Source organism: Elgaria multicarinata, chromosome 23, assembly GCF_023053635.1.
Source record: "Elgaria multicarinata webbii isolate HBS135686 ecotype San Diego chromosome 23, rElgMul1.1.pri, whole genome shotgun sequence".
Taxonomy (NCBI): domain Eukaryota; kingdom Metazoa; phylum Chordata; class Lepidosauria; order Squamata; family Anguidae; genus Elgaria; species Elgaria multicarinata.
Window position 1 is genome coordinate 8,213,995 of NC_086193.1, and position 55,035 is coordinate 8,269,029.

General features: G+C 47.1%; 1 protein-coding gene across 1 annotated transcript; it reads left to right on the forward strand.

The window, feature by feature from the left end:
• Nucleotides 1-15,159: 15,159 nt before the first annotated feature.
• Nucleotides 15,160-51,871, forward strand: PLPP2 (phospholipid phosphatase 2). Its single transcript, XM_063146866.1, has 6 exons — nt 15,160-15,240; nt 45,371-45,522; nt 45,971-46,248; nt 49,498-49,555; nt 50,284-50,460; nt 50,880-51,871. The coding sequence occupies exons 1-6, from the start codon at nt 15,189-15,191 to the stop codon at nt 51,015-51,017; spliced, it is 855 nt and encodes a 284-aa protein (XP_063002936.1). The 5' UTR covers nt 15,160-15,188; the 3' UTR covers nt 51,018-51,871.
• Nucleotides 51,872-55,035: the final 3,164 nt, after the last annotated feature.

Genomic DNA, 55,035 nt, shown 5'->3' on the forward strand with positions numbered 1-55,035 from the left:
TCTAGTCCAGAAATTTCCCCTCAAGAGCACCCTGCCTTTCCTCCTCCCATTTTCACAAGTCGATTCACCCCTGCTCATCTTTGTCATATGGCAATAACTCAAAGTGGTTCGCAGCCAAATAAGAAAAATGGCATTGCAATGCCATGTGTGTCTGCTCAAAAGCAAGCCCTCTTGAATTCAGGGAAACGTTTATAGCATTGCAGCCTAACAAGCAAACAACACAGTAGGTTGCAACAAGATGACAACAATACTGCATCAAAGCGACAATCATAGAAGAGTAGAGTTGAAAGGGGCCTACAAGGCCATCGAGTCCAACCCCCTGCTCAGTGCAGGAATCCACCCTTAAAGCATCCCTGACAGAAGGTTGTCCAGCTGCCTCTTGAAGGCCTCTAGTGTGGGAGAGCCCACAACCTCCCTAGGTAACTGATTCCATGGTCGTACTGCTCTAACAGTCAGGAAGTTTTTCCTGATGTCCAGCCAGAATCCGGCTTCCTGTCACTTGAGCCCATGATTCCATGTCCTGCACTCTGGGAGGATCGAGAAGAGATCCTGGCCCTCCTCTGTGGGACAACCTTTCAAGCATTTGAAGAGTGCCGTCATGTCTCCCCTCCATCTTTTCTTCTCCAGCCTAAACATGCCCAGTGAGACAGGGATGCAAGCGGGTAATATCAGAGCAGGGTGTTCCCAATTGGGAAATTAGAAGTCCACGTTTCAGTGAGCCAAACTGATTAAGCCAAAAGACCTTCTTAAAAATCACACAGATACAGGTTTTGGCTTGTCATCTGAATGTATACAGTATCAAGGCCCAGTGGACGTCCTTGGAAAGAGCATTCTGCAAGTTTATTGCCACCACTAAGGAGGCCCTGTTCCATAGACATCTCATTCGTTGGAGACCACTGCTAGAGAAACAGCTTCCGTTAGACTATATTGTTTTACTTCCCAAAGTAAATAGATGGATGGCAGTCCAAAAATTAAATTTTATGTCAGCCCTGTTGGATCAGACCAAGGTTCCATCTATTCCAGCATTCTGTTCACACAGTGGCCGACCAACTGTCCGTGGAAAACCCACAAGCAGGACCTGAGTGCAACAGCACCAAATTATGAACTTGTTTTAGTTTGAGTCTTTTGAATGCAAATCTTGAACTTTTCAGGTTTCCAAAGTACCTGTGGCCACAAATCCCAGATCCAGCAAAAAGCAACCTTGCTACATGGAGGCCTCACAAAATGCATATGGTTAGTAGACAGCGGTGGTGGGTTCAAGCTATTTGGGTGTGGGGTTGGGGCTGGTTTTGCAATGACAACAGAAACGGAGATGGCATATTACTGGGCACTTCTACAAGGACAAAGAGCTCCATCACACTAGCGTTTTATCACACTTTTGTCATGCCTGGTTTGCGGTTTTGCAGCAGACCCTGCCGTGCCTGTCCCGCAGTCAACCCACCTCTTCTGCTTCATTTTTTGTGTTTTCCTAGAACAGGGAAAGTCCGGTTTATTTCTTCCAAGTGGGATTAAAGTGCTCTTCCGCCCCTGTGTATTGCTGTCCTTGCACCATATCCTTTGTTGGGGGCATGTGCTTGCTGGTGAAAGAGGAGGACGGGCCAGCCAGTCACCAGCGATGCCCTTTTTCAGCATATTCTATTTCCCCCAATAGTCAATATGCATTCCTTGGGCCCTGAACACTCTCAGTTGTCATTGGGCTATTTCGATCCCCTCCTTAGTGTCTTTTCTCTAAAGCTTATTTATTTATTTATTTATTTATTTATTTATTTATTCATTGCATTTCTTTACCACCCAATAGCCGAAGCTCTCTGGGCGGTTCACAAAAATTAAGACCATTCAAAGTATAAAACAAACAGTATAAAAACATGATATAAAATACAGTATAAAAGCACAACCAGGATAAAAGCAGCAGCCGTGCAGAAATACAAATTTAAAACAGCCAAGTTAAAACTAATACATAGACTGTTAAAATACTGGGAAAATAAAAAAAAAATGTCTTCACCTGGCATCTAAAAGAATATAGTGTAGGTGCCAGGCGAACCTCCTTAGGGAGGAGCCGGGGTGCCACAGAAGGCCCTGCTCCTGGTAGCCCCCTGCCTCACTTCCTTTGGCAGGGGCTCACGGAGAAGGACCCCTGAGGATGACCTTAGGGCAGGCGCATATGGGAGGAGGCGTTCCTTCAGATAGCCTGGCCCCAAGCCTTTTAGGGCTTTAAAGGTTAATACCAGCACAATGAAGCTGGAAAAGGACTGGCGTGAGGTGGTATTTGTACTTGTGCAAACCCAGAGATTCTCCCAAGCCTTCTGATCCCTCCCTCTTGTGCATAGATGGTGCTGTTTTGGCCAAATAAGCAATGTCACTCTCCTCTCAACATCAGAAATGCAGGGAAAGGCAATGTTGATGTCCAACGTGGGTGGGAATATGCACGGGATAGCTGGTGCAGACACACCCTAAAACATCGACTTGCTTTCCTTCTCTCTCCTCCCCCAAACTTCAGGATTTCTCCCCTCGTTGCACTGAGGAGCGCAGCCACGGGTACCTGGGCGTGGCCATCGGTGGCCTTTTGAGAGTCCTACCGTCTCGGCAGGAGGACCCGGAACCAAAAACGTTCCTGAGGAATCAGTGGTTGGTTGAGGTTTCCAGCACGTTGCAGAAGACCAGCACTGGCGTAGGAAGCTGGACTACCACACGGGAATGTGGAGAGCAGCCCCAGAAAGGCGAGGCCTCGTGGAACGAGGTGGAATACACAAGGGTAGTGGTGGTCCAAAAGAGCTGTGCTCCGGGAGAGCCATGGAGAAGCCCTCGCCATTTGTGGTCCATTTCGAAGTGCCCAGATCCTGCAAACACCTGTCCTGTGTCCCAGTTTGGCTCAGGGGTTTGGCTTCAAAATTTGACCTACGAGGCCCGGATAGATAATGGGTCAAGCAACAGAGCGCTTGAATCCACAGGTGAATTTCCACTCCTGGTCAGTCTGGTAGCAGTGGAGGGAGGCCTCCATGCGGTTGAAAGCCCATGCAAGCCCCTCCAGGGGAAAAAATAACACCTTTCACAAGATCTTTGTAAAGACCTTTGATCTGAGCAGGCTAGCTGCTCAGGTACTGCAAAATTACCTGAAAACTAACTTGCAAATGAGCTAAGGTCTTGCAAAGATCTTAGAGGAGCTTCGCTTTGCAGGACCTCACCTGTTTTGAAAGTTTTAAGATATTATTCATTAACACGGGCTGCTAAATAGCTCAGAACTAAGACCTTGCAAAGTGCTTAGCTTCCACCTAGCATACTGAGCTTTTGGACTGCTTACATTCAACTCAATGAAGCTGAAATCCAACATAACAAAGAGGAATGCTGTGTCCCATGAATCAAATCTGACTGGCAAAGCCTGATGCCTCTGCTTTTTACTGACAGCTCCTCAGAGCTTATCTCTGAAAGGATGAGAAATGAGCATTTTGCTTACCATCGATACGTTCTGCTTTTGCAGAAAAAGCTCCTATTTCAACTATAGGTTTTCTAGTCCATAGTGAGGAAAAGGGGAGAACTCTGAAACGACTACCTAAATATTCTGCTTTTTTGTGTTGTTGTTTTAAAAAAGGCTTTTGAAAAACAACATGGATTCTAATTACAACTAGAGCCATGTATCCACCCTATTTCCCCCACTTGGTGATCTCCAGGTGTTTTGGACTTCAACTCCCATCAGCCCCAGGCAAACATGGTCAATGGTCAGGTATGCTGGTAGTTGTACCCCGAATATCTGGACGGTTCCAGACAGGTGAAGGCGGCTCTAAATGATGAATTTGCATTGTGTGGAAATTATGCCAGTCAAGCACATTTGCATATAATTTGCCAATTTTGCAGATGACGCTCCTTATCTGGGTGAGTGGCCAAGAGCAAGTCAGGGTGTTGAAACTACCACTGACTACTGGAAATCCTGCAAAGACCATTTCATAGAATCATAGAATAGCAGAGTTGGAAGGGGCCTACAAGGCCATCGAGTCCAACCCCCTGCTCAATGCAGGAATCCACCCTAAAGCATCCCTGACGGATGGCTGTCCAGCTGCCTCTTGAAGGCCTCTAGTGTGGGAGAGCCCACAATCTCCCTAGGTCACTGATTCCATTGTCGTACTGCTCTAACAGTCAAGAATCTGACTTCCTTTAACTTGAGCCCATTACTTCTGCCACCTGAATTTCTCCAGGGCAGGATCTACACTACTGCTTTAAAGTGCTTTATAACAGTTTTGACAACTGTTGGGGCCCAGGACACGCTCCAGATACAGTTGTCAAAACTGTTATAAAGCGCTTTAAAGAGCTTTAAAACAGTAGTGTAGATCCGGCATTCCCTTTTCAAGCCTGTCTTTGCATTCATAAGGACTAGGACAGAGCTTTCCAAACTGGGTGTCGCGACATGTTAGTGTGTCAGCTGCAGTGTGTAGGTGTGTCGCACGAATGTAACGAGAAACCTCTGAGTCTCTGTGAAATAATCAATACCAACTTGCATGCATTTTTATGCAGCAAAGGTGCCGATTAGTATGGTGCACTAGTATATTCCCCTTCCGTCGTATCCGTGTATGCACACCGCGGTCGAGGGATCATACAGGGACTGCGCATGCGCAGTATGCATAATCGGGTCGAAACAGCTGATTCTGCGTCACTTCCAGTGATGCGGCTGCACCTAAAATGCACCTAAATTCGAGAAATTCCATGGGTCCAGTTTTTTGATAGAACTGAATTACTGTGTCGGGAAATGAGATATGTCTGAAAAGTGTGTCACCAACATGAAAAGTTTGGAAAGCTCTGGACTAGGAGTTTGGTGGTGGTGGTGGTGTGGTTATTTTAAAAAAACAAAACACAAAAGTGTTAAATTCTGCCCCCAGTCCCAGTTTCTCTGTGCCTGCATGGCTCCCTCAAGGCAGTGTGCTGTAGAAATAGCTGTGTTTTAAGAAAGTTCTGTATACATTCTCACTGGAGGCAGCACTGGTAGGCAACCTGTCCTTTGTGTAGAGTGGATTTCCTCTGGAACTTGAATCTCCATCAGTGCTTGTTCAGTGATACTGAAATCCTGAACTATGTTTAGACTGCAATCATGTACACACTTACCTGGGAGTAAGCTCAGTGCATCATAGTGGGACTTACTTTTGCATCAGTGTACATAGGATGGTGGTCTTAAGTTGTCGTTTCTTCTCAGTCACAAAACTGCTTGTTTGCTTTTGCTCTGTTCTCACTGAGAACATCCACTCTGAGACCCTGCCCTGCATGAAAGAGAGAGGTGCATGGGTTTTAGCAGCGGGCCAAAACAGGCATTATTTTATATTTGTGTCTAGCAGCTGCTCTAGAGTAGGTGCTGGGGGCCCAGTCTGGATTGAGACCACAGTAGGAGGCTTTGAAGATCTGAATTGGGGCCACTTGCCTACTCAAGAGTAAAAATATAGGGGCAGGGGACATAGCTGCAAGACACAGATTTAAATAATGTTTGTTTGGGCTCAGAGTTTATGCTTACAGTTTGTGCCGCTGGACGCATTTTGCGCTGTGGGGATAGATCTGGGGGCCAGCCCAGGGGGTCTCAAACAGCTTCTGGGGCCTTAACACATCCACTGATGATGCCTGAGCCCTGCTTGTTGGACTTCCTGGAGCTGCCATTTTAATTACCTGTGATGTCTAGATGTAGCGTCGTCCCAGGGCATTCTGGGAAATTTTAAATTTCCCCACAGTGCCCCAGAGTGATGTATGCCGGGAAATGCGACTCCACTGGAGTACTGAATAATCATTAAATAAATAAATACAAAGTAACAAATGAATACTGCTTCCTTTCAATCTTTACGAGCTTTTATTAAGAGTATATTAAAGATTTCTGTTATTCCCCCATTCTTTAACTCCACTCCTTCTTTCCTGACTTTTCCTTACGCCTTCCTTCCTGTTCTCTTCCACCTCGTCTGGTCTTGGTAATTTATTGTATTATTTCTTTCCATTAAAAAATGTCCCTGGGTGTGTTTGCATGCTTGTGGATCGGGTGTGTGTGTGAGGGGTGGAAAGCTTATGATAAACTGGGGGGTGGGGTCAGGGCCGGTGCCAGACTATTTTGCGCCCTAGGCAGTTGAACTGCTTCCATCCACCCCCACCCCAGCGTACCTAGGCACAGGGTGCCATCTAGCCTGCCCAGCCGAAGCAAAGCCAGGATGCTGGGGTGGGGCGGCGGCTTCAGAACGGCGCACCCAGCCGGAAGCCGCTCTGGGAGAGCGACTTCCGGGCATGCTGTTCCAAAGCCAGCCGCTGCCCCCCGCATTCTGTCTTCACTTCGGCTGGGTGCCCACCCAACCGGAGCGAAGCCAGGACGCTGGGGCAGGCGGGTGGCTTTGGAATGGCATACCCGGAAGCCGCCCTCTCAGAGCCGCTGTGGTAGAGCGGCTTCCGGGTGCGGCATTCAGCGCCCCCCTTACCTTGGCGCACTAGGCAGCTGCCTGAGTGGCCTCAATGGTAGCACCGGCCCTGGGTGGGGTAGATCTGAAAGAGGAACCAAATGAAAAAATTGGTGAGAGAGGGCTATGCCACAGACATATGGTTCTCTAATTCCCAGCACTGAATTACAGTTTCTAGGGTTCTTTGGATGAAACCTCTTCCTCTAAAAATAACGGAGTGTGTCAGTTCTGTTCTAGAATATAACCTAGTAGGAACAGACTCAACAGGACCTACGCTATTGCTTTATAATGATTTATAAGGGTATTGACAACTATTGGGGCCCAGGACACATTCCATATACCGTTTTCAAACCACTTTCAAGGTGTTATATCCTACTTGGTGTAGAAGTGCTACTCCTGCGTGGCAGAGCACCCATTTTGCCTACAGACAGTCCCACTGGGAAATCCTTCTTCAGTCCCTGGTTCGAATGTCACCTCTGCTGCAAACTCACAAAGTGGTCTTTGTCAAGCCGTTCAGTTTCTCAGCCTCAGCTCCTTCACTGCACTTGTAGCAATGAAATAATACAGGCCTGCCTTACAAAGCCATTGTAAGGATTGCAACAAAATAATCTCAACAAGGGGCTTCCAGTACTTGAAAGCATGAGATAAACCTTCTGTACTATTACTAGCTCTCATACCATCAGTACTTTATTGCTTGGGTCCAAGGACCATTGCAAGATAAAAACAAAATCAGTGATTAAACCAGTAAAAGGCTTCCATATTTTGAACACAGATCACAATTTCAAATCAACACATAAAACATTAAGAAGATGGATAAGATTAAACCAAATGCAGCTTATACAACCATAAAACACTGCAATTAAAAGGCTAAAAGAAGAGTTAAAATATTGTCAAGGTGCAATTTTGAAATGTTCCAATCTCTGAGTTACGATGGCCCTTTACAGAAAGCGTGTCAGGTGAATAGAGGAACTTTTCTCTGCACCGTGCAGCTTTAGCCGCAAACACTGCAACCCTTTGAACAATGAATTGATTTTCCGATTGTAGAAAGAAGTCCAGTTTGTGTGATACACCCCAATATTTCATTTTCGTCCATCCAAGAAAACAGCTCCATTGACAAAAACCCAGGGATCAAATTCATTCTCTAATTCAGAAGATACAACTGAAGCTGGAATACTTCCTTTTGGGCTTAATGGATGATCAGATGGTGGAGTCAGAGAGGTAAAATTCTCTTTTGATATACCTATTCCAGCATCAACATGGGAAAACTTCTACTTCAATTTACTCAGAGAAGATGCAGAAGAAAGGTCTTGTGGTAGGCAGCAACTTGAGGTAGACATCAATTTAAAGTGTCCCGATTGAGATAAGAGTCCTTTGGGTTTTGGATAGTTGGACAGGACCAACTTTTGGTGAATCAATACTAAGTTCCAGCTCACAGCATTTCCTGAATTCTTTAGCCACAATTTTGTTTCCTGTGGTGCTGGTACACATAAATCTGGCATTTCCTCTTCCTGGTGTTGGACCAAGATGTGATGTGGGGTCTGTGGAACAAGGCTGGCTATATTTTCTGAAAAGGGTTTGACACTGTCATTTTTCTTTAACTTGTTCTTAGATTTCTTAGACTTCAGTTCGGTTTTCTGCACAGTATTTTTGTCCAAAATTTTAGAAAGATTCTTAAAGTTCATTTTCTTATAGGAAACACCCTTTTGTATTTTTGATGTTTTTACTCCTTTGTTTTATTTCCGCCCTTCTTCCTGGTCACCTCCATTTCGTTTGATGTAGTGAGAGTTTTTGTGGCTTCCTTCCTAGACTTTCCTCTCTATATTCTGGGCCAGCCCCCCCCCCTTTTTTTTTTTTTTTTTTGCAATTCCACAAGTATTGTTAGGAGTTCATTACATTGGGACAGATTTGATGCATTCTATATCCTTCATTATCTTAAACAATTGGCCCTCAATTGGTAAACTACCCCTGTCAACTGACTCATTTTGGCTCTTATCCCCTTTATTTGCTCTTCTGATACAATGAGCCAGCTCTGAAACTTGTTTTAACATCAGGTCATTCAACTGTCCGTTTAACTGTTTGGCCTTTCCAGATACCTGTGTTTGCTCCTTTATCATCCTTGTTTCAGCAAGAGCCAGCTCTAAAGCAAGGTTAGCAGCCTCAGCAATTACCACTTCTTTAAGAACATCAGAAGAGCCCTGATGCTGGATCAGACCAAGGGTCCATCTAGTCCAGCACTCTGTTTGCACAGTGGCCAACCAGCCATTGGCCAGGGATGAACAAGCTGGAAATGGTGCAATCCTTCTCCTTCTCCTCCTTCAGAACATAAGAACTGCCCTGATACTGGATCAGACCAAGGGTCCATTTAGTCCAGCACTCTGTTCACTTCGGCTATTGGATGGTATAAAAATGTAATAAATAAATAAATAAATAAATAGAAAGAAAGAAAGAAAAAACAAAGGAATGAGACAACTATGCTGGGAAATCAAAGAAAGAATTGAGATGTCCCTTGACTGAGACGTGAGCAAAGGCTTCTGGCCTTGAGTTTAAAGAGGCGCTGAAGAAGTCGTAGGCCTGTGTGTGCTTAGTGGGAAATCCTGAAAGATCTCACCGCCTTGTTGTTGAAGCAACACACAGCAAAACAATAGGAAGTAGAGTTCGGAGGGCGGAAGAGAAAGGCAAATTTAAATTCATTGTGTTCGTAACAGAGCAACAGAGGAGGAAAGACAATGGAGATGAGTGATGGGGTGATAGTCTGTGGTGTAACGGTAAATTTTGTAGGAGCTTATGATAACAGTATATACCCCCCACACACACACAGCAGTACAAAGCAGGGCCCTGCAGATGTGTTGGACTGGGGGTTCTGGGAGTTGTAGTTCAATACACCTGGAGAGCACTAGGTTGATGAAGGCTGACTTCAGGCCTGTGGGCCAAATCCCAGCCCTCCAGTATTGCAACAATCCCTTTCACAGAATGTTGATCCTTTGTGGTTTTTCTGACTTTTCCCCCATTCTAAAGCACCTCTCATAAAGCATGATGATGATGCTTGAAGCTCCTTGGAAGAAATGTAAATAATAAGTATAAAGGAACTCTGAGAATTGTTTATCTATAAAGGACTTTGGGGGATCACTAACAAAGGATCTCACCAAACTACATTACACTGACAGTACACTGAACACGTCATACTTGAATTCATGATTATGAAGGAGACAAAAGTCGAGCGTAGCCATACACGTACTCTGGATTTTAGGAAAGCTGATTTTAATAAACTCAGAACTATAATAAGTAAGGTCCCGTGGCAAGGGAGCCTAAAGAGAAAAGGAGTGCAGGATGGGTGGGAGTATCTAAAAAATGAAATTTTAAAGGCACAGTTACAAACAATTCCAACAAGGAGAAAAGATAGAAGACAACAGAGGAGACCAATGTGGCTCCACAAAAAGCTTATTGATGACCTGAAAACAAAAAGGGATACATATAGGAAGTGGAAGGAAGGCCAGGCTACAAAAGAAGAGTACAGACAAGTGGCGCAGAAGTGCCGAAATGGCGTCAGGAAGGCTAAAGCTGTGAATGAGCTGAGATTAGCGAGGGATGCTAAAAGCAATAAAAAGGGTTTCTTCAGATACGTGAGTAGTAAAAGACAGAGGAAAGAAATGGTGGTTCAACTGCTTAATGAGGATGGCAAATTGATAACAGACGACAAAGAAAAGGCTGAAGTGCTCAATTCCTACTTTGCCTCGGTCTTCTCCCAAAAGCGGGTCTATGACCCCCCTGGAAAAAGTGAAGCAGAAGTTGAGGGGGCAGGATTGCAGTTTGAGATTGATAAACAAATGGTCAAAGAACACCTAATTTCCTTGAATGAGTTCAAATCTCCAGGGCCCGATGAACTGCGTCCAAGAGTAATGAAGGAGCTAGCGGAAGAACTCTCAGAACCTTTGTCTATTATCTTTGCAAAATCATGGAAGACGGGTGAGGTGCCGGATGACTGGAGGAGGGCTAACGTTGTCCCTATCTTCAAAAAGGGCAAAAAGGAGGAACCTGGGAACTACAGACCAGTCAGTCTGACATCCGTCCCTGGGAAAATTCTGGAGCAGATTATAAAGAAGTCAATCTGTAAACACCTTGAAATCAATGCAGTGATTACTAGAAGCCAACATGGATTTGTCAGGAACAAATCCTGTCAGACTAATTTGATCTCATTTTTTGATAGGATAACCTCCCTTGTGGACTGTGGGAATGCTGTGGACGTCATATAACTTGATTTCAGCAAAGCTTTTGACAAAGTACCACATGACATTCTGATTAACAAACTAGCTAAAAGTGGGCTAGATGGAACAACTATTAGGTGGATTCACAGTTGGCTACAGAATCGGACTCAAAGAGTACTTATCAATGGAACCTTCTCAAACTGGGGAGAGGCAACGAGTAGGGTGCCGCAGGGCTCAGTCCTGGGCCCAGTGCTCTTCAACATTTTTATTAATGATTTGGACGAGGAGGTGCAGGGAACGCTGATCAAATTTGCAGATGACACAAAATTGGGTGGGATAGCTAATACCCTGGAAGACAGAAACAAACTTCAAAGTGATCTTGATAGGCTGGAGTGCTGGGCTGAAAACAACAGAATGAAATTTAATAGGGATAAATGCCAAGTTCTACATTTAGGGAATAGAAACCAAATGCACAGTTACAAGATGGGGGACACTTGGCTCAGCAATACTACAAACGAGAAAGATCTTGGAATTGTTGTAGATCGCAAGCTGAATATGAGCCAACAGTGCGATATGGCTGTAAGAAAGGCAAATGCTATTTTGGGCTGCATTAATAGAAGTATAGCTTCCAAATCACGTGAGGTACTGGTTCCTCTCTATTCGGCCCTGGTTAGGCCTCATCTAGAGTATTGCGTCCAGTTCTGGGCTACACAATTCAAGAAGGACGCAGACAAGCTGGAGCGTGTTCAGAAGAGGGCAACCAGGATGATCAGAGGTCTAGAAACAAAGCCCTATGAAGAGAGACTGAAAGAACTGGGCATGTTTAGCCTGGAGAAGAGAAGATTGAGGGGAGACATGATAGCAGTCTTCAAATACTTAAAAGGTTGTCACACAGAGGAGGGCCAGGATCTCTTCTCGATCCTCCCAGAGTGCAGGACACGGAATAACGGGCTCAAGTTAAAGGAAGCCAGATTCCGGCTGGACATCAGGAAAAACTTCCTGACTGTTAGAGCAGTGCGACAATGGAATCAGCTACCTAGGGAGGTTGTGGGCTCTCCCACACTAGAGGCCTTCAAGAGGCAGCTGGACAACCATCTGTCAGGGATGCTTTAGGGTGGGTTCCTGCATTGAGCAGGGGGTTGGACTCGATGGCCTTGTAGGCCCCTTCCAACTCTGCTATTCTATGATTCTATGATTCATTCTGAATCCAAACCTGTTTACATGTAAATGTAAACTGGCATGAGTCTGGATTGGACTGTGTCAAATGGTGTATCAGTTTTAGCATATTGGTGTATCATTTCACACATTGTTCTGTTATCTGGAACAGAAAACATTCAGAAAGACTGTTTTACTCTGTACAGCACCATGTACATTGATGGTGCTATATAAATAAATAAATAAATAATAATAATAATAATAATAATAATAATAATAATAATAATAAATTTGCAGTCCAATCCAGAGTCAAACCAGTTTACATTTCTAGTAGCTCCTATCCCAGTTTTCATTCTTGCAATTCTATATTTTCGACGCTGGAGGGCGTCCTTGCTCCATTTCTCTCTCATCTTCCATATTTTTCCCAGGAAATCCAGAGAAATCTATCTAACGTGGCATCCGTCTTGACTAACAGAGGTGTGCGTGTTTTCCACCCAGTGTGTTTTTCAAAAACAAACCAGCACATCCTTCCATGTTAAAGCTTGTCCACATGTTCATGCCCCCACACATAAATGATAGCGATTTGGGTTTCACAGAATTCCTCAATGTCCGTGAGGAAAGATTTGGTGGTATCCAGAAGACCTGGGACCATTCTAAACTCATTACCTCCCACTTGGGGCTATTCTAGGCATAGAAAGGCCTACAACTTGGTTCACATACCCATGCAATCTGCCAGCCATCACTTGCAAAAAGAAATAAAGGCCTATTCTGTTTGTTTAACTACACCCTGGGCTGGATAAACAGCCTGGGAGCCCAGCCCAGCTAAATCTAACACATCCCTTTGTGATGAAATACATTTATTGGCTGGAGAAATCTTGCAAGCAAGGACAATTTAAAACAAACTAAAGGAGTTTTTCCTGCTTAAAGCCAAAACAGCAAATGGATCTGTAAACAGTCCTGCGTGCCGGGTTTTTCCAATTCAATCTGATCTTGCTGTTTAATTTCTTGAAACAAATGAGACAAAGCAAACTTGCCCCAACAACAAAACACCCACCCATATTGCTAAACTTTGCAGAGGGGAGGATGGGCTGTTGGCTTGCAGAGCGTTTTTAGGCCCTGAGGTGGGAAGAAGAGAGAGGTGGGTCTACCGGTAGACGTCTGGGTGATTTGCACCAGATCTCAAGAGTTCCTGACTCCCATTGGTATAACAATAGCAGCAACGAAAGGGCTTCCATCCCACACCCCTGGCCCTGCCTGCCTGCCCTAAATTAGATAGGCAAGGATGTCTGACTCCCAATTGTTTACTAAGAGCAGTAACAAAATGACTCTCCTCCTGGCTTAAATTATACTGCTGAACTGGAGAAAGCCTGGGGTAACCAGGGGTGGATTTTTGTGTGCAAGGGCTGTGATCTTCTCTCCGTTCCGGGAACCAAAACAAATTCCTGGGCTCAAAATCCTTTAATTCTCAGTATAGGTCTTTTACTGGATCCCAGGATTCTAGTAGATCCTGTTTTAGGACACTCCGTGCTTATAATTTGGCTGGGCCTGTGCACATGAGAGGCTGCTATGGACAATTAACCACGGACCTGTGTTCCGTGCGAGCGCAAACCGACTTTTTTCCTGGTCACCTGGAATGGAAGGATTTGAAAGTGGAACAACAAAGTAACAGAGTGCACAGCACAGGATTGGGGATGCTTCGTTCTCCACAGGCTGCGATCCTGCGCATGCTAACTTAAGAGTAAGCCCTGCTGATGAGCCCAGTGTCAGAAGGGAAAGGCACTCTGTGCATGCTCCACAGTGCTGGAGTCACGGTGACAGCTGGTCTGATTAAAATTTCCAGCTGCCAGAAACAGATGGGCATAAATGGGGAACAGCTTGTGTGTTCAATCACTTCTCCTCCCCTCTGCTTATTTCCCAGTTTCTAGAAAACGAGATGTTGTTTAAAAAGATGGCACCTGTCAAGGCTGCATTTTGCACATGCTCAGAGTTACTCAGGCTTTGACATGATTTTCAAAGCAATTTGCTTTAAAATTCGCCCCTGGAATGGAAAAGCATTTCTACACATGCTCAGAAACATTTTGCCCTTGATTTTGTTGTTGATGGTAGGGCTTTCTTCCACTCAGGTAAACAGAATTGTGTGTGTGGGGGGGAGATGTTATCAAAGGTTGGTATTAAAGGCATTCTCTCCATGCTAGCGTGTGTGTTTTAAGCGGCATCCTATTAGAAACAGTGACCTTGTTCAGACAACACGCTAAACCATGACGGTTAAGCATTTTGAGCTAAACGTCATGGCTTACCATGTTGTGTGAACCTTGACTTAGTGTGTTGTGTGAACCATTCCTAACCATGGGAGCTACTTAACTACAGTTTAAAAACACGCTCACTAACCATTTGCTGCAAAAGGGTTAGTGGCCTAACCATGGCTTAGCATGTTGTCTGAACAGGCCCATTAGGGCCTACGCTCACAAGCACTTTACCCTCAGGGCCTTTTTAAAAAGAAAGAAAGAAAGAAAGAAAGATGCCTGCCCAGGAGGAAAAAAATCCTGCCTATGTCTCAAGGTACACTGTCCTTACATTGATGTCAGTGGGAGTCGGGAGACCTGGGTTCTAGTCCCCCCTCGGTCATGGAAACCCACTGGGTGACTGGGCCAGTCACAGCCTCTCAGTCCAACCTACCTCACAGGGTTGTTGTGAGGAGGAGGGGGAGGATTATATATGTCGCATTGGGTTCCTTGGAGGAAAAAGGGTGGGATATAAATGTAATAAATATATATATACAAACAAAGCTTTTTCCTCCCATTGGAAGAGAATGGCACTGTACACATGCTTAGAAGCGCCTTGCCCTTAGATCCTTTGAAGGAAGGAAGGAAGAAGAAAAAAGTCGGGGCAGGGGTAGCGGACTCTGCTTATGTTCTAAAGCGCCCTGTCCTTCCCTAAAAAACTGCTTCCTCACTTTGAAAGGTAGGGTATATTCTTCACATGCTCAAAAGCACTTCGCCCTTAAGTTCTTTTTGAAACAAAGAAAGAAAAAGAAAGAGAAACTTCGTTCTGGATGAGGGGGAAAGAAAGGAAGGCAGGCAGGCCGCCTAGGCTTGAAGAATACTGCCTTGTCTTGCATTGATTTTAAGGCGCTTCTTGTCGGAAGGGAAAGGCACTCTGCACATGCTCGGAGATACGGGCGGCGTGAACTGGAAGGCGGGGCGGGGCAGGGCAGGGCAGGGCAGGCCCGCAGCCCGCTTGCAAGGCGAGCCCGGCCCCTCGGCTTCCCGCCCGCCTCCGATCCCAGCAGCTCCGCCTCCCGGCTTCCCTCCCGTCGGGCTTTAACGCCCAGGGTCGCCGCCTCCTCCTGCCGCGGTGCCCGGCTCGCTGGCGCGCGCGATGTGAGCTGCTGCCTGCGCCGGAGCGCACAACCCGCGGCCGCGGCGCGATGGAGCGCACCAGGATCTTCGTCTCGCTCGACGTTCTCTGCCTGGTGGTTGGTAAGGAGATCCCCCCCCCCCCGCTCCCCTCCTCCCAGCTGTGGGGGAAGTGTATTTCGGCCGGGGAGGGGGGCGCCCCACACTTTAGTGCCCTCTTACCGCCCCCACTCCATGGGGAGAAAAGGGGCACCCCCACCATTCTCCCAAAGGCACCCGTCCAAATTACGCAGCCTGCCCCCAGTTCAGCTCTCCCTTAACGCCTGGGGTACTGGACAGGGGATGCCGCCACCCCAGGACCACTCATCTGCCGGGGCACCCCCAGCCCCCAACCCCCTTCTGAGAATGCTTGCTGTTACTCCGGCAGCCCAATTCCTTGTTTGGGGTGGGGATGCGTTAGGAATTGATCCTTTTTCTGCCCCCAAACCAACCAACACCCCCTCCCCCCCCACACACACTTGCTTTCACTGGGGCGCGTGGTGTATATGGTGTAGCTAATTATTTGGGGGCATTGCAGATGGCTGGGGTGGGGTGGAGGACCGGAACTATTTGGTCAGCAACTTCTTTTCTCCGGCTTAAAGTTGGCCAGCCTTCTGATTACGAGCGGGGGGGGGGGAGGGGGGAGGGAGGGAATCCATTATATCCAACCCCTTTACTGAAAGCCCATACTTTAGTAATTTACGCTCCTTCCAAGACTTATACGTCATCTCATTATTTGCTGCCACAGGCTCCGCCTCCTTGCCTTTATTGCTACCAGCTGGGGGAGAATTGCCCCCACCCCCACCCCCAGGAACAAGCCAAGCAGCCCTGTGCTGACCATCTTGTTACCTGTTTATTTCGGTTTCTCCAGCAATTTCTCATCTCACCCCATGCCCTCAACTGAATGAGTTCCCTTGTACTGGGGAGATTCGAACCCGATGCTTGGGAGTAAGTCCTGAATGTTTTCAATTAGACTCCCTTCCAAGAAATAATCCTTCCAATGTGAAACACTGGTATAGTACTGACAGGGTATTCAGAGTGCTTTGCTTAAGCGATCTCAGTAAAATTTACAACAACCCTATAAGGGAGGCCAGTATGATTAACCCAGATGTTGCAGGTGAGGAACTGAGGCTGATAGAACTAGGAGTCCAGCGTGTTTTGAACCGGGATCGTTTTGGCTCACGCTTGTAGCTGTTATTCCAATTTTGGCTTGTGGCCTTTCCACTGTAGCACTAGGGGAAGAGAATTAGGAAAGTTTCAAACCTGGATATGGGGGGGGGGGGGTGTTTGTAGGAAGGGGTCAAAAGTGAGCAGATTATTATTTTTTAAAAATGATAAATGCAGGCTCCCCAAATAAATGTTCCACTACATATTAGGGTGCTTTTGGCCTATTACTATTAGAATTTCAACATTTGGACAAGTGTTTCCAAAAGTTAAGTCACTTTCCCCTCAGTGTCCTGTGAGGTTTCTGGATTGGAACTCAGGACTCCAGCCTATAACAAAGAGTTTTGAATGTCGTTGGTGTCGTCCACAATCAAATATTTGCAACAACAAAAAAGGGCCATTCAAATCTGTATTGCATTTTATCGTCCGTAGGAGGTTTGTGGGGGGCAAATGGGTGTTTATTCCTGGCGGTGTGGATGGATTTGGCACTGATGCGGCAGAAGAGTTGACTTGATCAAGGCTGCTCAGTAAATCGGTAGCAAGGATGGGATTTGAACGAATTGGAAGTGATTAAAAAACAATGTCCGTGCTTGCTCTAGGAAATCAAAGCTAGCGTGTGTACAAGATACATCAAGCAGTTGCAAAACTAAGGTGTTGTGGGGGTTTTTTTAGCACTAAAGCTTGTATTTATTTAACACAGAATACTTTGTTGATTTGGGTAGAGCAGTATTTAAATTTAGTGTCTCTAATGCAGGGCCCTCTCTCTCTCTCTCTCTCTCTCTCTCTCTCTCTCTCTCTCTCTCTCTCTCTCTCTCTCTCAAAACTTTCACAAAAGTCTAGAGGAATTGTGTATGGGTGTGTTACTGAGCGAAGGGGGCGGGGTAGTTGCTTGAAATTCTTAAGGACATAATGATAGCAATTCCTGTCCCCAGCATCTGATATTCAAAGATAGACTACCTTGATGAGTGGAGGTTGAGCTGTCATGGCCAACTGTAGTAAGATAGGTATAATTCTTTTTTTTTCCTCTTTATTTTTCAACAACTTGGCTAAGTGCTGTTACCACTGTCTTCCGTAAGTCAGTTATGGGCACAGTCCCGTGCGTGCTTAGACAGAAAAAAAGCCCTATGACATTTGTCTGAATATACATAGGATTGTGCTTTATGCCTGGATTCTCCAACCTGGTGCCCTCTCAATGTGTTGAACTACAATTCCCAGCATCCCCAGGGACCAAGGCCTAACAAGTTCGACATGCATTCAACAGATGGCTTCGGAAAGGTGGTGTTTTGCCACTCTGAGGTTTTGTGTATGCTAGGACACGCACCCCACGCCACTCCAGGGCTTACACACCCACTGTTAGCAATGAATTGAAGTTTTTAACAAGCATAGGTTTGAACTGCAACAAACAAGTTGCTGTATAGACTTGTGGCCTTCCAGACGTTGGCAGACTATAACTGCCATAATCCTTGGCTATGCTGGGGCTGATGGGAACTGGTGTCTCAACAACATCTGAGGGGCTTAAGCAGGCCAATTCCCTTTCTCCACCCCCTCCGTTTTCTCGCTCCCCACCCCACAAGTGATTCACTCACATTCTGTCTCCCAGTCATAGATTTAATCAATAGACTCATAACAGTCTTCTCAGTTTCTGGTTCCTTCTAACCTTTTTGTCAACCAATTTTTGGGGTTGTTTGTTTTAAAAAGTATACCTATGTTAATTTTCCTATTTGTACACATCTGTCTAGGGACACACACATGCCCAAAGTGTGTGAAAACCACTCCCTTATTCTGGATGGCCCAGTTTCACTTCCAACGTGATAGGCACTCCGCCACCTGACTTTGGTATTAGAAGCAAGGAAAACTTTGTTCCTATGGGAAGTTGGCTATCAGCTACCTTTGCCCTCCAGAAAACTGTGGGTTTATGGTGCTCAAAATACTCACACACACACAAACACACACACACACACACACTCTCACACTCGCCAGCCCTGCTGCTTTTTGCTCAAGGTGGCTGTTATAAGCATTTATTTCCACACCCTTAAAATGCTGGTTGACAGATCATCTGAATAGTACTTTAGGCACATTTAGACAGGGAAAAAGTTCTAAAACTATCAGCATTCCCCAGCCAGCAAAGGCAATGTAGGACTTTTTTCTGTCTAAACATGCATAGAATTGCACCTTTTATATTTCCTTAAACACGGATGTTACTAAAATAGCTATTTCCTTCCAAATAATATAAAAGAGTGTAAGTAAGAAACAAATGTACAATAATATAAAATATACACATCAGCACAGAAAAACAAACAAATACAAAAGCAACGGGCATAGCAAGAACAAATATCGATAATGGTTTTTATGCTTTTGACGGTTTAAATTTTTTGTATATTTGTTTTAATGTTGATCGTTTTAAACTTTTGTAAACCACCCGGAGAGCTTCAGCTATGGGGTGGTATATAAATGTAATAAAATAAATAAAAATAAATAATAAAAATAAAACAAAGCACTCCCCTTATCCCATTAAAGTTTTTTCAACCAGGCCTGCAATCTTGGGCACATGTGTTTGAGAGTAAGTCCCATTAAAGTCAATAGACATGTGTATCATTGAATCATAGAATAGCAGAGTTGGAAGGGGCCTACAAGGCCATCGAGTCCAACCCCCTGCTCAGTGCAGGAGTCCACCCTGAAGCATCCCTGACAGATGGTTGTTCAGCTGCCTCTTGAAGGCTTCTAGGGTGGGAGAGCCCACCACCTCCCTAGATAACTGGTTCCATTGTCGTACTGCTCTAACAGTCAGGAAGTTTTTCCTGATGTCCAACTGGAATCTGGCTTCCTTTAACTTGAGCCCATTATTCCGTGTCCTGCACTCTGGGAGGATCGAGAAGAGATCCTGACCCTCCTCTGTGTGACAACCTTTTAAGTATTTGAAGAGTGCTGTCATGTCTCCCCTCAATCTTCTCTTCTCCAGGCTAAACATGCCCAGTTCTTTCAGTCTCTCTTCATAGGGCTTTGTTTCCAGACCCTTGATCCTCCTGGTTGCCCTCCTCTGAACACGCTCCAGCTTGTCTGCGTCCTTCTTGAATTGTGGAGCCCAGAACTGGACGCAATACTCTAGATGAGGCCTAATCAGGGCTGAATAGAGAGGAACCAGTACCTCACGCGATTTGGAAGCTATACTTCTATTAATGCAGCCCAAAATAGCATTTGCCTTTCTTGCAGCCATATCGCACTGTTGGCTCATATTCAGCTTGTGATCTACAACAATTCCAAGATTCTTCTCATTTGTAGTATTGCTGAGCCAAGTATCCCCCATCTTGTAACTGTGCATTTGGTTTCTATTTCCTAAATGTAGAACTTGGCATTTATCCCTATTAAATGTGTAGGATTGTGCTGCAGGCCTAAACACACTTCCTTGGAAGTAAACCCCACCGGAGTCCGTGGGAGTAGATATGGACTATAGGTTAGGTCCGTTGGTTGGGGGAAGGAGAAGAGTGGGTGAATTTATGTCAGCCTTAATGGATGTTTGCCCGTTGGCTTATTGATGCTGTATGGATTGGGCCCTCTGCTTTGGTATTGCTGTTCTTTGAGGCTCAGCTAGTTGCTTTGTAACCCACTAACTACTAGATTGGAATAGCTTCTAGCTGGGGAATGTTGGGCCTTTTTCGGTCTTGCTACCTAAATATATTAGAGCAGGCCATTGGTTAGCAGATTTCAGGCTTGTGAGTTCTGTTTTGCTTTTTACTAGAACTCCAAAACAGACATTTCTTTAAGTCCATATCTAGCAGCTACTCCTTTCCCCCTTCCATTTTTACTCTAGAGTAGGCACAGTTCCCCCCCTCCGCTGAATCTTCGAAGCCCCCTCCCCACCCCATGCTAGGGTCCGGTCCAGATCAGGTCCCCTGCATTTACTTTAGAGTAAAAATGTAAGGAAAAAAAGACCATCCTTCTACATACAGATTTAAGTACTGCCTGTTTTGTTCCTTAGAATTAAAGAATTCTGCGCCCAGGAATTTGTTTTGAGTAACCGAACAGTACGGAACTCACACAGACATGAACACACACACACACACCCCCCCGTTACCCCACGTTTTCTTCATTTTAGCGGTATAATTTGAGCAGGGGAAGGTGTCCTGGTGCCTTCTAGATGTCTTTGGACTACAGCTGCCATGAGCCCTAGCCAGCATGTATGATGGTCAGGATAATGGGAGTTGTAGTAGTGGCATATCTCCAACCCAGGTGCGGAGGGTGGGCCATGTGGGTTGCTGTAAGATACTGGGATAAGATGGGTTTTCTTCTGACGCAGCAGGGTTCGTCGTAGGTTCTGTTGTCCTCCTTGGGCAAAATTGAATGTTGGGTCAAATAAAGATATTCCTGAAAGTTGAGTGCACAGGGAAAGTCAGGGCGTGTGGTTCTATAAATACTTGCCGGATGTGTGGGCCATTTGAGTGCTCTGGGCTTAGAATACCTTCGACCGATCCATTAAAGGTGCACGTGTGTGTTTCGTCCTGCATCGGGACACGGTCTTTATTTGGAACCCGACTGTCCACTTGTGCGTGTGGTTTTTCTGTTTTGTTTCTCTGAGCGATGGAGTCGGTGGAAGTGGGGGAGCAGAGCTGGCTGAAGGAGAGATTAGTGGACGCTATAAGGAAATACATATCTGTGCGATAACATGATAAAATATTCTGTGACCTGTATGGATTGTGGAAATTTGCATACAGCTGTTCTGTGCACATGTGCTTTCTTAGTATAATTTATTCTGCATTCCCTACTTATGGGGAGAAGCCAAAAATTATGCAGAAATGGAAGCTATATGCTCTATGGCTATATGCCACCACCACTATCAGAGGCAGTATGCCTCTGTACACCAGTTGCTGGGGAACATGGGCAGGAGGGTGCTGTTGCACTCGTCTCTTGCTTGCGGGTTTTCTATGGGCAGCTGGTTGGCCACCGTGTGTGAACAGAATGCGGGATGTGATGGACCCTTGGTCTGATCCAGCAGAACTTCGTAAATTCCTGCTCCCGTTACTGGATGTCTTTATTAGCCTCTTACCAACTTTGCCTACACCACACGCACAGCCATGAGGACTAGAGGATTGCTCAGTTTTACCAGGTTTTGCACCCAGAAAGAAATATGGTGGGGAGGGGGTTGAAGATCTCTGCTGGGTGACCATGTACAGGTCACCTTACTTCCAAGTGACCGGCCTCCTTGCTAATTTTCTTTATTTTAGAGACTTAAATGGTGCTTTTCAAAATAACAAGATTTTCCAAGGCAGCTCGCAGTAATAAATAAATAAATCTTAGGGTTGTTGTGAAGTTAATTTGTGGGGGTTTGAAGGAGGTCTGCCACCCCAAACTCCTTTGAGAAAGGGTGAGATACAAATTCTAGTAATTAGTAATAATATTAAGGCTGAAATCTTTAATTGCACTTACCTGCCAGGGCAGAGGATAAAGGTGCTCCATAGAAAGTAACGGGACTTACTTCCAAGTAAGCATGCCTAATAGTGCTACGTAGATCTATATTAAAGAAGCTAAAAGACAGGCTTTTAAAAAGAGGTTTTGAATGTAAATCTTTGTAAAAACTGCACCTGACAAGCACAGCCTGAGAAGAAGCATCCTCTCTTCTCATGCAGAAGGGGATGCTTCTTCTAAGATGCTAGCCCCTATGATATACTCCTGCCTCAGCTTAAAAACACCAGGACTATGTCCTTCCTCGCCCTAATTCAAAACTCTTGCTTTAGTCAGATATAAAGTTATTTGACAAATTAATAAAATCTGTTTGACCAGCTTGATGCTAAGCATGTCAGTTCATAAGAAAGCCCCGCTGAGTGATTTACTCCCAAGTAAGTGAGCCTAAGTTGCTGTCAGCCCAGTTTGCTCTTTGCTGACACACAGCCCTTTTCCGGCCTGGTGCCCTCCAGATATTTTGGACTCCAACTACAGGGAGCAGACTGCGTCCCTGAATCTCCCCACTTACTCTTAAGGGAAAAGGTTTAAGTCATATTATCTGGGTTTGGGCCATATGTGGTCTAAAGGGACCAGTCCTGCGTCCGGGTGGGGTTTATTTTGTGCTGCGGCTGAGAGGGTTGCCATAGGCTGCTTTTGCAATTCCCATGTGGCTTTGCTCTTAATAGCAGTTAGAAGTACTTTGGCTGGGCAGGTATGGAATGAAGAAATTCCACCTGGATTGAGTAATGTTTACAGCCCCTTCCCTCTGTCATGTGATTTCTTTCTTTTTTTTAAAGCGAGTGGAAGTTGCCTCACTTTAAGAACTTGTTTATGCCTGAACTATTACGGGAGGGACAGTCTAAAGTCCCAGCTGCCTGTTCCTTATCCTTTAGGCCAGGGTCGGCCACTAGGCTGCCTGCTTGCCAGGTGTGGCCCCACGCAGCAATTTAATTTGGCCCTGTCAAATTCTATTCAATTTTTTAAAAAAGTTGCTCTTTTTATTTATTATATTTCTAAACTGCCGAATAAGTAATGTTCCCACTAACAAAATGATTCCACACCTATGCTAGAAATCCCTTCCCCTTTTCTAAAGTAAACACGTTTTCCTACCAGCAGCTGAGATTGCTGTGAAATAGGGTTTGGTGGGTGCTGAGAAAACTGGGGCCTCAGAGGAGTGGTTTAGTGTGTTAGGGCTCAGGCCCACCTGTACCTCATCCTCCGACCCATGGGGAGGTGGTTTGTCCATTCCCAGCCCTCCTCCCTTCCTGTCAATATTTAGACTGTAAGATCCCTGGGGCAGCGCGCGCTCTCTCTCTCTCTCTCTCCCCTTTTTGCTTATGTTGTGCCAGACAAATCTCATTTGAGTTTGTCAAAGGCAGCTTCCCTCCAGAAGGGATCTTTGAGCAATTAACTCCCAAGTTAATTCTTGGGAGTTTGTTTTATACTTACAACAACCCTGTGAGGTAGGTTTGGCTGAAAGAGCAGCTGGCCCATGGCCGAATGGGGACGTGTAACCAACTGTCCCCAGCCCTCCTCCCAGTCATGACACCAGTAGACCTTGACCAGCCTTGATGGGATTGGGGAGATTATAGAGCATCACCAGACGACCGTTTTATTGCACACACACACACACACACACACACACACACACACACACACACACACACAGTCTTTTGCGCATCCTTTACACAACACCATCGTCTCCTGCTCCTTCTGGAAACCCGATTTCCCCGTCTGATGACGCTCAGTGTGTCCCCTACATATACAGATGCTAGCCACCTCCGCTTTAATTCCAGTTAATTTAAAATTGCCACCTCTGATCTAAAGCCTTAAAAATAATTAAAATCCCTCTCAACAGCCTTGTGAGGTGGGCCTGTACTCCCATTTCCTAGCTGGGGATGAGAGGTCAACAGAAGCTGCATAATGACAGTTAAGTCTCGACTGCAGCTTCAGAGCTGTGTTTTCATGCTGGCTACCCGGGCAAGTGGTTCCTTAGTACTGCGGGGCTTTAATTTTGAGACTGTGCCTTTTGGAACATCAGCCCTGACTAAATGATGAGGCTACTTATACAGGGGCAGTATAGTTCTGAATGTTGGCTTGAGCAACTTTCCAGAGAGACCTCTTTGACTGCTCTTAGAAAGGAATGTGGGACTATATGGCCCATTGGTTGGGTCCTTTCATAGAGTCATAGAATAGTAGAGTTGGAAGGGCCCTATAAGGATATCGAGTCCAACCCCCTGCTCAGTGCAGGAATCCACTTTAAAGCATCCCTGACAGATGGCTGTCCAGCTGCCTCTTGAAGGCCTCTAGTGTGAGAGCCCACCACCTCCCTAGGTCACTGGTTCCATTGTCATCTTGCTCTAACAGTCAGGAAGTTTTTCCTGATGTCCAGCCGGAATCTGGCTTCCTGTAACTTGAGCCTGTGATTCCGTGCCCTGCACTCTGTGATGAAGAGATCCTGGACCTCCTCTACGTGACAACCTTGCAAGTATTTGAAGAGTGCTATCATGTCTCCCCTCAATCTTCTCTTCTCCAAGCTAAACATGCCCAGTTGTTTCAGTCTCTCCTCATAGGGCTTTGTTTCCAGACCCCTGTTCATCCTTGTTGCCCTCCTCTGAACACGCTCCAGCTTGTCTGTGTCCTTCTTTAAGTGTGGTGCCCAGAACTGAACACAATACTCAAGATGAGGCCTAACCCGTGCCAAATAGAGGGGAACCAGTACTTCACATGATTTGGAAGCTATACTTCTATGAATGCATCCTAAAATAGCATTTGCTTTTTTTGCAGCTACATCACACTGTTGTCTCATATTCAGCTTGTGATCTACAACAATTCCAAGATCCTTCTCGCTTGTAGTATTGCTTAGCCAAGTGTTGTAACTGTGCATTTGGTTTCTTTTTCCTAGGTGTAGAACTTGGCATTTATCCCTATTAAATTTCATTCTGTTGTTTTCAGCCCAGCGCTCCAACCTATCAAGTTCACTTCTATCTTCCAGGGTATCCCACCCAATTTTGCGTCATCTGCAAATTTGATAAGTGTTCCCTGCACCTCCTTATCCAAGTCATTAATAAAAATGTTGAAGAGCACTGGGCCCAGGACTGAGCCCTGCGGTACCCCACTCGTTGCCTCTCCCCAGTTTGAGAAGGTTCCATTAATAAGCACTCTTTGAGTCCGATTCTGTAGCCAGCTGTGGATCCACCTAATAGTTGTTCCATCTAGCCCACTTTTAGCTAGTTTGTTAATCAGAACGTCATGTGGTGCTTTGTCAAAAGCCTTGCTAACGTCAAGATATATTGTTTCCACAGCATTCCCGCAGTCCACAAGTGAGGAATGAGATCAGATTAGTCTGGCAGGGTTTGTTCTTGACAAATCCATGCTGGCTTCTTGTAATCACTTCATTGTTTTCAAGGTGCTTGCAGATTGCCTTCTTTATAATCTGCTCCAAAAATTTTCCCAGGGATGGATGGTTCTCAGGTTCCTCCTTTTTGAAGATAGGGACAACATTAGCCTTCCTCCAGTCATCCAGCACTTCTCTCGTCTTCCATGATTTCGCAAAGATAATAGACAGTGGTTCTGAGAGTTCTTCTGCTAGCTCCTTCATTACTCTAGGATGCAGTTCACCAGGCCCTGGAGATTTGAACTTGTTCAAAGAAAGTAGGTGTTCCTTGAACATTTGTTTATCAATCTCAAACTGCAATCCTTCCCCTTCAGCTTGTACTTTACTTTTTCGGTGTGTGTGTGTCATAATCCTGCTTTTGGGCGAAGACAGAGCCAAAGTAGGAATTGAGCATTTCTGGCTTTTCTTTATCATTCGTTATCAATTTGCCATCCTCATTAAGCAGTTGAACCACCATTTCTTTCCTCCGTCTTTTACTACTCACGTATCTGAAGAAAGCCCTTTTGTTGCTTTTAGCATCCCTCGCTAATCTCAGCTCACTCTCAGCTTTAGCCTTCCTGACGCCATTCCGGCACTTCTGTGCTACCTGTCTGTACTCTTCTCTTATACCCTGACATCCCTTCCATTTCGTATATGTATATTTTTTCTTTTCAGGTCATCTCTAAGCTTTTTGTGGAGCCGCATTGGTTTCTTCTGTTGTCTTCTATCTTTTTTCCTTGTTGGAATTGTTTGTAATTGTGCCTTCAAAATGTCCTTTCCCCGCCCCGTTCTTACTCCAGTTTTTTTTTAAAAAAAGCTTAAGTGTGAACCCAGTTTGACACTCCTCCCCTCTTCCATTTCTTTTTGAGCGTACTGTGGGCTCCCTTAGCTTAATTTACCATCTGGCCTGTATTTTAAAAATCTTTCCATTTCCTCCTCCACTGCAACATAACCATCTATGTTTAAATGCTTATTTTGTTTCTGTTTTTTTCCCTGCATCCCATTAAAGAGACATAAGAAAGACTCTGTTAAGGGTCAGGATGCTTTTATTTTATCTTCTTTTTTAGCTCTCCCAAACAATCAAATGACCCTCTCCGCCCCGTAGGAAATGGAGAAAGGCTGAGAATAGCCATGAACAACTCCGTAATTTTAAAAAAGTGCCCTTAAAAAAGAGCTCCAAGGTCTTAATTTCCAGCAGCGTCCACCTCCGTCGCAGGATTCGCCTCCTCTCCAAGTCGCCACACACCTAAATCTGGTGTAACCACAGGTGGACAGTGACGACAGAGTCCCTCGTTTGGGTCTGGCTTCCCTTTTGGGTGTCTCTATTTTTAGCTTGGTTGCAGATTAGGATGCAAATGACAGCCTAAAATGGCCTGTAAATTAGGATTTCTCTCTTTTTCTAGTGTGTGTATCACACACACACACAGGGATAATAGGGACTGTAGTCCAACACACATCTGGACGATGCCATGTTGGAGAATGCCATGTTAGGGGGAAAAGAGCTTTTGTTTAGGGTCACTTTCAGGCAGGAGGGAAACCAAATATTTTCTATGTGCAAGAGTGAAGAGATGTACATATCTTTGGGGGCCAATGGATGGTAGGTTTGGGGCAGACGAAAGGAAGCACTCCTTTTGCGCCACACATGACAACTAGCACAATTCTATGCATGTCTTCTTGGAGGTCTCCTCTGAACGAGCGATTTATTGTACGCTTGTGATTGGCTACCCACAAAAGTTTGCAGGACTTTTAAATGATGTCGCCAACGACCAGGACGTTTCCCATGATATCTCTTGGAAATTCCTCCATGAAAAGAACCATTATTATTATTAGTAGTAGTAGTAGTATCCCACCTTTTGCCCAATACTGGGTCTCAAGGCGGTCTTACAAAGTTTAAAACATACATTTTAAAACCTAGGAAAAGAAATGTAAAAATAAAAAAAAGTTTAAAATACACAACAAAATTATAAGTCATTAACATAGATGGAGGACCAAATTACTCTCCAAAGGCCTGCTGGAACAAACAAGTTTTAGCCTGCTTCCAAAAGCCCATCAAGGAGGGAGCCAGTCTAGCTTCCCCGGGAAGAGAGTTCCAAAGCACTGGAGCAGCCACCGAGAAGGCCCTCTCCCATGTTCCTACTAAACGCACCTGTGAAGATGGTGGGACTGAAAGAAGGGCTTCTCCAGAAGATCTTAAAGCACGGGCAGGCTCATAAGGGAGAATACGGTCTTTTTAAAGTGATCATATCCTGAAAAAGTGGCCTATTCTACCGTTAGATGTCGCTGTCTCAATGGAACTGAACGAAGGGGAATTATTCAATCGAACCACGTGGTCACCCCTCTCCACCCATGTAATGCAGCCCATAACAATCATGTCAGAAAGCAGGAAGCAGAAACACTCTGGGTAAGCAACACAATTTCCATTTAATGTAAAGACTCCCTGAGTTTAACAGGGCTTTCCTCCACATCAGTGTGTGTAGGATTGCTACCTGAGTTAAGGAGTTACGTCCTGCTGGCTGCAGCAAAATGTGGCTGCAGCCAGCAGGAACAGCCATAAATCAGTAGTGCCTGCAAAAGGTTCCAGGTCCGATCCCAGCATCCCTTTTTTCTGAAACTCTGGAGAGTTGCAGCCAGTCAGTGGAGACAGTACTAAGCTAGAGACGCCGATGGTCTGTCATGGAGTAAGTCACTTTCCTCTGCTCCTAAAGCAGTTTGCACCTGTAGCAGAATGGGGTGACTGAGTAGACCATAACAATTCACCCTATTATAGACTCATAGAATAGTAGAGTTGGAAGGGGCCTATAAGGCCTTTGAGTCCAACCCCCTGCTCAATGCATGAATCCGCCTAAAAGCATCCCTGACGGGTGGTTGTCCAGCTGCCTCTTGAAGGCCTCTGGGGGGGGAGAGCCCACAACCTCCCTAGGTCATTGGTTCCATTGTCGTACTGCTCTTACAGTCAGGAGGTTATTCCTGATGTCCAGCCGGAATCTGGCTTCCTGTAACTTGAGCCTATTATTCTGTGTCCTGCACTCTGGGAGGATAGAGAAAAGATCCTGGCCCTCCTTTGTGTGACAACCTTTTAAGTATTTGAAGAGTGCCCTCATGTCTCCCCTCCATCTTCTCTTCTCCAGGCTAAACATGCCCAGTTCTTTCAGTCTCTCCTCATAGGGCTTTGTTTCCAGACCCCGATCATCCTGTTGTTTTCAGCCCAGCACTCCAGCCTATCAAGATCCCTTTGAAGTTTGTTTCTGTCTTCCAGGGTATTAGCTATCCCACCCAATTTGGTGTCGTCTGCAAATTTGATAAGCGTTCCCTGCACCTCCTCGTCCAAATCATTAATAAAAAATGTTGAAGAGCACTGGGCCCAGGACTGAGCCCAGCAGTACCCCACTCGTTACCTTCCCCCAGTCTGAGAAGATACCACTGATAAGCACTCTTTGAGTCTGATTCCATAGCCAACTGTGGATCCACCTAATAGTTGTTCCATCTAGCCCAGTTTTAGCTAGTTTGTTAATCAGAATGTCATGGGGCACTTTTTCAAAAGCTTTGCTTTCTGTACGTTTTGGGTGGGGCGGGTACTGAGAATTCCTCGCAAGTAGAAAATCAACACTTCAAGGAATGGGCTGCACTGACATCAGTACCAACATCAGGTATGGTCGGGAAAATGCCGGTGGTCTTGCAGGGCCCACTGCCTCCCCTGCTGGAGCCCCCACTGCAGCTAATGTCTCTTTCTCTCCACTCCCCCACTGAAGAAAGGGAAAAGGGAGATCTTCCTTTTTAATTAGCATGCCTAATGACTTCCCTCTCTCTCCTTCCTGCACTTTGAACCGGTTAGGTGAGTTTCCCCGAGGGCAAGAACATGCATTAGCACAAGGGTTGGGCAAACTCTAATGAAAGTGGGTGGGAAGCTCTGGAGATCTGTTGATACTCGGAGTCAGAGGCCCGGTGACCGAATTCAAAACCTGGAAGTACAGAAAGGAGCAGTCGGATAGATTCAGTTGAAGGAGAACTAGGTTCCATTCCAATGTTTTCTGCAGGTGAACAGCCGTTTGCAAATCCTTCTCAAATCTAGAATTAAACAGCTAGCTTTAATTTTAAAAGTTCCTAGTCCTCAGGGTTATACAGATGAGCTTTAAAAATGCAGGATGCAATGCAGGAGGAATAAAACAAGAAGAGTTGCCATGACTCAATGACTCAGAGGGTGGCGACGGTGGAATTTCACTGCTCTTCTTCTCTTATCCTTAGGAAGACAAACAAGAAGATTTTTTTTAAAAAAATGGAATAAACAGTTGCCAATGAGTAACCATGTAGGATTAATAATCAGATAATGTCAAATCATTGAGTTTTTATTTTATTTTTTTACTCTTATTTTTTTAATCGCATGCTTCTTCCAAGGAGTAGTATACATAGTCAAACCCTGCCCATGTTTCCATTTTTGCCTTACAACAACCCCACAAAGGAAAGGTAGGCTGGAAGACTGCGAGATTCCCAAGCTCTGAGTAGGAATTTGAACCCAGATCTCCTCCGTCTGGCAGCCTAACCACTACACCACACTGTCTGTGCCTTGGAGTGGATGGAGAAGTTGACTGCTTCAAATTGTAAAAAAAGATGACACCCACATTCATGTAAGAACTGGCTTGCAGAGGATCTCTTCTCGATCCTCCCAGAGTGCAGGACACGGAATAATGGGCTCAAATTACAGGAAGCCAGATTCCGGCTGGACATCAGGAAAAACTTCCTGACTGTTAGAGCAGTACGACAAGGGAACCAGTGACCTAGGGAGGTGGTGGGCTCTCCCACACTAGAGGCCTTCAAGAGGCAGCTGGACAACCATCTGTCAGGGATGCTTTAGGGTGGATTCCTGCATTAAGTAGAGTGTTGGACTTGATGGCCTTATAGGCCCCTTCCAACTGTGCTATTCTATGATTCCATGAAATCAGCAAGTCTACTCAGCATCCTGTTCCCTAGAGTGGAGGCCCACAAGCAGGGCACAAAGGCAACCACCCTCCCCCTTTGTCCATCCCCAGCATCTCAGATAGACTGCACCTCTACACGGGGGTTCCATTTAGATACTCATCGCCCCTAAACTGCTATAATCGATTGCTCTTTATGGCAAATGACCTTGTGCAGATGCCATTGTGTGTGGAGTGTTGTCTAGAGCAGTGGCTCCCAACCTTGGGACTCCAGAAGTTGTTGGACTACAACTCCATCACCAGTATGGCTGATCATTAGGATTGACGGGATTTGTAGTCCCAACAACATCTGGAGACTCAAGGCCCTGGTCCACAGTGTACCTGGCCTGTATTTGAAACCCTTCAACGTCGGATCAAATGGTTGCAAATGTTTTTTTTTAATGGGTTTCTTTAAAGAAGAAGAAAAATTGTGCTACTACAAAAAGACAAAAGTTGGCTCATATCTCTAAAATAATGTTATATATTGTGGATGGTTGTGGGTGCTCGCTTCTGATTAAAGCGTGGTGTAAAACCATGTGTGTATGCACACCTAGGCAGCAAGAAACCTTTCTTATCAGATGACACTATGATGTTCTGGGCTCCACAATTCAAGAAGGATGCAGACAAGCTGGAGCGTGTTCAGAGGAGGGCAACCAGGATGATCAGGGGTCTGGAAACAAAGCCCTATGAAGAGAGACTGAAAGAACTGGGCATGTTTAGCCTGGAGAAGAGGAGATTGAGGGGAGACATGATAGCACCCTTCAAATACTTAAAAGGTTGTCACACAGAGGAGGGCCGGGATCTCTTCTCGATCCTCCCAGAGTGCAGGACACGGAATAACGGGCTCAAGTTAAAGGAAGCCAGATTCCAGCTGGACATCAGGAAAAACTTCCTGACTGTTAGAGCAGTACGACAATGGAATCAGTTACCTAGGGAGGTGGTGGGCTCTCCCACACTAGAGGCCTTCAAGAGGCAGCTGGACAACCATCTGTCAGGGATGTTTTAGGGTCGATTCCTGCATTGAGCAGGGGGTTGGACTCGATGGCCTTGTAGGCCCCTTCCAACTCTGCTACTCTATGATTCTAAATTAAAAAAAAGATAAATTCCACAGAAAATACAAAATTTGGATTTGAATAAACCCTGCAGTGACAGAAAAAAAGTTTTAAAGAACATATTAAAAGCAATCTTAACATAGTAATCCAAATGTAAATATTTCAATCAACAGGGGAGGGGAATGTCCAGAAAATGGGGGAGGGACAGACAGACACACACAGGTTTTTATGGATATTCCTGACCTTTTGAGATGGCCCAATCATAAGCAACCGCAATTCCAAAAGCCACTGTGTGTACTTTATTTTTTTTATTAATTCCTTCGGATTGTATGCCACTTTTCTCGTGTAGTTGTCATTCAAGGCAACTTTTAACTATCTCATAAAAAGCTCTGGGTAATGAAAGCAGCCTAGTCTTCCTCCCTCTCTGCCCCACATTCAGAGGTGTAGCAGGCTGTTCCTAATGTAGCCAAGGAAGCAGCAACTGCACATGGAAGGGAAGTGATTGGCAGGCTCAAGGAAAGTCCAAGGTTTGCAGAAATGGAAAAAAAGTCTTTATGGACAAGGACACCCCCTCCCCCCAGGGTCAGGCTGAGGAGGACCAAGTGAGCTTGGTGGCTGCAGGATGCTTTGTGTGTGTGTGGGGACAATCAAAACAAAACAGGAGTGAATGGGATGGAGTATCCTAAACAGAAGTGCTTTGCACTGCAACATTTGGTTGCAGGTCTCAGTTGTACATAAATAACACCCAAAGCAGCGGTTAGGTCAGCTTTCCCCAACCTGGTGCCCTCCAGATGTGTTGGACTATAACTCTCATTCCCAGCCCGCATGACCACTGGCTAACACATCTAGGGGGCCCAACCTGAGACCCAAAGAACAAAACACAACCGGGAAAGTCCATTTAGCTACAAAAGGCCTGAGTGAATGGGGGCCGTTTTGGCACTTGTAGGATGATAACAAGGGCGGCCCTCAAGAAGGAGTTCTAAACTTTAGGGCCACCACTGAAAAGGGCCTTTCTGCCTGAGCTGGAACAGGGCTGCTGGTGGCGATCTCCTCAGCCAGGTCAGGGCCATGCAAGAGATTTAAAGGGACTTTAAAGGACACCCCCCCTTCCCAGTGTTTTGAGTTGGTGTCCAGCAGAGTTTTTTAAAAGCAAATTTTCCAACTGCAAAAATGCCCTATCAGACATGATCGCACTCTTCAAATACTTAAAAGGTTGTCACACAGAGGAGGGCCAGGATCTCTTCTCGATCCTCCCAGAGTGCAGGACACGGAATAACGGGCTCAAGTTAAAGGAAGCCAGATTCCAGCTGGACATCAGGAAAAACTTCCTGACTGTTAGAGCAGTACGACAATGGAACCCGTGACCTAGGGAGGTTGTGGGCTCTCCCACACTAGAGGCCTTCAAGAGGCAGCTGGACAACCACCTGTCAGGGATGCTTTAGGGTGGATTCCTGCATTGAGCAGGGGGTTGGACTCGATGGCCTTGTAGGCCCCTTCCAACTCTGCTATTCTATGATTCTATGACCACCGAAGCCAAACACGTTATTTCTCTTTCACAATTGGACAGATGATCACCAACACTAGTAGTGCCTTAAATTTAAAGACAGATTGACAGGGCCGTACGGGTACCCAGGAAGGATGACAGACCAAGAGAAACACACCACTGTCACAAGCCTTGGGAGGCAGAGCAGTCCTGCCCTACAGACAACCTCCCAACCTGAAGTAGATGTTAACCAGCAACATTACCCCCCATTTCCGGACTTGTCCGAGGGAAACCAGACATACGGTCACCCTAGTACACAGGACAGAGACACAGACAGAGGGACCAGACCCTGCAATAGACCCAAGTGCCAACTCTGCCCCCACGTCTATTCAGGCAACTCTGTCACAGGACCCAACAACATCAGTCACACCATCAAGGGCTCTTTCACCTGCATCCTCCAACGTAGTATATGCCATCATTTGCCAGTAATGCCCCTCTGCACTTTACATAGGACAAACAGGTCAACCTCTGCACAAGAAGAATAAATGGACACAAATCAGTCATAAGACAAAGCAGAACCCAGAGGCCTGTGAGTGAACACTTCAACATTCCAGGGTATACCATTGCTGATTTGAAAACCACCATGTTACAAAAAGTACACCACAGAGGAAGAATCCAATGAGAAACCGCTGAACCAATGCTGTGAGAATGGCTTTTGAGTCAGTTCCTGAGCAGACAGGACGAGGGAGACCGAAAAAGGTTGACGAGTCTCCATTTCCTCTGACCTCCTGCAGCAAAGAGGCAATTTAAGAGTGGTTCAGTTGAGGAGGACTCTGATGTAGGTAAAGTGAGAATCCTGGAAGCTTTTGTGTAAGGACACAAAATAAGATGCGTTTAGCTGTTAATTTTTTGTTTGCTTATCCCAATACAAGCCTGGTTTAAGGAAAAGGTCAGACTTTAGAGCACGTTGCAGACATATAACCCCCAGTTCAAAGAGAATGTTGCTAAAGGACGATGTTCCAGGTTTCCAAAACAATTTTAAAGTTCCCCCACTGGAGCCAACAAAGTGGTGGAACAAAATCTGGTGGCAGAAGTGCAAGGCCATAATTGCATTCTGTGATTGTTTCTTTTGCCTTTTTGGTCGTTTTGGCACCCAGACTTTATAATTCTCTTTATGCTTTTGGGGTGTGTGTGTTCACGTTCAGTAATGGCTGAAAGGAAGGGACAGCAGTGCCTCACAGGATGGGTCATTGTCAAGTTACATCATGTAAAACCTGTCACTAGAGATGGACAAGATACCAAGGGCAGTTCTGCAGCACATGTTGAGCTTCAAGACGATGGCATCCATAGTTCCATTTGCTCTGGGAGAAGGGGACATTGCAGCAACCAGGACAATGCAGAGGTTCGCAAAGTGGGCAGTACCACCCCCTTGGGGGCGGTGGGATTGCATAGGGGGGCATTAAGAGGCAAGGGGGCGGCAGGAGGCGCTAAGAGGCAAAGGGGCAGCATTCGAGGTGGTCTTTTCTGAGAAGCGCCTCTCCAGAAGGTCTTAAAACTCAGGGACAATTTTATGGGAGAAGGTAGTTTGGTCCCAAGCCATATAGGGGAAGAATCCACACATGTATTAATACCATTTAAGAAGAGTCCTTTTAACGGTGAATTTAAATGTTTCAAAAGCACCGAAATGCTAATGAAGAGACATACCCTGCTTGGTGTGCCCCACCACGCCAGCTGTAAAACAGGCATTCACTCTCTTTTCCCTCCCTCCCTCGGCAAGCCTGTGGTGGGTGCTTCCCATTTAAAGGGGCCACGTACAACACGGCCCCTTTTTTATTCTCACTCAGCCCAGGCGCCCAGACCAGCAGAATCCAGAGGAGCGCAGCCCCTTTAAATGGGAAGCACCTGCCCCAGGCTTGCCAAGGGAGGGAGGGAAAAGAGAGCGAAAGCCTCTGTTTGCAGCCGGTGTGGCAGAGCACACCAAACAGGGTATGTCTCTTCATTAGCATTTTGGTGCTTTTGAAACATTTCAATTCACCGTTAAAAGGACTCTTCTTAAACGGTATTAATACATGTGTGGATTGAGGAGAGTCTTGTTGGCAGCACAGCTCCGGATAATTGATGGATCAAGTTTATCAATTATGTTTAATTGAATAAACTAAAAAAAGTAATTGGATTTTGAATAAATATTCAATTAATTGTTACTGTTTTGAATTTTATTGTTATTCTCTTCCTTAGTGGATCATTGAAAACTGCTATTCTGAATAATGATTTTTATAGTGTAGGGTAGGGGGCACTGGGCATGAGTGTGTGGAACCAAGGGGGCGGTTACCTGTAAAAGTATGGGAACCACTGATGTAGAGGTTCACAGCAGTGGCAACGCCGTGGACCAACCACAGACTACTGCCATCACTATTGGAGACATGGGATCATTGTCAAAATCATTGAAGGGAAAAAGAACTACTGTAAAGGAAGAGCGCCCAGCAACCAGCTGGCTTCTTGACTGGATTTAGCACGGATCCCCAGGCACAGACACTCACGGCTCACACAAAATGAGGTTTAAGACCATTTATTAGGAAAAGGGTAGGAATACATGGGATTAGCAGAATAAAACTATAAAAGTATGCATAACAGTGTAAGAACCCAGAGCAAGCAAGCTAAAAACTACAACTACAATTCATACGTCACCCCAGACCGATCTCAGCCGACGACCCCCCTGTTCCCTTCACAGAGATATCTTTATACTATTCTTTTTCACTCCTTCCCCCTCCCTTCAGCTTTGATGCGTGGAGCGTCTTCACACCTCCGCCCGGATGGTTAATCACTCAAGGACAAGCGGACAGTTACAATCAGCTTGGCTCCAGTCTTCTCCCCCTGGTTCTTATCTCCCTTCCTATGGAACCATAAAATTCATAAATTAAAAGACATGCCAGCCCCAAGGTCCAGTTTAACCCTCGCCTTACCCTTACACCTCCCCCCTTAAGATGGAATTTCTAGAAACTTCCATCCTACCTCCCATTGTCATTCCCCAGTTTACACATTGACCCCTTTTTCCGTTTATTTTCTTTTTTGCGCCCACACAGGGGCAGGGGTTTTTCACACCTCCCCTCTCCCTCTCGCCCAAAGCTTCGGGACCACCCATCCGCCACGACATTTTCTTTGCCCTTGATATGGGAAATGGTAAAATCATAGTCCTGCAACGCCAAGCTCCATCTTAACAACTTTTGGTTGGTATTTTTCACCCGGGATAGCCAGCACAGCGGGGAATGGTCGGTTTGTATTTGGAATGGCCTCCCCCACAGGTACGGGCGTAATTTCCCCACTGCCCATACAATGGCCAAACATTCCTTTTCGATGGTAGCCAAGGCCCTTTCTCGCGGCAGCAATTTCTTGCTAATGAACGCGACTGGCTGAAGCTGCCCTCCCTCTTCTTCCTGAAGCAGCACCGCCCCCAACCCTGCTTCGGAAGCGTCCGTTTGCACCACGAACGGCCGATTGAAATCGGGCACCCGGAGAATTGGAGCCCGCTTTAGTTTTTCTTTTAACCCTTTGAATGCCCACTGGCAAACTTCTGTCCACTGTACCCTCACCGGCTGCCTCTTCCTACACAGAGCAGTCAGAGGGGCCACTAGCTGGCTAAAGTTGGGAACGAATCTGTGATAGTAGCCCGCTAGCCCCAAGAAGGACTGGACCTGCCTTTTCGTTTGCGGGACAGGCCACTGTTGGACTGCCTCCACTTTGGCCTCCAGGGGCTTTAACGCTCCCTGCCCTACCCGATGTCCTAGATACGTTACTTCCCCCTTTCCAAATTGGCACTTGGAGGCCTTCACGGTTAGCCCGGCCTCCCGTAGCCGCCCCAGCACCTGAGTTAGATGTTCTAAGTGCTGCTCCCAGGTGTCACTAAACACCGCCACATTGTCCAGGTAAACACACGAAAAAGCCCCCAATCCCTCTAAAACCCGGTCCATTAGTTTCTGAAAGCCTCCTGGAGCATTCGAGAGCCCAAATGGCAACACTGTGAACTGGTAGTGCCCCCTAGGGGTGGAAAAGGCAGACTTCAAGGCAGCGTCCTCATGTAGCGGCACCTGCCAATATCCCTTGGTTAAATCCAATGTGGATATGTATCTGGCTTTCCCTAGTGTTTCTATTAGATCATCCGTACGTGGCATGGGATAAGCCTCCACCGTGGAAACACTGTTTAGCCTCCTGAAGTCCACGCAGAAACAGATCGAGCCATCTTTCTTCGCCACGAGGACGAGGAGGGAGGACCAGGGGCTGTGGCTCTTTCTAATAACCCCCATTGCCAACATCTCCTCGATCTCCTTGTTCACTATCTCTAACTGCCTGCCGTTCAGTCGGCGGGGAGGGGACTGGATCGGTGGGTGATTCCCTGTGTCAATGGAGTATGTTGTCAGGGATGTTCGCCCCGGCAACCCTGAAAACAGCTCCTCAAACCCCCTTAGACATCACTTCAGCTGCTCTTGCTGTGTCTGGCCCAATTCCTCCGGTATCTGAATGTCAGCCAGCCCCTCCTTCCCCCGATAACCAGCTAAGACGTCCATTCCTGCCTCTCCATCTAGTGGGTCCCCCTTTCCCACCTGGCATACCCGAACGACTTGCTCCTGAAACGGCTTTATCATGTTTACATGATACACTTTGGAGCAGCGTTGGGTGGCGGGGTCCTTTAACAGATAATTAACCTCGTTTAGCTTTTTCTCCACCACCAGGGCCCCCTCCCATCTGACTGCGAGCTTTTCCGGCTTCAGTGGTTTTAAAACCAGTACCTTGTCTCCCTCCTGGAACACCTGCTGCCGTGCCTTCCTATCATACCACCCCTTCTGGGCTTCTTGGGCTTGGGCTAAGTTCTCTTGAGCAGCCTCTCCTGCCTCCCTCAGCAAGTTCTGTAATTTTTGCATGTACACTACTACTGAAACAGGAGTGAGATTGGTCCGCCCTTCCCACCCTTCCCTCAGCAACTTTAGTGGGCCTCTCAATTCCCTCCCGAACACCAGCTCGTTCACCGAAAACCCCAAGCTATTGCTCTTAGCATCTCGGGCAGCAAAAAGGAGATAGGGTAGGGCTTGGTCCCAATCCGCTGCATGTTTAGTGGCGTACGCCTTCAGCATTCTCCCTAGGGTTTGGTTAAACCGCTCTACCAGCCCGTTGCCCTCATGGTGGTACGCCGTGGACGTACACTGCTGCACTCCCACCAACTTCCATAGTTCCTTCAGCAGCTGGGACATAAACCCCCCTCCCAAATCATGTACCAGTACTTTGGGGACCCCCAAGCGGGTAAAAATTGTCATCATCGCCTTTGCCAACTGCGGAGCGGAGATCGTAGCCAGGGGCACCACCTCCACAAACCGGGTGGCGTAATCTACCAGTGTTAAAATGTATTTCTTCCCCGACCGAGTGGCCGGGCTGAACGGTCCCAAGATATCCACCCCCATTTTTTCAAACGGCACCTCTGTGATGGGGGAAGGACGAAGTGGGGCCTTAGGGTGATCCCGGGGAAACCCTACTCATTGGCAGGTGTCACACGTGGAGCAGAAGCCCCGTACTTCCTGGGCTACCCCCGGCCAGTAAAAATCCCAGCTCACCTGCTCCAGGGTTCGGTGGATACCCAGGTGTCCTCCCCACAGCAGCTCATGGGCCGCTTCTAGTACCCTTCCCCATGCCGACTGGGGTACTACCAGTTGTTTCCTCTCTATCCCCACCCACCTTTGGGCGAGAACAGCCGGTACAGCAGCCCTTTTTCCCAGGCAAACACCGCCGTGCCCATCTTTCCCCGTCCCTCTGACGGCCCCCCTGCCGCCTCCCGACACCCTTGTAGGGTGGGATCCTGCTGAAGTTCTTGGCGGAACTCGGGGGTGTCCAGGCCCTCTGGGGCAGGACCTCCTCCCTCTCCTTCAGCTTCGGGTGACTCGGATAAAGGGGCATCCTCCTTTTCGCTCCCCGGGTCCTCCCTCCGCTTGGCGGCTTTTCCCCGAGTAACCACGGCAAGTTGTGTGACTTTAATACATAAGTCATTTCCCAGTAGGAAAGCTGGCCCCTCGGTATGTGTGAGTATAACCAGTTCGCCCCTCCACCCCCCGGTACTCAATCTTTACTCGAGCCAGCAGAGCCTCGAAAGGAGGTGCTCCGTACAGGGTTACTGTCACAGTTCGGCCCGAAAGTTTCTGTCCCGGCTTGAGCAGGCCCACATGTACGCTGCTCAAATCCGCGCTGGTGTCTCTTTGAGCCTGCACCTGTCTCCCATCGACCACCACACACTCACAGAATTTCTTCCGACTCCACTGGAGCTGCGCCGGGGTCACCAACCGCATAGCGACGGCTGAAGAGGAACCTGGCTTCTCCGGACCTGCCGCCGCCTTCGCTACTCCGGCTGGCTCGGTGCTCATGTACTCCCACTCCAGGTCAGCAACTTCTCCCTCACTGTCGTCGCTCCAATTCGACAACGGAGAGGCCGGTGCTGGTGGGGCCGCCGCCGCTCACACGACCGGCTGCGGAGCTGGGCCACCGCTCCCCCCCGCCTGCTTTGCCGCCAGCATTCCCTCTCCAAGTGCCCGGGCTCCTTGCAGTACAAGTACCCCCCGCTCGTTTGGGGCCCCGCTGCCGCTGACGAAGCACTTCCTTTTTCCCTGCGATCTTTCCTGGGCCAAGCTGCCTTCTTCTCCGCCGACGTTCCACTGGGGCGCCGCTCTGGACCTTTCTCCGTCACCCGAGGAGTCCCCCCAGCGCCCTTCCGCTCGAACACCTGCAGGCGGTCCGCCATCTTGGCTGCTTCCATCGGCGTCTTGGGGTTCTTCTCCCCCATCCAGGCATCATACTTCTTAGGGAACTGCCGATAGAGTTGCTCCTTGGCCATCAGATCCTTGGCCGCCTTGAGGTCGCGGACTCCCTCTGCCTCCATCCAGGCCTCCATTGCCGTCAGCATCCATGTAGTGAACGCCGCGAAGGTCTCCTTCGGGTTCCTGGTAAGCTGCCGAAACTTTTGGCGACAGTGCTCTGCCGTGAGGGCATACTGCTCCTTTGCCACTGACTTGAAATGCCCATAATTGTGCCACAGTTCCCGAGGGATGGTGGCTATCATCTCTCTCAATGTCCCGGAAACTTGCGGACGCAGCAGGCTCATCATCTGGGTGGCCGGGACCCCCAACTCGTCACAGGTATCCTCGAAGAGCACCAAGAAAGCCCCCACATCATCACCCTCCTGGTACACCGGGAACGCCCGCCGGTCAAATCGGTTCCTTGACGATCCCGCCGGAGATTGACCCCGGGTCCCCTCTCTCTCCATCTCAACCACCTTCAGGTGGCGGGTCATCAGCTCCAAGCACTCCGTATACATTCGCTGCATCTTCCCCTCATTGTTCTCCTCCTCTGCCTTCGCGCTTGGGCCCTTTCTATCCAGCGCCCCCTGAGGGTGAGGGACCCCTTGAGATTGTGGGATCTGTACGCTTGGGCCATTTCCGTCCATCATCCCCTGAGGGAATGAGATCTTAGGCCGAACGTCGTACCACGCACTCTCCTGCCCTTCGCTTGGCGTCCAGAGCTGTGCGGAATGTCGTCTCCGGGCCCTCTCCACGGAGCTAGGCGTCCCCTCCACCACCCATTCAATAGTGGCTGGGATGGGATCCCCTTCCACCCCTTCCTGAGAAGTCACCCCCAACAACTCCACACCAGAAGCTACTGCTCCCTGGTCCTGCAACGTTGTTGGCTGTCTACTCGACCTTGCTCGCACTGGGTTCAAACCTATGCCTCGTCTCTATCCCCTTTTTCCTACCAGCATCTTGCCCCTCCGGATCCGTGTCGAATCCCAGCGCTGCCCACCATGTAAAGGAAGAGCGCCCAGCAACCAGCTGGCTTCTTGACTGGATTTAGCACGGATCCCCAGGCACAGACACTCACGGCTCACACAAAATGAGGTTTAAGACCATTTATTAGGAAAAGGGTAGGAATACATGGGATTAGCAGAATAAAACTATAAAAGCATGCATAACAGTGTAAGAACCCAGAGCAAGCAAGCTAAAAACTACAACTACAATTCATACGTCACCCCGGACCGATCTCAGCCGAAGACCCCCCTGTTCCCTTCACAGGGATGTCTTTATACTATTCTTTTTCACTCCTTCCCCCTCCCTTCAGCTTTGATGCGTGGAGCGTCTTCACACCTCCGCCCGGATGGTTAATCACTCAAGGACAAGCGGACAGTTACAATCAGCTTGGCTCCAGTCTTCTCCCCCATACAGCTGCCTTGTTCTTATCTCCCTTCCTATGGAACCATAAAATTCATAAATTAAAAGACGTGCCAGCCCCAAGGTCCAGTTTAACCCTCACCTTACCCTTACAGCTACGTCCGATACATCCCATGTTACAGCAACCAGAACACTGTAAAGATCTTCCTGAATACTTCAAAAATGCCTTCCATGGTCACAGAAAAGGGGACAGTTTATCGGAAAGAAACTGTAAATGCTCATTTGGCTGCTTACTACCATGCTGAAGCTGTATCGCTCCTGTCAAGCAATATGGGCAAAGCTATTAGTAAAGCAACAGAAAAGTTGGCTGACAAGATTGGAGGTTTAATGCTTTGTGTGTATGGAGAGGCCAAAAAAACTCACCTTGCATGGACACTCCTTTCCTGCACGTGTTGTTATCAGCCAGGCCTTCTCACTCAACTCTCCGAAGCTGCTGAACGATGTTCAGCATGTGAGTCCAAATGGTCATCATGATTTCCTCCAGTGCATTGTAGAGAATGACCAGGAGCGTCCCCAGAAAAAAGTTGTGCAGGGACACAGTAGCCCTGTCACTGCGGAATGATGGATCAGTAGGCAGGACAAGCAAAGATAAAATGTATACATATATAAATTTGGGGAAGAAAAGTAATACTTCTGGGGAGTGCAAGAGCTGACAATGCGCGGGTCCTCGTGTCTGCAATTGAAGAGGGTTGCAAGGGCGCGATTGGAGACACGGCCACACAGAACATTTTCAAAAATGCCTCTTTCATTGTGACTGATGGAGCATCAGTTAACACCAGGGAGGAAGCAGGATTGTGGCACCTGTTTGAGGAATGTATGCGAGGCATCGACAATAGCATCCCACTCATCTGGTGGGATTTCTGCATTGAGCAGGGGGTTGGACTTGATGGCCTTATAGGCCCCTTCCAACTCTACTATTTTATGGTTCTATGGTGTTCTGTCCACAGGTCCAACCTGGCATGGAAAAAGGTGTGTGACACTGTCACTGAGGTGAGCCACATTCATTCTGAACGTGGGTTCAATCTGTTGTTACATACTTTGAACAATCGAAGGAGGATGGCAGCAAGGGATTCTTTACTTACCTCGTCGCAGAGGAAAACCTTAAACTCACGGCATTTCTGGCAGACGTCCTTTGTGTGTTCAACAGGTACCAGAAGCACCTTCAAGCAGATGCTGCCACCATCCTGGACCTGCTGAGGATGACAGGGAGTCAGATCTAAAATCAATGCTCTCATAGAGATTCCTCTGCTTGCTGCACGGGTGGAGGCTCTACATGAAAGCACTGAAATGGATGAGACTGGAACAAAACCACTGACAGGATTGACCCTAATAACGATGAGGCCAAGGAGCCATAAGTCGCACCACCAGTTTCTTACTGACAACCGAGACGCGGAGGCTATTTTCATTGAAGTGCGAGAGTCTCTCAGTAACTTCCTTGGAGAAAAGTTCAGCATCGACGACGACCTAATAAATCTCACCAAACCATTTTGTGACCTCTCACCAGATGTGGATCTCAAGAAGGTATTCAACACATTGGGGGCAGGCTTGGATCTCAGAGAACTGGGGGTGATGAAGAAATATTGGACATGGAGTGCGTTAAGAGGGTGCACATCAATGGCTTTGAGGGACAAGGTCAAATTCTTTGCAGGGTCGCCAAATTACAAGAAAGTCACTACGATCCTCGCCTGCATACTTGCTGCAAAACCCCATAGTGCTGATGTCAAGAAGCTCTTAGGCGCAAGTTTTGTGCTCAAAAGTAAAAGCCCGACTATCTGTGAATATCTTTATAGTCATTATAATATGTCACCATTGGCTGGCTGGGACCCCACACCAGCTGTTTTGCATTGGCTGCAGAAGAAAGAACATACGGTCCGAGACAGGCCTAAAGCACTAGAACAGGAGTACTTTAACGGTATTTACAAGGGTGCGACAAGGCATTACCTGCCCAAAGATGAAGGCGAAGAAGAGGAGGTTCTGGCCGAAAAGAAAAAGATTTTTTGAGTGGTTTGGGCATTTGCTTTATGAAAACTGAGCACATTCTACCCTTATATAATTTGTGTTGCATGACATCCCTGACGTTGTCCTTGGTTAAGTTCTTCATAAACACATACAGATAACATGTGTCTTATTCTTTTTCAGCTGCACATATTCTTTTCCAACTGCACATTATCTGATTTCCAACTGCACATTTTGCCGCCCCGCGCCCCCCCCCCCCCAACTGCACATTAAATGAACCCTGGTGTCTAGGCCTAATGAAGCTTCTTTTGTATCATTGTAATAACAAGGGATTTATTCATTGCATGCTTATCAGTGGGGAAAGGGGACTTAGCCTGTAGCTAGACCTAAAGTTTATCCCAGGATTGTCCTGGGGCCAAACCTGTTCATCTAAGTGCCACCCAGGGCATCCAGCGCTCAGGCAGGGACAAACCTGGGATGATCCTGGGATAAACCTTAGGTCTAGCTATGGCCTCAGTCTCTCTTCAGGAGGGGGTCCAGGACTGAAGGCTAGTGCCAACATCTGACATCCTTGGCCAACTTCCAAGGCCCCCCATCACTGGGAGGGCCCATCACTTACACTGGGGTTTTGGGGGGAGTGCTTCAACCAGCCAGCCACAGTGCAGATTAATCAAGATAAGTTCATCCCTCGAGGTATTTAAGCATAGGCTGGACAGCCATCTGTCAGATGCTGAAGTTACTGTAGAAGGGGGTTGTCGTGTTTCTCAGGAAACTCCTGCTTTTGATGAGAGACAAATGATGAGGCCTGCTAGGTAATCCACAAAGCTTTTATTAAGCAACAAACATCTCTTCCCACCTGAAGAGAATCTAACATCTTGGAAACTTCACCCCAGGCAAAAATATGCCAACTGAGTGGGACAGTTGTCCTATCAAGGAGAACAGAAAGCTTTTTCCCAAAGCCTGTTACTTCAGAGAGGTGGGTTCGGAGGCGCAATGCGAGCCGGACTGACTTTCTCACACCTTCCTTCCGCTCTGTGCGTTTTAGCCTGTGGCACACCCTAGCATCAGCCAGCCTGTCGGGGTGCTCTCCTCCAGAAGAAAGATCACTCCAGAAGAAAGATCACTGGGTATGTTTAGCCTGTAGAAGAGAAGATTGAGGGGAGACACGATAGCACTCTTCAAATACTTAAAAGGTTGCCACACAGGAGGGCCAGGATCCTTTCTCGATCCTCCCAGAGTGCAGGACACGGAATAACGGGCTCAAGTTAAAAGAAGCCAGATTCCAGCTGGACATCAGGAAAAACTTCCTGACTATTAGAGCAGTACGACAATGGAATCAGTTATCTAGGGAGGTTGTGGGCTCTCCCACACTAGAGGCCGTCAAGAGGCAGCTGGACAACCATCTGTCATGGATGCTTTAGGGTGGATTCCTGCATTGAGCAGGGGGTTGGACTCGATGGCCTTGTAGGCCCCTTCCAACTCTGCTATTCTATGATTCTGATTCCCACTGAGTGTGTAGGATTTGCCCTTGAGGAGATAAGCTCTGGAGAGGGTTCACTCCCAGCTGGTGAAGAGCCCATGAGAGCTTTCTTCCACCACTGGTACAGGCTGGCCTGTGTCTGACGCCGACTCCTCTACTTCAGAGTCTGATTCTGATTGATCACCTGAAACACTTTCTCCCAAAACAGGGGGAGCAGAGCTAGACATGACAGGGGTGAACTAGATGGACTCCAAGATCCCTTCCAACTCTAATATCCTTAAAGTATGGAGCTCAGTACCATGAGGGTTAAATTACTCAAGTTGAACGTTGACTTAAGATAAATTGTATTCTAGTCCATTGTTGTTCATTCACATGCCATTGTTAGGATGTTGGGTTTAGAACAAGATCGTGTTTGGGGTGGGGAATCTTAAATAGCCAAAGGCAGTAAAAATCCTTGGGACAGTCCTGGCCATATCTGATGGGTTAATTGCCTTGCTTTTTGCTTGCCTCCCCTCCCCAGCTGAATTCGTCCTTCTCAAAATGCAACATGGTGCTCCAAGGCTGGTGTTTCTTGCCTACGATACCTCATTCGATGCGTCAAAAATGGTGTTCAGCCTTTCTGTCGCAGCATCATGCTCAGTGCCCTCTGCTGGCCAACCACAGCCTTCCTAAACCTTTTAGTCCTCTTGTCCCAGCTGCAGTTGTAGGGCTGCACACAGCTCTTTGGGGCATCACTATTGACTGCCCCGTCTCTTGTGATACAAGAGTTGGCGAGCTTCAGTCTGTCACTCTGACACCCAGGAAAGTCTTATGTTGTTATTTTTAGATGGAAAAGGGTTGCCTGCTCTCGGGGGGGGGGGGGTGTCCCTCGCACGAGCCACTGGCCCGATGGTGCCTTAGCAAAGTTAACACAATTTGATTTGGAAATGATTTGGAAACGAAATGACACAGCCCAAAGTATCCTGAGGGCACCAGGTTGGGGAGGCTATCTAGGGGTAGCCGTCTGTGGGGTCCCTGATGATAACCCCCTGGATAACCCCCCCCTTTTTTTTGTTCTGTCTTGCAGCCTCTCTGCCTTTCATCATCTTCACCTTGGTAAACTCTCCCTACAAGCGGGGCTTCTACTGCGACGACACCTCTATCCGCTACCCGTACAAGCCGGACACCATTACCCATGGAGTGATGGCCGGGGTGACCATTCCCTGCACCGTTATCATTGTAAGGAAAAGGGTTATTAGCCAAGATCCTTTAATATATTGCTCCGTGCTTAAGACTGTTACACTGTTACCCTGATCACCCTCCAAGGACCTCCACGGTTCCTTCTCTCTCTCTCTCTCACACACACACACACACACACTCACAATTAGCCCATTTTAATCCTCAACAACAACCCTATGAGGTAGGTTAGGCTAGTGAGCTTCATGGCTGAGTAGGGATTTGAACCCGTGTCTCCTTGGCCGACTACAATGTAGATTCTAGGGACAAGTATTTTGTATTCAGGTCCTCGTTTTCTTCCTGAAATTTGTTCCGGTTCTACTGTAGACACACAAACACACACACCCCCGTCCCGCCCTTCCCCAAAATATGATCCAGATAAGACTTTCTGGCTTCCCTCATTCTGACTGCCCACCAGTCTCCCACTTTACAACTTGATTTTTATTTGAAGGTTTCGGCCGGAGAGGCGTTCCTTGTCTACACCAAACGCCTGTACACTCGGTCTGAGTTTAACAAGTACCTGGCTGCCCTCTACAAGGTCGTCGGGACGTTCCTTTTTGGCAGCGCCATCAGCCAGTCGCTGACGGACCTGGCCAAGTACATGATTGGGCGCCTGCGGCCCAACTTCCTGGCGGTCTGCGACCCCGATTGGTCAAAGGTCAACTGCTCAGGTTACATACAGCTGGAGGATGTTTGCCAAGGCAGCATCAAGGACATCACCGAGTCCAGGTCAGGATGAGTGAATTGTGTGTTGAGTTTGGGGACGTGGTATTGTCTTGCTACTGGTGGCTAATCTGCTTGCATTCATTCATTCAGTTATAAAATGTATAGCCCGGCGTTAACCTTACGATTCCATAGCACAAGAAATATATATGGGGAAGGTACAGAAGCAGCTAGATGCATTACAGGATGTTAGGTTCCTGGCAAGTCTAAAATCAATAAATCTTATAAAATGATGACTTCCTTTCATTCCTTTCTTCTAAAATTCATCAATTTTTGTGAACCGCCCAGAGAGCTTCGGCTATTGGGCGGTATAGAAATGTAATAAATAAATAAATAAATAAATAAAATAAATCACTCTCCCTATAGTCAATAGCTGTCTGGGCGATGTGCAATGCAAACACAATTACATTCCAAAATCATAATAAAATAATTAAAACCAGTTAAAAAGACAGTGGGCCAGTTTGCACGATCAAAGAGGTTGTGGTGCGGGTGAGCAGCCATTTTGAATGTTCATGTCACAGCAGTCAGGGCCTGTAGGTTATCCAAGGGTTAAACAATAGCCCTAAAAGAGGCTGTGGGTCCTGCGAGGGTTGTTTAACCCTTGCTACAACCCAAGGATTTTGATACAACAAGCCACAGTCTCAGCTGGAATATCTGGAATGGTGTTCTTGGGTAATGCAACTCGTCCTGGTTTAAATAAGCCACAGTGAGCTGCTGTGATCGTGCGAATCCAGTCAGAGGAGCAGTAACAGAAACCACGATCATAATAATTGTTGATAATAATAATAAATTATGATTAGTAATACTTTTATTAATATTAATTAACATTTGTATATTTACGTATTCAATAAATTACTAGCCCACTTTTCAGAGAGACCTCCTTGGAAAAAATGAAGGGTCTGGATCCCAGCACATATAAATAAATACACAAAAGCAGATCTGTTCAAATGGAGGAAATTAAGCCTCATTTGAGATTGCTGAGAACGAAACATGGGTATTAACCACCTACTCAGGAAAGGAAAGTTAGAAGTTTTGGAAGCTTTTTTTAAAGGCCTGTGGCAAAGATGTAAAGTACAGAGCAGCAAGAAGTGGTTTCCATAATTGATGGGGCCACAACCGAAAAGCCTGGTAGCCTGAGTGCCTTACAAAGATGCTTCAGGCTAGGGTGACCCTATGAAAAGGAGGACAGGGCTCCTGTATCTTTAACGGTTGTACTGAAAAGGGAATTTCAGCAGGTGTCATTTGTATATATGGAGAACCTGGTGAAATTCCCTCTTCGTCACCACAGTTAAAGCTTCAGGAGCTGTACTAGAATGACCAGATTTAAAAGTGTGATGAAGAGGAAATTTCACCAGGTTCTCCATATAAACAAATGACACCTGCTGAAGTTCCCTTTTCATTCATTCATTGTTATTTATTACGGTCGCAGACCAGCAAAATCAACACCAAAACATACGAAGGTTAGATAAAAAGTGACATAAAAACAAAACACAGCTTGGTGAGACCTTTTCAAGACAACTGTTGAAGAAACAGGAGCCCTGTCCTCCTTTTCATATGGTCACCCTACTTCAGGCACTTCTCAGTTGAGTGCCTTCAGATGTTGGCTTGATGCGGAGGGGCCACCGCTCAGTAATGGAAAGTCCCAGGTTCAAGGCTGGCATGTCCTGTTAAGAAGCATCACGTCTGTGACCCCCACCCCCACCCTGGAGAGCCGGTATCAGTCAGCACAGAAAATCTTGAGCTTGGTGGACAAATAGTCTGACCTGGAATAGGAACATAGGAAGCTGCTATACACAATGTCAGATCCCCGGTCCATTTACACCAGGGGTGGGTGATGAGCAGCCCTCTAGATGTTTCAACCTACAGTTCCCAGCAACCATAGCCAACAGAGAGGAATGATGGGAGTTATAGACCCAACATCTGGAAGGCCACAAGTTGTCCACTCCTGATCTACACCGACTGTCTCCAGCCAGGTGCCCTCTAAGTGTTTTGGACTTCAGCTCCCATCTGCCCCAGCCAGCATGACTGGCAGTGGCTTCCCAGGGAGTCTTCCCAGCTGTACCAGGAGATGTAAGGGACCTTATTTATTTATTTATTTATCTGCAGTATTTATATACCGCTCCCCATTCAAAAATTTCGGAGCGGTGGACAAATAGAATACAAGAATAAAAACACATTAAAATACATTTTTTAAAAAAGAAACAAAGTGCAAACAAAACCATGGCTGGTCATTAAGGTAAGGCTTCCTGGAAGAGCAATGTTTTCAGGAGGTGCCGAAAGTAGAATCATAGAATCATAGAAAAGCAGAGTTGGAAGGGGCCTACAAGGCCATCGAGTCCACCCCCCTGCTCAATGCAGGAATCCACCCTAAAGCATCCCTGACAGGTGGTTGTCCAGCTGCCTCTTGAAGGCCTCTAGTGTGGGAGAGACCACCACCTCCCTAGGCCACTGGTTCCATTGTCGTACTGCTCTAACTTGAGCCCGTTATTCCATGTCCTGCACTCCATGAGGATCGAGAAGAGATCGTGGCCCTCCTCTGTGTGACAACCTTTTAAGTATTTGAAGAGTGCTATCATGTCTCCCCTCCATCTTCTCTTCTCCAGGCTAAACCTGCCCAGTTCTTTCAGTCTCTCTTCATAGGGCTTTGTTTCCAGACCCCTGATCATCCTGGTTGCCCTCCTCTGAACACGTAATACAAAGTCAGCGCCTGCCTCACCTCCAGGGAATTCCACAGGATGGGGGCCACCACACTGAAGGCTCTTCCCCTGGTGGACTCCAATTGGACATCATTATTATTGTTGTTTTTATTATTATTATTATTTACATTTATATACCGCCCCATAGATTTACGGTAGGTCTATGTGGGACCACCAGGACCTTCTTCATGCAAAGTAGGAGCTCCAACACTGAGCTATATTATGAGGCAGCTTCCGATGTCCTGGTCCTGCTGTGTCCCTCTGTCTAATCCAGCCTTCCTCAACATGGGGCGCTCCAGATGTGTTGGACTACAACTCCCAGAATGACCCAGCCAGCTGCTGGGGCATTCTGGAAGGTGCAGTCCAACACATCTGGAGCGCTCCAGGTTGAGGAAGGCTGGTATCTATCTGTCCCTTCGAACCTTCAAGACACTTGACGTGGGCATAGGCAATTATCTCCCAGGCAGGACCAGAACTTCAGGGTCACGGTCGTCTCAGGCGCCCTTCGATCACAAGAGGAAATAAATCTCCGCTTTCTCCCCCACCCTCTCCCCTCTAGGTTATCTTTCTATTCTGGACACTCCTCGTTTGGAATGTACTGCATGATGTTCCTAGCGGTAAGTGTGCCATTTGGAGAATGCTGGGAGTTGTAGGACTGGCTGGGAATGATGCGAGTTGTAGGACTTTCCCCCCATCTAAACATGCATAGAACTGCTCCTTTCTGGAATTTTCCTTGATATTTAAGGGAAAGACCATAGTTCTGTTTCACAACTCACACAGGGAGGGTCCAGGCCCTGCCATCTCTGGTTAAAAACGTTGGCAGTAACGGGACGGTTTTCCAGCTCCTGATGCAATGAAAAGATGTTTTTCATCTTTCCTCTATCTGAGGGCTTTTCCTACCCGAGGCTGTTAAGCTGCTGCATCTAGGTTCAGTCTCGATGCAGAATTGAGCTCCGAGCATGACACAAGGAGTGTTTCCTTTCCTGCTATGTAACTTCTAGGTGGCCCTGCGATATATAGTGGCATTGTGCACATGCACAAGAAGAAACCACGCCTCCTTTCACAAGCAGAAATAATACCACATTTCCCCGGCTCTAAAAAAAACTTGTGGATATTGGTATTTACAAACAGGAGCAAAACTGCAGGGTGGTGACGTCTTTTAAAGAACCCCTAAACCACTGTGAGTAGGGTGATGCACACACAACAAATGCCTCATGTGGGAAAGCTCTGAGACCCTGGCAACCAGAGTGGTTAATACCTGGCTGGATGGGCCGAACTCCGTTCCATGCCAAGGTCTAATTCCCCTTCTCTCTTCCTCCTCCCGCCGCCCTGGCTTTGATCCCAGCTCTATGTCCAGGCCCGGCTGGTGGGCAGATGGGCGCGGCTCGTGCGCCCAACGGTTCAGTTCTTCCTCCTCTCCTTCGCCATCTACGTGGGCTACAGCCGGGTGTCGGACTACAAGCACCACTGGAGCGATGTGTTGGTGGGCCTCCTCCAGGGAGGGCTTATCGCCATCCTTGTCGTAAGTGTGGGGGGGCAGAAGGCTGGGGGGGCGGTTGTGCGCAAAGCATGCAGGATCCGTGGATGTCCAGCGTCCGTGTCAGACTCGGCACGGCCAAGCTCAAATGACTGGTGCCTCCTGGGCCTCTACTAGGCCCTTCCCTATCGCCAGCAAGTCCGTCCCCCTAATAGCACCCCGGCCCCCGTGCATGCCTTTTCCCTAGCTGAAGTAACCTCCTGCATTTCTCATGGAGAGCTTCCTCCTCATTGGTTAGAATGTTGGCAAACATTCTGTGACATCACAATAGCTCAGCCCATGGCTTGCCTGGGGAAGCAATAACAAATATATAGCCTGGCTGGCGCTTGGAGAAACAAGCCGTGCACACGTGGCTGACAAGCACACCCAGGGTCACCTTCTCCCTTCCTGCCCTCTGTCTCCAGGTCTACTATGTCTCCGACTTCTTCAAGGAACGGCCCCCGATGTCCCACGACGAGAAGGACCTTGGGCGCAAAGCGAGCGTCCCTCTCCCACTAAGCGAACCGGAACACAATCATTACAGCTACCGGGCCGGGACTTGAACGTTATTGGGGGCCGGGGGAGGGGGAGGCCGCAGGGGAAGAAACTTTGTTCCGCCACTCATGCAGAAGCATCTTCCTCTGCCTCCCTGAGCAAGAGTTTGTATGTCGTTTCTGGACTTGTCTGACGAAGAGGGAGATCAGTGGGATATTTCCCCTCCCACACTTTTTTTTTTTTACTATTTTCTTCGAGGCGAATATGCCCTTTATTACTGCAGGGTGCTATTTTGCACTTCGGGTTCCATGCACACGCACACACATGCACACCGCCAATCCAGGGGAGGGAGGACGCGGTAACAGACCCGAATTTTCCACAAAGCGTGTGTGTGTTTAACGCCTGTCGAACAATCCCTTTCCTTGTGTGAGTCCTGGGGACTCGATATCACCCAGGTTTGTGCTTAAGCCCCTCCCCCCTCCCTCCCCCCCTCCCATCTTCCTCTTGTGACTTTAACGGAAGCTTGGTTTGGGGATGTATTCATCTCTCCATGCGGTGGAACGGCTCACAAGCTGACTTCTGCAGACCAAGCTGCCATTTAAAGGCACAAGAGCAGGTCGGAGTCTTCCCCCGGCAAGCAGTCTTCCCCCGTGTCAAGTGCCTGAGAAAATTTGGGGGTGGCGGGGGGTACTGCAGAGCCCAGCTCTGGTGTTTGCCCAATTCTGTTGACAGAATAGCTGCTGCATGTTGTCCCATCCACTACATGCCCCATTATCACATGTGCAGTGAGCGCTCCAATATGGAGGAGGCCCTTGCGCACCGAGTCCCGATTCATGAGCTGCTTCGCCCTGAATGAAAATGTGGACGGATCCTGTGAATCCAGCTTCTACAGCATAGAGCTCTGTGGGAACCGTGTTGTAAATATGGGGGGCGGCGGGAGAGCAAGGGTTAGACCCAGATTGAAGCTGGATCAAAGAGAGATCCTGGATCCAACCCCAGGTCTGTGGCCTTGGAGGAATGTTTCGTCAGCAGGCGAAGGGCGATTTCAGAGCGAGGGCTGCGTTCAGTTCCTGGGGACTTCTCAGGGGCTGCGTTCTGCCCGTACACAAGATGGGTAGGGCTAAAAATACCAAAATTACCTGCACCTTTCCTGATAGTAACTAAGTCTTAGGAGAGACCTGTCAGCCTTTTTAGAAAGGGGGGGGGGGGTTACACAAAAGCCAGGAACTATCAACAATCGGTGGTCCCAGGTCAGGGCTGGTTTTTTTATATATATATATATATATATATATATATATATATATATATATATATATATTTCCAATGGTGGATTGTTTTTCAATGAAATTTAGGAGAATTCAATAAAACAGAGGGAATTCTATAAATAACTCTGGGCTAATGCCTGTTGGTTGTTGTTATCATCAACATCTCACGAATGGGCTTTTACCACTACTCCCTTCTTGCCCTTCTGCTGTGAACTGCCCGTGGGAAGGGCGACCGACCCTCCGGGGTTCGAACGTTGCACTTTGTGTGTGCCCCACTATTTCCCCTGCACGCTCGTGCTCCAAATATAGCCGTGTGGCCGGGTCAGTGTGCACTGTACATAAGTACGCCATTTCAGCAGTTGAAATGAAAGCCACACACTTGATTTCTTAAAACGTGGCCCCAAACACTCTTTTTGTTCAAATGCTATCATGCCAATGTTTTAGTGAGGTTTTTTTAAAAAATGGAGATGAAGAAACTTTATAGTGCACATTCTAAAATCATTTTTTTAAAAAAAAACATGTTCTCTTCACATGAAGAACAGAAGATTAAGGGGTCTTCGTACATCTGGAGATTTGTCCCTTGTTGCTCCAGAGGACAAACAGGTAGAAAATGCTCGGAAGCAGATTTTGGCTACACATTAGGAGAAACGTCCGAACAATGAGAGCTGTTCAGCGGCACGGACTGCTGCCTGTACGTTTCCAAGCCCTGAACAAGGTGCTGGTTTTGACCTATAAAGCCTTACACGGCTTGGGATTACAATACCTGACGGAACGCCTCTCCTGACATGAACCTACCCATACACTGCGCTCAACATCTAAGGTCCTCCTCCGAGTGCCTACTCCGAGGGAAGCTCAGAGGATGGCAACAAGGGAGAGGGCCTTCTCAGTGGTGGCCCCCCAATTATGGAATGATCTCCCCGACGAGGCTTGCCTGGCGCCAACATTGTTATCTTTTCGGCACCAGGTCAAGACTTTTCTCCCAGGCATTTAACAGCGTATGCTGAGTTTTTTAACTGACCCCAGAATAGTTGTTTTTAAATGGATGTCTGTTTTTGTTTGTATTTTATGCTTTTGATGGTTTTCAATTTTGTATATTTCTTTTTAGTGTTCACTGTTTTTAACTTTTGTAAACCACCCAGAGAGCTTCGGCTATGGGGTGGTATATAAATGTAATAAATAAATATTTAAGTAGAGCTTGGATGCAGTAGTTGCATCCTGCATTGAACATAGGGGCTGGACTAGATGACCTCTTAGCTCCCTTCCAACTCTAAAATTCTAGGATTCTTACAACAATCAAGCGCGCTGCTTAAAATGGCACCAGTTGCAATGGCAATAAACAAAGGCATGCCGAAAGGAAGGGATGGGACGGCTGGGCGCAATCGCCCCAAATGTTGCTGTCAATGTCAAGCCCTCACTTCTTCGAAAAGGCGGAAGAACAGGACGGCGCCTGTGGAGTTTGTGCTGACATTCCAGTCTTCCCCCAGCCCCCAAAAGCTGGCTCTCAAAAGAAATCGAAGCAGCACAGGATAAAGGCCACAATTTGATGAGGCTTGACGCCTCGTTAAAAGTGAATGAATAAAGAGTGGCAATTCAGGCTAAATGCCTACAGAAGCTCAGCCTATGGATAGTGGTAGATGGTGGGTTTGTTTTTCACTGGCCGGAGGTGAGATACATGGATGATTGGGGAGTCTTCTGGTTGAGCTGGGCTCCAGGACCCCCACCCCTCTTGACCAGCACTCCACCTCAATCCTTTAATGGGGTGGGGGATCGGGGGAGGTGAATTGTGTGAATCCTTCCTAGGAACATACATTAGCTTGGAGCACTAACCCTTTTGCCTAATGCGCAAACTCTGTGGCACACACTTCAGTGTTACACACGGTTCTGTGGGGGGAGGGGGCTTCCTTGACATAAAAAAAAGCATGGGGCAGCCCCTGCCTGTCCAAAGCTACTGTGTAGGTTTGGAACATGGCGCTTTATCAGGACATGGTTCAAACTCAAGTTGGTGAACTTTGTCTGTCTCTCTCACACACAACATTTTTCTTAGTAAATCTTGATGCAGAATATTCTCCCCATCCCCAGCTGTTTGCCAAGTATCCACCAAATACTTAATGATTTTGTCATCAGTTATCTGGTAGTTGGATCCAGGCCTACCATTAGGCACTGTGGTGGAAGCAGCCACAGCAGCAGATGCTGGAACCGGGGTGGGTGGAGGGCAGGGGCCTGCGAAAATGATTGCTGGTGTTATGCAAGCTACACCTACTGATATTCCCTATTCTACCCAATTTATATTCCAGCTACAGAAGCCCTGTCCTCTTTTGTATATGGCCACCCTAGTTAGCATGCAACAGTATGTAGTATTTGTCAGACTGCATGCAATGGAAGTCAGTATTTGACTATCAAGGTCTTCTAATGTATTGTATTGAGTGGCTGTTGATATCAAAACAACTAAGAGAGTTGCTTGTTTGGGTTTTTTTCCTTCAATTTTTGAGGGGAAACTTGAGCAACACCAGATTTCCCGCTCCAGTCTTTATACACTAACTTGGGCGCAAATTCCTTTGAACAGAAATGCATAGGATAGCGCTGTGACTTTCACGTTCAAAATTAAGATGGCAGGACAGGGAGTGTTTGCTTTATGTTTATACCACCCTGTATCAAAATTGATCTGGAGAGAATTGCGAAGTTTTTTAAAACAACGACAGACAGACACAGAAAAGCAGCAGATAAAAGACCAGTCAGAATGTTATGAAGTGTAAAATATTCGTGATTCTTTCTGCTGTATTGTTCCTTCAGCTCCCTTTTTGTACATTTCTAACTTGCTTTG

Excerpts from the sequence above, each read along its gene's own strand:
- PLPP2 (XM_063146866.1), top strand. The coding sequence starts at position 15,189 with ATGGAGCGCACCAGGATCTTCGTCTCGCTCGACGTTCTCTGCCTGGTG. Across the intron at positions 46,249-49,497 it reads AAGGACATCACCGAGTCCAG|GTTATCTTTCTATTCTGGAC; the intron begins GTCAGGATGAGT and ends TCTCCCCTCTAG. Across the intron at positions 49,556-50,283 it reads ACTGCATGATGTTCCTAGCG|CTCTATGTCCAGGCCCGGCT; the intron begins GTAAGTGTGCCA and ends CTTTGATCCCAG.